The 70,917-nt window shown below is 38.4% G+C and overlaps 5 protein-coding genes and 3 long non-coding RNA genes across 11 annotated transcripts in view; 2 read left to right on the top strand and 6 right to left on the bottom strand.

The window, feature by feature from the left end:
• The window catches only part of man1a2 (mannosidase, alpha, class 1A, member 2), a 94,916-nt gene extending 88,543 nt beyond the window's left edge, over positions 1–6,373 (bottom strand). Inside the window, exons 1-2 of the mRNA XM_082175313.1 lie at positions 5,561–6,373; positions 3,179–3,648 (exon numbers count right to left, since the gene is read on the bottom strand). Coding sequence (XP_082031439.1) covers positions 3,179–3,489 — 311 coding nt within the window. The 5' untranslated portion in view covers positions 3,490–3,648; positions 5,561–6,373. The remainder of the gene's footprint in view (positions 1–3,178; positions 3,649–5,560) is intronic.
• Positions 6,374–14,083: 7,710 nt separating this feature from the next.
• Positions 14,084–22,870, bottom strand: trim45 (tripartite motif containing 45). The gene is made up of 7 exons (XM_082175489.1): positions 22,224–22,870; positions 19,830–20,581; positions 17,081–17,210; positions 16,044–16,158; positions 15,802–15,928; positions 14,928–15,696; positions 14,084–14,174 (listed from the first exon to the last, which is right to left on the bottom strand). The coding sequence occupies exons 1-6, from the start codon at positions 22,694–22,696 to the stop codon at positions 15,545–15,547; spliced, it is 1,749 nt and encodes a 582-aa protein (XP_082031615.1). The 5' UTR covers positions 22,697–22,870; the 3' UTR covers positions 14,084–14,174; positions 14,928–15,544.
• Positions 18,408–19,818, bottom strand: LOC309502895. The gene is made up of 3 exons (XR_014207426.1): positions 19,708–19,818; positions 19,054–19,488; positions 18,408–18,863 (listed from the first exon to the last, which is right to left on the bottom strand). It is a non-coding gene; the product is annotated as an uncharacterized lncRNA (long non-coding RNA).
• Positions 22,871–24,968: 2,098 nt separating the features above from the next.
• Positions 24,969–27,449, bottom strand: vtcn1 (V-set domain containing T cell activation inhibitor 1). Of its 2 annotated transcripts, none has more exons than XM_082176623.1 (5): positions 27,299–27,449; positions 27,122–27,186; positions 26,648–27,007; positions 25,690–25,944; positions 24,969–25,438 (listed from the first exon to the last, which is right to left on the bottom strand). In XM_082176623.1, exons 1-5 carry the CDS (start codon positions 27,328–27,330, stop codon positions 25,311–25,313), a joined length of 840 nt encoding a protein of 279 aa, XP_082032749.1. In that variant the 5' UTR covers positions 27,331–27,449; the 3' UTR covers positions 24,969–25,310. The 2 variants fall into 2 exon arrangements, with proteins under 2 accessions (XP_082032749.1, XP_082032750.1); XM_082176624.1 differs by having other exon boundaries at positions 26,717–27,007.
• A 1,737-nt stretch (positions 27,450–29,186) lies between these two features.
• LOC309502672 lies at positions 29,187–33,070 on the top strand. The gene is made up of 2 exons (XR_014207365.1): positions 29,187–29,681; positions 30,336–33,070. It is a non-coding gene; the product is annotated as an uncharacterized lncRNA (long non-coding RNA).
• Positions 32,789–48,288, bottom strand: LOC309502670 (protein mono-ADP-ribosyltransferase PARP4-like). Of its 2 annotated transcripts, none has more exons than XM_082175134.1 (35): positions 48,171–48,288; positions 47,771–47,903; positions 45,367–45,562; positions 45,136–45,250; positions 44,908–44,986; positions 44,534–44,632; positions 44,263–44,421; positions 44,012–44,149; positions 43,761–43,919; positions 43,474–43,625; positions 43,262–43,393; positions 42,551–42,649; positions 42,251–42,434; positions 42,008–42,155; positions 41,541–41,683; positions 40,842–40,973; positions 40,666–40,752; positions 40,412–40,576; positions 40,273–40,316; positions 40,025–40,103; positions 39,766–39,903; positions 39,435–39,642; positions 39,213–39,283; positions 38,718–38,905; positions 38,534–38,633; positions 38,251–38,421; positions 37,722–37,802; positions 37,448–37,528; positions 37,259–37,354; positions 36,400–36,543; positions 35,032–36,304; positions 34,816–34,928; positions 34,620–34,722; positions 33,606–33,738; positions 32,789–33,532 (listed from the first exon to the last, which is right to left on the bottom strand). In XM_082175134.1, the coding sequence occupies exons 2-35, from the start codon at positions 47,894–47,896 to the stop codon at positions 33,331–33,333; spliced, it is 5,538 nt and encodes a 1,845-aa protein (XP_082031260.1). In that variant the 5' UTR covers positions 47,897–47,903; positions 48,171–48,288; the 3' UTR covers positions 32,789–33,330. The 2 variants fall into 2 exon arrangements, with proteins under 2 accessions (XP_082031260.1, XP_082031259.1); XM_082175133.1 differs by having other exon boundaries at positions 48,060–48,184.
• A 730-nt stretch (positions 48,289–49,018) lies between these two features.
• LOC309502669 (protein mono-ADP-ribosyltransferase PARP4-like) lies at positions 49,019–62,544 on the bottom strand. 2 transcript variants are annotated; one of them, XM_082175132.1, is made up of 35 exons: positions 62,403–62,544; positions 61,994–62,127; positions 61,645–61,840; positions 61,218–61,332; positions 60,990–61,068; positions 60,523–60,621; positions 60,252–60,410; positions 60,001–60,138; positions 59,750–59,908; positions 59,463–59,614; positions 59,251–59,382; positions 58,540–58,638; positions 58,240–58,423; positions 57,997–58,144; positions 57,530–57,672; positions 56,871–57,002; positions 56,695–56,781; positions 56,441–56,605; positions 56,302–56,345; positions 56,054–56,132; positions 55,795–55,932; positions 55,463–55,670; positions 55,221–55,291; positions 54,724–54,911; positions 54,540–54,639; positions 54,257–54,427; positions 53,266–53,346; positions 53,104–53,184; positions 52,915–53,010; positions 51,985–52,116; positions 50,373–51,618; positions 50,112–50,257; positions 49,918–50,020; positions 49,694–49,826; positions 49,019–49,620 (listed from the first exon to the last, which is right to left on the bottom strand). In XM_082175132.1, exons 2-35 carry the CDS (start codon positions 62,117–62,119, stop codon positions 49,419–49,421), a joined length of 5,532 nt encoding a protein of 1,843 aa, XP_082031258.1. In that variant the 5' UTR covers positions 62,120–62,127; positions 62,403–62,544; the 3' UTR covers positions 49,019–49,418. The 2 variants fall into 2 exon arrangements, with proteins under 2 accessions (XP_082031258.1, XP_082031257.1); XM_082175131.1 differs by having other exon boundaries at positions 51,979–52,116; positions 62,403–62,539.
• Positions 62,545–62,669: 125 nt separating this feature from the next.
• On the top strand, positions 62,670–65,707 carry LOC309502671. The gene is made up of 2 exons (XR_014207364.1): positions 62,670–63,382; positions 64,182–65,707. It is a non-coding gene; the product is annotated as an uncharacterized lncRNA (long non-coding RNA).
• Positions 65,708–70,917: the final 5,210 nt, after the last annotated feature.

Genomic DNA, 70,917 nt, shown 5'->3' with positions numbered 1-70,917 from the left:
ACTTTCAACAACTTCTGTCTTGATTTCTTTGAGGGGAAAGTCTTTGGGAGGGTAAATGTATGGGCTTTTTCAGATCTTTTGATCTAATGGATGAAATAAGCTCGCACAATTTTAAAGGAGACGACGAAAAACATTTGTAGAGAAGCAGTGAGTGACCATGAGTGCGTGTTAGCAATCAACGTTGAGAGAACATTGTTGCTTGGTTTGTTTTTTGTCTTTAAACCAAACTTGGGTCTTCAGCTGACAAAGTTTAAAACTTGTCTGGCTAGCGCGCTTCCCATAATGTTTACGCATTAAGTCACTAGGCGGAGAGTAGGTAGTCTTTTGTGGTCGTTCGAACGCATTCGACCACATGAGCGTCTACACTTTGATAGCAATCCGGTCAAATGTGTTTTCGTCAAAAGTGGAGAAGCTCAAAGCGTTTCAGACCCTGTTTAACCTGTACTTAGCGTTGTGCACTCGTGATCCGATCGACCAAAACGCATCTTAATACCAGGTGTAAACAGGGCCTCTGTCTCTCACTAGCAAATGCACATGCAGTATGTCTGACTGCACTTCAACTCTACCTTTGGGACGACAGCGCAAAAAAAAACTAAAATATGCATTAACGTTAACATTTCATCAGCTCAGCAGGTTTATTTTCTAGTGTACTTAAGAGGCTCTGTTCAATCCAGCCGGTAAAATTGAGACGGTCCTCAGTCACACTAATGCCTCGCTGAGACAGAGTCAGCATTTGCCTCATGAAATGTGCCACACATTTCCATAAATGAAAGCTTGAAGGACCACAAAAAAACAAAACACACAAGCTGCATTTAAATTCAAACGTTTCTATCACTGAGGATCGTATTGCAAAAAATGTTGGGGAAAACTGCTATGATATTAAAGCTTTGACATTTTGATAACTCATCTTATATCACACAGGGAAAGTCATGTGACTTTCAAACAACGTTAGATTGCAACTACATTTTCAAAGATACAATACATACAATCTCTTTTTTTTTTGTGGAAGTTGCATGCAAACCTCAGACAGGATAAACCTAGACAAGATTTTAAGCCATGGCTTGGTTCTTAAGACAGAGTACACACAGCAGCTCAATGGTGAAAGTAGAAACAACACATAGAGGCCCCTGTAACAACAAAGAAGCAGAAAGCGCTTTCTTTCACCGGAGTTCACTTAAACTCTCAATGAATTGTGGTCCACCCAGCTGAAGAAAGAAACAGAGAGCTGAACCACTGACTGTGTGGCTACAACCATCTCAGGCGGAAAAGAAAAGCCTTTAATAATTGTGGAAGTATTGCTAGGGGGGAAAAGTAGATGATAAATACATCAATTGCAGAATGCGATTTTCTTAGAAAACAGTGAAGGGCTTCTTTGCCTTGCGGTTAATAACATATGCTTTTCTTAAATGATCTTGGAAAGTTTTTGAACTTCAAACCTAATAAAAAAAGCATTCCCAAAGATTTCTGACTCTAAATCACTGTTTGCTGCTATGGATTGGGGTATGAAAAAGCTTACAGAGATCGCAGGGCCATTAACGAAAGCACAGACAATCTGTGAATAGTCTGTTCGCACAGCTCACACCTACATGTGTGCTTGGCCTGAATAGTGCATTTAAAGCTTTTTCCTCCTGCCATGAAATAGTGGTATGAGCTTTCCAATTACAATGTGCATAGTAAGATTAAAGGGTTAATTCAGCCAAAAATTCTGTCATTAATTACTCACCCTCATGTCGTTCCAAACCCGTAAGAATTTCGTTCATCTTCGGAACACAAATGAAGAGATTTTTTAATGGGACCTTTCCATCCCGCCATAGACGGCTAAGCAACTACCACTTTGACGACTCAAAAAGTTAATCCATATGAATGGATCTACATTTTCTGAAGAGACTCGATCGCTTTATATGATAAACAGATTGAATTTAGGCTTTTATTCACATAAACGTTCATCAATTCACAGATCCGTTATGGTAAACGGAAGCTCAAGCATGTTTGCTTTACGTGCGATAGCCAATGAGGTTCATTCTCGTGTCAAGCAGCACGTTTGAGCTTTCACAAGAACCAATGAGGTTTGATCTCGCACATCAAGCAGGTTCAGTTAAAGCTGCAGTCGGCAAGATTTTTTTGATCATATTCACTGAATCCGACACTATGCTCTACGCACTATACAACATAAATCAGCCGGTTTTATTATTTTAAACGCGCTTCTACCTTACCTAGAGCTTGTTATTTGTTTTGCAAAAATCCACCACTCCCAGTTCTTCTGGTGCAATCAGCGCAGGGCTGTGTGAGATCTGACTGTCAATCACAGTTCGTGCACACGCCACAGATCCCCCCTCGCGCACGTTACAATATTACATGCACAAGCCTGAAGTTTGCAGGTGTGTTGGATTGTACGAAGCGTGATGGCGGAGAGAAAAACTACTAACAAGCTTCCAATTCCTCGATTAACAACCAGAGCTAGGATGTCCGAAACAACCAAGGAAAAGAAAATGATGCTTCGATGCTGAAGAGACGGGCGCGTTCACAGAAAATCTGGTGCACACGCACTGACGAGCACAAACTCGATTGGAGGGTGCTCTGTGGTAGTGGGGGAGGGGCACGAGAGTTGTAAACATTCAACATTTTGGCTAAGTCCCCTCAATATGCCAGACTTGCCGACTGCAGCTTTAAGCTTCTGTTTATGTTCGCTGATCAATGTTTATCTGTGAATAAAAGCCCAAGTTAACTCTGTTAATCATTTAAAGATATCGAGGCTCTTCAGAAAATTTTGACTAAAATGCTCAATTCATATGGATTAGTTTTACAATCTCTTTATGAACTTTTTAAAGCGTCAATGTGTCAGCTGTCTATGGAGAGTACAAAAAGCTCTCATATTTCATTAAAAAATATCTTAATTTCTGTTCCGGAGATGAACGAAAGACTTACGGGTTTGGAACGACATGAGGCTGTGCAATTAATGGTATAATTTTCATTTTTGGATGAACTATCCCTTTAATAATATTAAAAGAAAGCAAAAATCTCAAACAATCCTTTTTGCTTTCATAATCTTTCATTGACTTTTTTTGCTGCCGCATAGAAGCGGTTCAGTTTGTTTTCCGAATAAAGCGTCACAGTGAAGATGTTATACCACCTATACACAGAGACACAAAAACACACGGTGATGTTGAGGAGATCTCACCTGTGCCGATGCTCGTCGTGAGCTCCCACGCCATGTATGCCCTGTCTGCTGCTGTGCCTCGCCTCCTTCTCTGACTCGATGTGTGGTATCAACACGTCCTCCAAGCCAAAGTCAAAGCGCTTGTGTTTGGAGTTGTCCGGGAGGAAGAAAAACGCTCCAAAGCACAAGGTGATGAAGGCACTGAGGATGAGGAGGAGGATGAACTTCTCGGAGAGCCGTAAGGTGGCTCTGTGATGGGGGAATGAGGAGGCACCTGGCGAGAGGGTAGGTATCCTACGTCCCGAGAGTGGCAATAGAGCCGGCGTGGTCATATTTTGATGATGAACTGGAATATGGTGGGATAAGTGTCAAGGTTGTTTTTGTGTAAGCCACACTATTATCTCATTGCGGTAAAAGGGAGATTTACTGCCGAATGTCTTCTTATCATAGAAATTTAGTTGTCCTGTAGATCACAACTGATTCCACTTGCTCTGAAAACAAACACATTTTCAGATACTGACTGTCATAAGACATTCAACAGAAGCTTGCCATTAAAATGAACTTCAGTTTCCATGGCAATTATGTTAAGCAGCAGAAAGGACATGAGTCTAAATTTTATTAAACAACAGGTAGCTCGAGGAATCTAATTTGATTCCTCTGTTCTAGACTAGTAGTCACTAGTGATTAGAAGTAATTTGGTCTATTATTTGTGCAATATATTTGTGCCCTTCAAGTGTAGTCGGAAATATCGTAATTAAGAGTTACGAGCATATGAATGACCGAGCAAAGTTGCATTTACAAGTGGGAAAAACTATTCTAGATGATACACAAGTTGTGACATTGAAAGGGGAGTGACGATTTGAAACATTGCAGAGACACTGATATATAATATAAATAATATTATGTAATATATAATCTATACACAGAGATCTGTGAGCAGAAAGCAAGTCTGTAGCAAATGGTGTCAAATCACTCAACTTTCATTGTCTGCGTCACATTTAGTTGAGATACCATATATAAGTCAGTGATTGCTTTTTGGGTTTATTCACAATTGTTGGGGGTTTTGTTTTGTTTTGGCTGCCATGTTATGTTTCCACACTGAATTAGTGATGTCATAATAACAAAAGGCAGATTTGGAGGTATGAGTTTCCCACGTGCACTTGAAGGTAGCAATAGAAATTCAGATTGGTATGCTAATACTAGTGTACCGTTTTGACACAGCCTTGCATACTGACTACAACATTTGGTTTGAAACTTACTACGAAAGTATGTAGTACAAAGTATGTGCTTTATAGTATGAATATGGGTAATATGAATGAAATTCAGATGTTGTACATCCACCATTTTGTCATGTGACCTACCAACAAGTTGTATCACTTCACTGCCATTCACAACGCCGCTCTCATGGCGTCATGGGAGAGTAAAGTGTTCATCAGATGCAAATTTCACCAAAAGTAGTAGGTCATTTGGGTAATTTAATTTACAGTTTTATAAATTTGGACATACTAATCTCACATACTGTTTTTCACCAACTATAGGGAAGTAGACTGATTTAGAAGCAGGGAGAGGCTTTCTGAGCCAGGAGGGGAAATCTGTGTCGCTCCGCTCCACTCAAATACGCTGATCTAGGCCAGCTTTTACTCTGTTTTGCTTGGTGACAGGCAAATCCTGGTGTTTTGGCTAATTTCGGTACTACTTTTGTTGGTGAAAAAGAAATATACCAACTAATCAGTCAAATTTTGTCTGAACGCAAGTTACTTAAGATATCAATTAACCTATACTCAATAAAATTACACAACCAATTGTGCTGTTTTATGGAATAAGAGCAATGTTGTAAATGTGATTACCTGCAGTGCTGTGTAACACTCTAGCTCGTGATACATTGCTTAATTATAAGGATTACATACTTTTTCCCTACTATTACGCCACCCATTAATTACATACATGGGCTTTGGGTTCACACTTACAAATGTTCTAGGCTACATTTAAAGACAATGAGGGCGCAAGCATACATTATGGTCCAAAACTACTTTAAATATTGTTTATTAGATTGTCTTGTTTGGATAATCATGCACATTCACATTCATGTCAAACATAGACTCTAGAGTCAAACAAGCAAAGACGAGTAACCATTCAAATGAGATTAGCATTATATCAAAACAACAATCATCGGAATGAACATGCGCCAAATATATAAAATTCGGCATATAGACAGTACTATCAGACTTTGAGCATGACAATGTGACACCTGTACAAGTGCTTGTGCTTCATTACAGCGCCACATCAAGCGTTTCGTGCTCAAAACGCAGGTCTTATCTTTAACATCAGCCAGGATTTGTATTAGGCTACTATTTGATTAATATTCTAACAGATAACTTATATAGGTTAAATGTGTGCACATACCGTGAGGGTCTTTTTATCATTCTGATCCATGATCCTCGCTTTGATCCAAACGCTTCTCGGTGTCGAGGCGGGTTGGGTCAAGTCGTTATCTTCACGATTAACGGCGAGTTCGCCCTCACCGCCCGAAAGGCGTATTTATCTTAAACTAGCAATACGTTTTCGATAGCGAAAAAAGCAGTTTGATATGACAAAATAGTAACGCAACCTTGGAGAACATAAAGAAAACCCGCCGACCGGATAGTGAACACAATGTTACGGCTCTAAGAGCTTTCCTTCTGCGTGTTAACGATAAAAGTTCCCGTCACATCATCATGAGCTTCAAACGGTAAATATCGTGGAGCGCGCGGACAGTGTTTCAGCACAGGCCTGATCCGCTTGATGCCGTGGCAGAGTCTCTGAACCGGAGAGCGATATCGAGAGCCGATACAATATTGAAAGTAAACCACGGGTGTATCGCAATCGCTGGGGGATCCTCTCTACATAATGCCCTATTTTAATAAAATATCAAGCCGGCCTGCGCTGGACGTGTGCTGCGCCTTTTTCATCCAGTAAAGGCATTCAGCTGGCAGCCGTGTAGTGGACTGATCCCGTCCTGCAGCTGCTGCATCACCTTGTCGGTGCCTCGGGATAAATCGGCGCCATAGACCGTAAATCCACAATTAATGCCTGAAAGTTGCCAGACTCACGTTTATGCCCCTGCTTCTATGCACTGAAACATTCGCAAATGCCACCACCGCCTCCCTTATGTCTTCATTCCTCCTTATTTCTGTAGCCGTGTGCGCCGCCAGGCTCTAATATCCAGGATGTTGTTACTGCAACAGCTACTCCTCCTCTCAGTCCTCCAACATCCAGTCAGCTGCCGTTTGGTAAAGCCAGGGAGCGTCGCTCAAGTACGAGTCTCTCTTGGCAACGCAAAATGAATAGCGGTAGACTGTGGACGGTAGAGAAAATAGAGCATTTATAGTAGTAGTTTTTCACAGTTCCTAAAGTAGATTGGTATTACTCTTCTTTTTTTTTTGTCTACTTTAATATTTTAATTTTTTGTCTACTTTATCTTTGTTTTTCTGTTTCTGTACGCATGTTAAATTTGCTGTTTAAACATATGCACGACTAGATTTCTGATGAATATTAGTTGCATGCATATTACAATTATTTAAATAATGATAAATAAATTATTAATAATTATAAATACAAATATTTAAAAAGAATAAACAAAAATATAAAAAAATATAAAAACAATGTAAAATTATTTTAACTCATTTGTTTCGTGTTTAATTGAGCGATAATGACCAACTGACTATGTATCCTTTATCTAATGTCAAAATGATCAAGTATGTTGTTTTATGACATTAAGTTACAATTACATTAATAAGTAATCAGTTGAATTACATATAGCTTATCATATATGTTAAACTTTAGATGATGCAATCGTATAAATTATTTACATAGGCTAATCAGAGGAGGACAAAGTACACAACTTCCTTACTTGAGTGAAAGTACAGACACTACTGGTCAAATATTACTCCGTTACAAGTAAAAGTTGTAAAGACTGATTTTTACTTAAGTAAAAGTACAGAAGTAGTCTTGGCCTACTTGTTTTTAAAAGTACTTAAGTATCAAAAGTAAAAAGTAAATGTCAATGCATTGTTTTATTATTGTTGCATTGTTGTATGTAATACTTACAATACCTTCTGCCTCTGAATCTATGCCTCCATATCTACCTTAATATCAATATCAAATTTATTAACACAGTTACAGTAGTGGGATTGACTGTGAGATTGAACACTGTAAAACATTTCTAATCTCCCCAACTCAAAATTTTCTAGTGACTGGTCACATCTAAATTGTTAAATTGACCCAAGTGCAATTCTGTTAATGTAATTTTATAACTTACAGAATTTCACTTGGGCCAATTGAAAAATTTAGATGTGACCAGTCACTAGAAAATTTTGAGTTGGGGAGATTAGAAATGTTTTACAGTGAACAAGTCCACGATGGTTTCGGACACCCAAATGGCTGTTCCCTCAAATAGTGCCCGATTTAAAGTTTTTGGGCTTTTAGTATGAATATGTTAGCCTGTTATCCAAGCTAGTGTGCTCCAAAACAATGACAAAATTCGCATTTAGAAGACCAAACCCAACGTTGAAAATGAAAATCAGCTTGATCTCTGAATCGAGCGTCAGGTTCTGACGTCAACCCAACTTTATGTTCCAACCAAAATCCAATGTCTGTCTGACGTTGGATGTTGACGTCAATCTGACGTCGGGTTCTGACATCAACCCAACTTTCGTTTCCAACCAAAATACAACCTCTGCAACCAAAATCATCCCCTGACTGAAGTTATTACTTTCTACTCAAGGACCTTGACAGAATTGTAGTTGTGTAAAAAGTACGATATTTGTCTTTCAAATGTAGGCTATAATGAAGTAAAAGTAAAGTTTCCAGAAAAAACAATACTCAAGTAAAGTACAGATACTCAAAAAGTGTACTTAAGTACAGTACTCAAGTAAATGTACTTTGTTACCGTCCACCTCTGCATATAATATTTGTAAAAAAAAATGATCGCCATCTTTGTGGAAATGATCTACATAGCCTATTATTAAATATATGTACAATTTTGTTGATGCAAGAATGATTCACATATAATCAAATATATGTTCAAATTAGATTACGCAATCTTAGAAATGATTTCCATTTAATCAAATATACGTTCAACTTTAGATAGCGCAATCTTACAAATGATTAATCAAATATATGTTAAACTTTAGATTGCGCAATTGAATGATTTACATTTAATTAAATATATGTTAAACTTTAGATAACACAATCTTAGGAATGATTTACATATAATCATGTATATGTTTAGAGGACTTATTTTAGAGGACGCAGTCTTGGGGTTGAATATAAAATAGTTTGCGCCCTTATACATCATGGATCCATCAAAGGACATGTTCACATTCTGCTGAGCAGCAGAGAAATGAGGCCATTTAGATCAGCCTGTGACTTAGTCCTTGGGCTGCCATAAGTGTAGTTATTTTCTCTTGATTTAAGGATGATATACCAGACTAACCCACAGTAAGTGTCAGTGCTGACACTGAAAAAAAAGCATGTGTGAGTCATATTTAAGAAGGCAGTGGCCAAGGGACTAGATCTGCTGTCAGTCAGTTCAAGAGGCACACATTTGACACCCTGACAGATGTCACTGTCAGAAAGAAGGAGTTTCGCTCTGCTGAGTTTCTCAGTTTTCTGTGAGAATACGACACAGATCACTGGCCAAAAGTAGAAACACCTTAAACCTCAGAACAGAACAAAAAAATACTGGATTAAGAGAAAATAATTCACCTCAAACCTCTGTGAAGGCAAAAAGAGGACAAAGAGACAGGGAAAAGCAGAGGAAACGGATGATTGAAAGGTTTATCTATTACTTTAAGAGCAGAGGTGAGACTGAGACCATCCTCCAGTGGGCCTGAATAATGAGTCAGGATGTGTTCTGAGACTTTGAAGTGAGGAATGGTGAACGATGACAGTTTAAACTCAGCAAGGAAATGAATGGGATACAGCTTCAACCTTGAGAAGTCCAGGCAAGGGCGAGTTGATTGGCTTTGCAGGACCAAAGCGGCTGTCAATTGCATATCCTGTCACCAATAAATGTAGATAAGGGTGACTGTGTCTGACATTCCAGTTAATGAGGCGACACAGCACTGCCCCATAATGCTAAAGAAAATAGGAAGCGAGTGGGGGCAAAAACCATCTCCTTAAAAGAAGTACCTATATCTAGGTTAAACTAATAATTAAACAATAGTCTAAATGTTACACTAAACAATATAATCACATCCGAGTCATATAAAACCAAATAAAATTAGGTTCAGGTGAAATACTTAAACTGTTTGCCTTTGACTGAAATTATACATAGAGTGAATGATTCAGTGACTCACTCATAAAGATGACCCAGTTCCTGAATAAATCAATCACAGAGTCCGAATATGCATAGGCTACCTATCTCTATAGTGTGCGAAAAACATATGAACCGAGTAGTATTCATAGTATTCATAAAACAGTATGCGAAAAGTACCCGGATGACCTACTTCTTTCAGCGAGATTCTGGGCGAAAGTCCCAAACGGGACTGATAGTTTTTAAGCCCTTGAAGGGCACTTCAGGAAGGGGTGTTCCTTGAAATTGAACACCTGAATTCCTTAATGAAGAGCCGTTCCACAAGTCATACAAGTTATTTGCCAGTTCTTTGCCAAAATGATTTTGAAAGCTAAGAACATTATTACTGTATTAACATACAAATGATGCGCTAAACTGGGTGGGAGGTACATAAGTGTATTAAGTATTCCTTTTTATAGCTGACTTGCTCACATATTATTTTATTTATTTGCAAACATTTGGCCACAGCTGTACCTTAGTTCTGATCTTATACATGATCAACTAGTAATGTATTACATGCTTCATGTTAAAGTTTTTTTAACTCCCATCTCTTTAATTGTGCAAGTGAGCATATAGCTCTGTTACTAAAAATATATAAGATGCCTAAAGGGGACTAAACACTATGTTATGCAAGTTGTCCTGGAAACCACATTTCTCCTGGAGAATGAATTATTGACAAACTGCTAATGTTAACTAATCCAACTGAATAATTCAGTCGCAACACAGTCCCGGATTCCAAACTCTCTGGCAAGTTATTCTTCCCTTCAGTGCTTTTCTGGGTACATGTGAAAAAGAAGCTTTTAGACCGGGTTGTCAAGCTTTGTCACAACAATCTGGTCCCGGCGCTGTGACATGACATGATGCTGACAGTTGAGGAAGAGTTCTCACCTTGCGAGGGATTGATGGGAGATTAGAGATCTGAGACAGACTGTAGTCACATACTAATGAATACGGTAAAAGCAGAGTGTGTACATCAGACAGAACAATTTACAAAAGGGCATGTGGAGGAAAAATAACAAGAGCAAGAGAATGTGCGTTAGACCTCAAGTGTGAATGATAAATGAAGTGTAGACAGAGAGGAGCTCGTAGAGGTAAACACTGCCAAACAAGACAATGTGTTTTAGACAGAGAGATGACAAATGCAATGAGAAGAGGAGGCAGCTGAATGAATGAGTGCATCCAATATCAACAGATATGATAGCGTGCAGCTCTCGAGCCCATGAGGATTACGTAAAGGCGTTCACAGAAAAAGTGCACACCAAGGAATACGAGGTCTCTGGAAAACAGGCAACGAGTTTAATGATGCATGTCATTAATGACATCTTCTGGATGACATAGCAGCCATATTATTATACAACTTAGTGATACTGTATATAGGCTACAATGATGAGCCAAAAGATTATGACTACCTAATATGATGTTGGTCCAAAACAGCGACGATCCACTGACCCAGACCCTACAAGAGCCCTGAATGTGTCTCTGGGACCAAGATGTTAGCAGAAGATCCTTCATGTCCTGTAGGTTGCAAGGTGGAGATGCCGTGGATTGAACTTGGTCCAGCACATCCCACAGATGCTCAAATGGATTGAGATCTCGGGAATTTGGAGGCCAGGACAACACCTGGCTTGAACTCTTCATCATGTTCCTCAAACCATTTTGGCCACTTCTACCATGGAACACCACTGTCATGAAGGGTGTACCTGGTCTGCAACAATCTTTAGGTAGGGGGCACGTGTCAAATTTATGCCCACATGAATGGCTGGACCCAGTTTCCCAGCAGGGGTCATCATAGGCACTCTGATTGGTCTGCGACTGCACAGCAGAGTGTGATGCACTGTATGTTGTCGCACATTCCTCTCATAACCATCATTCAAATTTTCTGTAACTTTTCCTCAATAGACCTTCTGTGGCTCAGACCAGACAGGATAGCCTTTGTTGCCCTGAGCCTTGGGTGCCCAACACCCTATAGCCTAAAATTATTGTGGTTTGTCAATCCTTGGACCACTGTTGGTAAATTCTCACCACTTCTGACCAGGAGCAACCGACAAACCATGCCATTTCAGAGATCACTCTGACCCAGTTGCCTTGCCATAAGATTTGGACCCTGTCAAAAACTCTTTCTTCTTTATTCCTGCAGCCAACATGTTGATTACAAGAACTGATATTTTGCTTACCATCTAACAGACCTTAAAGGAACACTCCACCGTTTTTTGAAATAGGGCTTATTCACCTTCTTTCCTATTTAGATAGGTGGGCAAATGCATTTTTGTCTCAGTGCATGCATTGTTTTAGTTTGACAGGGTTGGCGCTAGCTTAGCTTAGCATAATGAATGGAATCCTTTGTTGCCAGCTAGCATGTCCTGAGTAAAAGTGATATAAAAATAAAAAAAAACCTACCTAATTACTTCTTGTGGCCTGCGTATTCACAACGAGTACAAATAGCGATGCAGATTAACACTAGGCGATTTCCTATGCAGATTTTGATTTGGGACTATATTAGGGGGAAGCACAGGCGAAGCACTGCTACTTGGGCGCAGACTGCGCAGAGATATCACGCCCAAGTAGCAGTGCTTCGCCTGTGCTTCCCCCTAATATAGTCCTTAATATATAAGTCAATATCTGCCTAGGAAATCGCCTAGTGTTAATCTGCATCGCTATTTGTACTTGTTGTGAATACGCAGGCCACAAGAAATAATTAGGTAGGGTTTTTTTTTTTTTTTTTTTTTTTATTCAGGACATGCTAGCTGGCAACAAAGGATTCCATTCATTATGCTAAGCTAAGCTCACGCCGACCCTGTCAAACTAAAACAATGCATGCACTGAGACAAAAATGCATTTGCCCACCTATCTAAATGTGGGAAAGAAGGTGAATAAGCCCTATTTCAAAAAACAGTGGAGTGTTCCTTTAAAATGTGACCTTATTAAGAAATGATCAACAACATTCATCTTTGACTGGTCATAATGTTATATTATTCCTAACTTAATTTGCTTGATAAATATTGGCATATACTATGCCTGCACCAGCCAAATAATTTGACCATGTTCTTCACCTAGCCTACATCAAGATATAATGACACACTTTGCTGCTTCTCTTCTTCAACATTTTTTCCATCCAACAGCCATTTAGATTCTATCCAGGTCATGGCATCAGAGTAACAGACCCTCCCCCCCAAAGAGGCTTGAATCTGTGATGTGTGCTGTCAAACCCCATGCATGTAGATTAATGCATAGTTACTTTAGCCCCCTAGAATGCATATATGGGCCACAAATGAGGTTCTTCTCTGAAATGAAAATTAGATATAACACTACTTCTATAATCAAACAAAAACATTTTTTCATTGATAATTGAGATTATGTGTGGGTGACCATGATTTTTTCAACTAGGACATGTGGATCAACATCCTAGGTTTTTTTCATCTTTTAGGAATAGGGAAAGGAAAGGGAAAATAATATAGTTTTCTTTATTATTACCCCTAGTTTACATGTATGTGTTTAAAAAAGGTAACCCTACCCTTTTTCCTGTTATATAAATAGGAAAGGGGTAGGGTTACGCAAACTTAGGGTGACCATATGTGTGTGTCTACATGTATATATATATAAACTAGGGATATTAATGATGGGGTATTAAGATGAAAAGACCACTTCTTATGAAAATCCATCATTAGAATAGATAAATCCAAATATTACATTGTACAGTTGTGATAAAAGAGTGTTTGCAGGCTTACAGAACTACTCGTGTCCTTGACTGTGTGAGCTCAGAGATTTCAAAGAGAAAACCGAGGGTTCAAAGCGTGCATGTTGTCCTTCTGAATCAGATTGATTGCTACTTTAATCCACTGCTTTGTGTGTGCATGGCATACTGGGAAGAAATATTAGAGGTCATTGAATGATATCTTTCACAGGCTCCTTTTTTCAAAGTGAATAAATATTATATAATGTATACATTTTATAAATGTATATATTTTGTAATATAATTGTAAAAACATATTTTTTTTATATTGTGTGGTCACATTGACACTTAAAATGTATCATTTTATGCAAACGGCATAATGTAGAAATGAAACATTACAAGATTGACATATTTATAGATTATATATTTCAATAAGGGTTAGTGTTGCTTTAAAGCCAGAGATAGTTTTCATAGGTAAGGTTGGAGAGGGAGAGGGAGAGAGAGAGGGAGAGAGAGAGAGAGAGAGAGAGAGAGAGAGAGAGAGAGAGAGAGAGAGAGAGAGAGAGAGAGATGTAACTTCCTCACAAAGCACAGCTGCCATCTAGCGTTAGAAAGAGCAATCCAGTATGTTGTTTAACAGATCCACTGATGTTGATGTGTTGAGGGTTAGTGTTACTTGCTAACCCTGTGCTCAAAATCAGCACAAATGAAAACGGCAAACCAAATAACTGCATTGATTCAAATTATATTTTGCTCAATAAGCAAGGTAAACCACATGGTGGTGAGAACTAAAGTAGGTATTTAAGTAATAAAGACCTTTTATTTGTCACATGTGTTTTATAGACCTGACTACACAGAATACGCACAATGCAAAACAGATCACATTAGCACAATCAAACAGGCTACTCACAATCTGAGAGTGGAGAGGTAAGAGTTGTTTAATCCATGGTACCAGTACAGCATATACAAAGACAGCTAAAATGTAATGGGATGCATATAATAACAAACGCAGTCTTGAAATTGAGTCATGCACATGTACAGTGGCGCAAAAAGTGGGTATGCGCTATATGCGGCGCACCAAAGCGATGGTAATTTTTTTAATCTATATGTAGCTGCTGTTGTGCGTTTCTAAATAATTTCTGCATTTCCTCAATGTTATATCACTTTTTAGAGGACTAACAGGCTAGAGTAGGATATTCATAAGATTCCATCATATAATTTTGACATGGGGGGGGGGGGGGGGGGGGGGTAATATCGCGAGCAGGCGGGGGCGCCGTGAGCGCTGAGCGAGCAGGTACGAGTCGAAAAAGATGGATAAAGCAAAAAAAGCTGTCGGGACTAAAAATAGGTGGATGGTCAAAGGCAACAGGTAGGATTTAAAGTGTAACGTCCACGCATGTAGGCTAGGAGATTCCCGGTGGGCCGACGTGCTTTTTGGGCCGATACATCTAGGCAATTTTTTTTTTGTCTTTGTCTTAACGGTCCATAAAGCTCCTACATCGGCGGCCCATTCGTTTTGTTTTGCTTAATTGGCGGCGCTGGGTTAGTGCCGTTGTAACGCATTGGTCCAAAAAAAAAGTCAGCGTTATTTTTTTAATTTAAATTTTTCATTAAACACGTAGATCAGCGGCTCTTGGTTCTTTTCTTGATTGACACTGGGCTGGCCCAATCACATCTTTAATGTGAAGTATAGAAATTAGTACAAAACTAATTATGAAAGTTTCCTTTATTTTTTCCAAAATTGTTGCTGCACACCCCTCTGACACTGGGTAGTTGCGCCCCTGCACATGTATAAAAATAAACCATTATAATAATACAAACCACATTGTCTATATAAAAAGGTATTATCAAAGGAAACATGATTATGATTTTTTTTTTTTAAATGAGCATAAAACAATACCACAGACATTAACAAAATATCCACAGACAGTTCTAAAATGTTTTTGTCAAATGCTAATTATGATCAAATTATGGATAAAAAATATTTACAGTGAACACAAATAAAAAAAACGGAGCAATTCCAAGAGGGTCCTCTCACCATCAGTGCTCGGGCCCTAAATACAGTAGTTCTGAATGTGTAAATATAACACAAGCTCTTAAATATTTATAATACTGATACAAAAGTATTAGTGTTGGCACTTTGAAAAACAGAACAGACACAATTTAAGTTGCTGTTTATCTGCCATGATTAAGGGGCACAATAAATATCGGCACTGCTGAAAAGAAAAATCAACACCCATATTATGGACACCCTAAAAAGTTGAATCTTTCAAAATAAGGACAATTACACTGTATGAATAAAGGCAACACGAAAGGCACAATGTGAATTTGTGCTTTATATGTTGACTGGTTAATGGTTTATGGAACAAATTTGCTGGTTGTCTCAGAGCTCCACAGTCCGGAGATGTCCACGAGGAGAAACGCTGCCCAGGTTATGTAGAATACACTCTGAAGCCTCCACTACGCTTCCACAACATGACCAGTGGGGCTTACCGGGGTGTCCTTTATGACCATGTCCACAACCCTGAAACCCTCCTAAGTACACACACACACACACACACACACACACACACACACACACACACCCTTTAATGTGATTAAATAAATATTATATTAAAACCATTTTTTGTGCTACAGTACCTGGCATGGTCCCTGTGCAGCCACAACGTGCCTCTTTAGCGCCCCCACTAGAGCAGAAGGAACAGCAATGGAATACGCCACAGTGACGTCTGAACTTCCTCTTCACATTTAGCATGAAAGGTGATCCCTGGAAAACACAGATTGTTGGAATGTCAATCCCAGCATCACTGCTATTCCTTCAAACTGGCCAATAATGTTATTGTTATTATTAGACACGTGTTTTGGTTTAACTGCACAGTTACCTGGACGTGCTGTGCTTTAACACAGACCCACACAGAGTAAAGACCTGCTTCAGCAGGGGTGTAGGACACACCATAGGAGCCATCACTGTTATCCACCACAGACACCTCCACAGAGCTGTAATGCCACAGAAAGGAAAAAGAGGAGTCACAGTCTGAGGTGAGAAAAAAATGAGGACATTGAAGATCTTAATGAAGAACTTTTATTGCAGTGTAGCAGTGACAGTCTGTCGGAATGAACCCTAAACATCCTAAACTCAAATCCTGTTACAGTTTACCACCCCTAATGTAAATGAAGTTGCTCCTTTTGTACGAAGTTAGACACCCTATTGTCGGAGATGGTTCTTAGGGTCCTCTCACTTGCTCCCATTCTACAATTGAATGGATTCTACATTTGCTCAGGATTTTATCCACTCAAATCGTAATGAAACTGTTTACTTTGTTTGTTCTACTTCTATATGATAATTAAGCCATTTTTGGAAATGAGAGCGTTCAACCACCTATCTTGGAGTGGAATCTGGGTCGAGGCAGTCTGTCATTTCTTTCACTAAATAATGCAACGATTTGATCTCAGATGCTGATAATGTGCAGTATTTTAACTCAAATGTCTTATTTGATCCTTTATATGCCTGCAAGCTTTGTTATTGTGAATTTAAAACACATTCAGTTTATTATTACCATTACAGAAATCTCATTCTTACTTGTTTCCTTTATGCATGACTGAAAAATATGCATCACATTTAGTTTATTACTTAAAGTTAATCCTGTGTAATCCAAATGTTTGAAAATATTATATGCCATATTATATACATTAATTCAGGCCTAAATATTATATTAAATATTATAAAGTGATAAAAACTAAAACATTCATTTATTTATGAACAAGCAGAATTTCAGATTTTTTTTTTTCTATTTCCATTTGATAAAATGGCATGTGCATTGATAGTTATGAGTAGAATCTGTAAGCATTGGCAAATATGATTCAGCCGTAAAGACTTTAGTGACTCTACAGTCACACTTAATTTTCCCTGTGTACTCACCAGTCCTTCCTGTCCTTGTGCACTATGCTGACCAGCACAGGGTCTCCACCGCGGCCCATCTGCTCTCCAGAGGAGTCCCTGCAAACCAGAGTGAACTCGTCCCGCTGGCCTTCACGACCTCGTTCCACACCTGGGAGTTATTCACACATGTAGACAGGACAGACACATGTGAGTGGACACAGGCTATGCAACGGAAGCAGTGACGTACATCTGAGTGAAACAAATTCTCGAAAAGAAAAACTATCTGTTAATTGGATGAAGGCAGAGCTTGCAGTCGATTGCGAGGAAAGGAGTGGGGATTTAAGCCATATAAATGATAGGATAAGTCTGTCATTTCATCAGAAGATCACGGTTATGATATTTTGGTTAAGAATTACGAGGTAAAAAAAAAAAAAAACCTTGAACTGTATCTAAAAAAAAAATAATACAAATTTTTTCGATATTAGGAACATTTTCATTCCATCCCAACTTTAGGAAAGACAACTCTAAAACTTTTAGAAAACAACTGAATTAGATTTATAATGTTTTTTTCTTTCTTTCTGCGTGTAGCTGTGTGAACGAACGGAGCGGTTTCGTGCTTTTCACCGTTTCATTTGAGAAAGAAAAAAAACTACGGTCAAATACACACTGAAACTGAAAGATCTTCGCAACAAACCGTCAAAATAAAAGTTTGGTTTAACTTCAAGAAATTATAACAGAAATATAGGCTTTCACTACTGCATACTTAAATGTACTTCTCAAAGTAATAATAATAATTTAAGTATTTCTAAGGAATATCATAAAACCCAAGACACATATTCATCCGTTTTAAATTTATACAGTTGTTGTGAAGAATCCTATTTGACAAAAGTAATGCAATATTTTGTTATATTTTCATTTTATACATTTTAAAACAAGTATAAATTAAAAATTAGTATTAAAACATAGTTAAAATAAATAACTGAATTTAGGGGAAAATAAAATGGATTTAATGGGGCCCTAAATTAAAAGGTATCTACTCTTTAATTGTGAACAAACACGTTTTCTTTCTCAAGTTCTAACAAATATGTGGAAAGCATTTCCTTTCCCATTACTGGCAAATTAATATTGTGAAATATCAATATCAAAATACAGGCAAGTAGCAGTATATTGTCCTCCTGAGGTGAACCTGCATGTGGCATGCTGGGACAGGGCTGGATAAGTGACCCTTTTACACTATAGGAGCACCAGACCAGACCAGTACATAAAAGGTTGAGTTGTTGTCATAGTATCCAGGAATGTTGTCTGCTATTTATCCCAGTGTCATGCCCTAGGCCTTTTGTTGTGTGCACTTGTGTATGTATATCTGTGTGTGGAACAAATGTGGATCTTAAGTCTCTCTTTCAGACTTCAGATCTTGTTGCACAGAAAACTTTCATCAAATTTCATCTGAACTATGGCTTCTGAGGAATGTGCACTGAACCGTCATGTGTTTGACAAAGAGCTTAAGATTCCACAGTAAAGTCACGAAACCAAACTCTACAACAGCATGTTACCACAGTTTCATGAGTAACGTCATTCATGATTCAAAACGGACTAATCACCCAATTCAGGGGGAGAGGAATACATAAACGTACTTACAGTTTTATATCAGATTTCACTTTAAAAGAAGCAGTTAACGAAAATATTTAAATTCTGTCATTTATTTACTCCCCCCTCATTTCATTTAAAACCTTTATGACAGTCTTCTGTGGAACATACATTTTTGAAAAATATTTAATGAATAATAATAAAATGAAAGTTAAAAGGAAATGGCAATGTCAAGCTCCTAATGACCTTGTGTGAGAAAAATACCAAAATACCAAAATTTGAATCATTATTAAATGGAAATCTTGACATCTTCCCTAGATCTCCTTAGCCACATCTGATTTGTGAATGACTTTTCAATAAATCAGCTGATCCAGTTTACAAAATTTAAAAAGATTTTTTTCATAAATCAGACTTACCCGTTCAACCTACCTACTGACTATAATCTAGTTGCATAAGTTACATTTTATTTTCAATCAGTTCATCACACTTTCATATGGTTTTTATGGTTTTAATGTACTTTAATGGTGCTTGTGTGTCATTTCTGAAGCTTGAAAGTATCAGTTCTCATACCTTGTATGGAATTCCAATTGCATGGAAAGAGCAATCGGAACAGTTAAAAATTTCTCTGGTGCTTCTTTGATTAAAGAAAGTCTAAAAGTTTGCAATAACATCAACAACTGACAATTTCCAAACAGGTGAACTATTCCTTTTAAGGCTGAGGTCTTCCTCTATGTCAGTGGTTCTAAATCTCTTAAATCATATCCTAACCATGCGATATGATTCCAGCGACAAGCACTTTTTCTCTCCACACCAGGGCTGCGTTTATGTCAACTTTTTTTATGCCCTTCCCCCCTCACTAACTTCGTTCACTCGGTTGTATGTCATAGCTTACGTTGCATGAGTGCCCACTACTGGCAGAACCCTGGCATTCTGTTTAAATGGAAAGCCCTAAGCCCTTGATCACTTGGAATCTGCAATGGAGCCTGTCGTGCATTGTGGTCAATGGATCTGCCTAAAGTAAACATATGAGTAAAATCGAAGGGTTCGAGGGTCTGTCCAAATAAACTTCCCTCGTCCACCTGACGAAGCTGATCGCATTTCAAAATGATGGTGGGGATTCCCCTGAGAGGAAGTGCTTAGGGAAGTTTGCGAGTGTATGTCTAAAAGTGGAGTTAAACGCAGCCCAGACCTATACTCTCACCTTCTCCCTGGATAGTGCACTTGCTGGGATCCAAAGTCTTGGCATGTACAACTCCAACCACAGGAAATCCCTCAATCTCCCCAGCACTCTCCTGAGGAAGAAAACAGATGCTGCTGGCATTATCGTGGGCGATCGTCGTTGGGTGTGGGTCGTATCCTGACTCTACAAGGTTCATTAATCTCCTCATAGTAACTCCTTTGGCACTGAGGATTTCGGCGTCTGAACCGCACGTGAGCAGGCGTTCTGCAAAGTCCACTCCACCACGGACGTCAGACAAGGCTTGCTGCAGTTGAGCCCTCTGCAGATGGAGTTGGTTCCTGCGCTGCAATTTCAAGTCCTCCAGTGACCGCAGCAGCGAACAGCAATGTGCCTCCACAGCGTTGGCATAACTCCGAGCAAACGCCCGAATCTCACCCGCCAGCGTGTCAGTCCGTGCCCGCAAAGCCTCTTGGGATGTGTCCACGCATCTCATTGAATCCTCCAGACGGGCAAGACGAGGCCTCAAGCTCCTGACGACCAAATCCCGGATGCGATCTCCATGGTGACTGATGACCTCATGGGCAGAGCTGCAGCGGTGGTCACGGTGAAAGGTGGCCGCACACTCCAGGCACACAGTGAGGTCACATGGCTCGCAGAAGAGCCGTAACTCCTGACCAGGATGCAGCGAGCACAGGACGGGTCTAGTGAGACGACCCTGGGATTTCAGCTCCTGTAGGCTTTGGATAGAGTGAGAGGAGGTCCTCTTCTGTCTCCTGCAGGGAAGATACACATTAGAGGACTTAGTTTGCATTCAAGTCATGATAGAAAGATCGGATTTATGAGTTGAATGCTCATGAACGCCACCACAAATTTGTAATTTCGGAAAATCCCTGGATTTTCTTTCAGCCCAGAGTTTCAGGGCATTTCAGATAGAAAACATATTGGAATCAAAGAATGAAGCATCTGTATTGACAGTAAATTTGTAATTAGAATGAAAATTGATTTTTTTCCTCAATTACAATAAATTATACAATAAATGTCCTCATTTAATTAAGTTGCATACATGTACAATAGTGTACAAAATACAGTACATTTAACATGATTAATCATTTTAATCATGGTCACAATTTGTGGTTACTGAATAAATGCACTTGTGCAACCTCTGTGCTACAATACATAGTCTTTTTTAGTTGTTTTAATAGAAAGCATTAACAAAATTATTGTTAATAATTAATATTAGGAATTTCAGTTTGATTCAATGTATTACACAAAAACAAAGAAAAACACATGATGTGCATTCTTCATCATTTAGTAGAAGTAAAGCTTTTGCTTTATTTTTTTGTAGAAAACGTGCATCGTCATCTTGATCCGAACATATTGTTTTGAAAGCACCTGGCATCATAATTATGACTTACCAATTTGTGTAAACAGACTTCACAAGAGAACTTGAACACACCATTTTGCAATGGCTGTTTAAATGACAAAGCAGAGAATGCATTGGGGGGTGTTCACACAGGACACATCTTTGGGACAGCCATTTTTGACCATTCAAGGTGTAATGTTACATCTGAATAACCATAGGTCTTGACCTTTGACCCTAACCTAAAAGTCTAATCTGGTCATCCTCTTTAAATGTTATGAAATCATACTCTATGAATAATAAGCATATATTATATAGTATTTGTGTAGTTTGAATGTAATCCTGATCCATTGTTATGTGACTAGTGTCTGTTACTCCTATCCCGTTGCCTCATGGGATGGTAAAATGTTCATCAGATGCACACTCTAGAATCTTGCCTGAAGTAGTAGGTCATTTTCACCAACTGTTTTATGAATACTGTGAATTCTATGGAAGCTTGTTTCCGCCACAGACAAACAAACTTCCATAGAATTCAGATATACGACTCGCACAATGTTTTTCACCTACTATAGAGAAGTAGGCGGCATATTCGCATGGGCAGCAGGTATATTGTGTATTTATTTATATTTTGATAACAACATGTTCAATAGCTGAAGTGGAAGCACAACCTGTCATATTTTTTATACAGTAGAGACTGACATATCACGCGGTCAAAATACACCACTTCGAAAAAGTATTTAAAAAATAATAATAGTAGGCAACTCAATATTATATTTAGAATGCTTTATATATGTTGAGAAGTGTTTTTTTGTTCATACAATGGAAGTCAATGAGAACCACACTTGTTAGGCTCTGAAAACTTTAAAGAAAGAAATAACGTTACTGGTTGGAACAACATGAGAGTGAGCAAATAATGACTATTTTCATTTTTGGGGGGTGCCGGTGAACTATCGCTTTAACATCTCCATTTGTGTTCAAGGAATAAAGTGGCTTATGAAACGACATGAGGGTGAATAAATGACTTTATATTTCTTCTCAGTCCGTGATAAACTGACCTGTGGGCCTGACTGCAGAAGTCGCATAGGTTGACACAGCACACCTCGCAGCGCTTCCCCGCGTCACTGTCGCTGCACAAGTCGCACAAAACGCTGCTGTCCACTAGCAGTGTCTCCGTGAAAACCTCGTCCAGCGCGAGATGATCAGTGGTCAGCCCATCCACACCCGATGGCGGCAGATTCACCTCTGAATCGCACTCGGGACACAGGATCGTGGACCCAGAGTTGTGCCCGTGCGTGTCATCTTCAGGCGAGCGTCGTTCCCCGTTCACGCGACGCACAGAAAACGGCTCGAGCTGGCGAACGCAGTCCGCACAGAAAGTGTGCAAGCAAGGCAGGATTTTAGGGTCTCGATACATCCGATTACAAACACCACAGACCGCTCTGGACTTTTTTCTCGTGTCCCCATTGCTTTCACTCAAGACTGTTTCTCGCTTTTCTTCTTGAACTAATCGCTCTTTGTAAAATGACATCGTAGTTGTTATTTTTATGAGGGTTTTATTATAACTCGCGCTTATTCAACAGCAAATTACGATGCGACAGCAGTAGTCTGGTTTTGGTAGCATTTACTAAAAAAGCTGCAACTCAGACCAAACTTTCTGAGAGAGAGAGTTAACTTTTTCGTTCATGTTATTTGAGAACGTGCCTCGCCATCCAATCATGTTATGCGTTCACGTTTGGGGGCGTGGCCTGAAATCTGACCTATTTTAGACAGTCCCCATCCAGGGGTGTCAAACTCAGTTCCTGGAGGGCCACAGCCCTGCAGAGTTTAGCTAGCCTTCAACCCTAATTAAACACACCTTATCAGCTAATCAAGTCCTTCAGGCTTATTTGAAAACTGCAGGTGTGTGTGTGTGTGTGTGTGTGTTGAAGCAGGGTTGGAATAAAACTCTGTAGGGCTGTGGCCCTCCAGGAACTGAGTTTGACAGCCAGATCAAACTACAACACTCAAAGGTCAAGATTTGCAGTTCATGCTTTATTTCCTGCTGAAACGTAATTAAGTCCTTTAATTAATCCATTTGCAAAAGTTCTATTAAATATGGGCATTTTTCTCTAGCCTAATTGTAACGATTACCACTGGAGGCAAGTTGATGTAAGAACCCAAGTGCAACTTTAATTCAAAAACATGATCAAACATAAAACAAAGTCATGATGAGGCATGGAACTCTTATCACATACTGGAAACATAGACAGTATATAAACTGGACACAGCGACCCCATAGGTTTCAACGGAGAAAAGTGAAGTCAATTAGAAGCACTCACTTCCTGATGGTCGAGCGTACTGCGCAGACTCAAACTGAGCTTGACGACGTAGATGTGACGTGAGCAACCCGTCTGTCTTCTAGTAGCTGTGCCAAGAGAAATCTGAATCATTCCCTTCCGAAACTTGCAGAGACGGAGAGCGTGAGTAGGAGCTGTCCATGAGCTAGGAGCAGGAGCAACTTTCGCTAAATATTCTGATAAATTATTTTGTCATTTTGCCTCCACGTCCCCCCGATTGCGCGCGAGCTTCTCCTCCTGTCCATTCGGTAATCTCTCTACTGTGCGACAGAGAGTCGCGTGGTTATGACGCAATCGTTAGCCTACTTTTACCAAAAACTGCTTCTACGGGCCATAATGTAAGATACAAGGTAATGGAGCCTTTTATACATTTTAGTGTTTCTTTAGAAATAAATAATGGACAAATGGAGTCTTTAAACGCCTCAGATGAAAAGTTATTCGCTGTCAAAGTGACGTCAAAATGAATGGGAGTCAATGGAATGCTAACAGCAGGTGATGGTCTGCTAATCAATGGCGGCGCCCGTGGAAGCTTCAATATTTTATGAAACCCTGCCCCCCTGACTGGAAACCTGTACATTCTTCTATCCTGCTTCCATTACAAATTTGCAGGGACCAATCACAAACTGGCTTATCCACCTGGTCGCTATTGGCGGTTTAACCAATTAACCAATGACAAGACACATGGCAGGATCACATGACAAGACACAGAAACATGACATTGACAAGAACAAGAAACAAAACCCAAAACGTGACAATAATAAACCATTGAGACTATATTTGTAATAGCCTAATAACAATGTACAATGTAATACAAGTCCCTGTTTTTGGATGTAGGTTTGACAATATCATTTGTGTTGGTTATAGTCAGCAATTAAAAAGCAACAGTCTTTTGTTATCGGTACCACTTTACATTAAGGTATCATTCATGTTTCAATAAAATTATAGCAATAGCCTACATTGGTAAAAGTATTTATTCATCTTTGTTAACAGTTGATCAAAAATACAAATGTTAATTATTTCATGTTAGCTCAGGTCCATATTAACAGATACAAGTTTTGATTTAATTACTATATTAATAAATGTTGAAATTAACATTAAATAAGATTTAACATTAAATAACATTAATTAACATTTTCATTTTATGTTAACTAATGCAATGAACAAAGTGGCCTTATTGTAAATTGTACCTTTTTATCATGAATGAATTTCTAGACATTTTTATTGTGGCCTAATATGAAATAATAAAAGAGATACTAATACAATGTCTAAAAAAATAAGTGTAAGGAAAATCATTTAAAACTGCTGGGTTGTTTCAACCCAACTTTGTGTCAAATATGGACAAACCCAGCCGTTGGGTTACATTTTTAAATGACATTTTTAACCCAACGTTTGGGTTTGGCCATGTTTGACCCAAAATTGGGTTAAAACAACCCAGCATTTTTTAGAGTGAACATTTTCCAAGAAAAGTTTAAGATAATAGTATGTGAAAAAAGGTATAATAAATAATATCACATATGTCTGCAGATTAGTTGACATTTTGTCAATAACAAAAGGTTTCATGTGAAATAATTCATTGGATTTATCATGTAAAACATGAATTTGGATTTAGAATATATGTCCATTACAGGTTTCTACAAAATCTCATGTAAAATGTTTTTTTGTTTTTAAATACAGTTTGTCTTTTTATTGGGAAATGTCATTATGGTTTAGGTTGTGTGGTTAATAGATTGAATTTTTTTTATGTATTGTAAGCAACCAACCCGAGAAAACATGTCAGTCTTTGTAACTGATTGGTTTGACCATCTGTCAACCACTGGAGAGACTTGTCTGGATTACAGAGAGAATAAGGATGACTGTGAACAGAAGTTGTAAGGATGACACTTTTGTAGATGCAGCACTGAAAATGAAGTATGTCTCCTCCGTCACTCTGTTTGCTGAAGAATAATAATCATAAAGAAATAGCAATGTTGACTTTAAAACAGAAACTCATGATTTGTTCAACATACTGCACGTGTCATGCTATTTAATGAGTGACATACATTTTGTTTGTCCATGCTGTCCAGAAAATTGTTTTAACAAATTTTATTTGATGTGCAATGCTCTGTGCAAATATTATCACTATGGGGGGAGCCCTTCTTAACAACTAGTCTATACATTTTTGTTTTGTCAATATCTACGGTTTTACCTGTTACAGTTGCCTCTGAGATAGCTTTCACAAGAGCGTTCTCGATAAGACAGGTGTAGATGTCATCCACTTTTACTTGGTTTTCGAGGACACTGGTAACTTGCATGATTCCAGCATTGTCGTTGGTGAAATTGGTGCTGCTGTTTAAAAGCTGCCCACTCTGACTCATCCAGCTAACCTCTGGTTTGGGAAACCATCTACTAGCCATAGCAAATAGAGAGCCATTTGCCAATGAAAATGTGGGAGCTGTGAAAGCTGCAAAGAAACCGAAATGAGCAGATCAGATATACGCTAAATAAATATATATCATTTGATGTACAGACAGTGTAAAGATTATAGAAGTATGTTTTACAAGAAAATACTATAAGTCTTTCTACTTCAAAATGTCATTTTTAATTCAATGTTACTTGCCATTTCTTTGTGATTAATTGTGAAATTTACTAGCAATTTCCAGTGCATTCAAATATAGTCAGATTGATTCAGTAATTTTAAATAAATTTTTTTTTTTTATCTCTGAGCACACAACAGTTTAGTTCCTATGAATCATTTTAGAACAAATCATTTAAGTGGTGTGATTCTGCATACGATGGATACTTTACTATCCCATGAGACCACCGGAGAGGATTTATGAATGACAGTGAAGCGACGTAACTGACGGTGGTAGGTCAACATGGCGGATGTAGTACGTCCAGATTACATTCATGCTATATAGAACATACTTTTGAGCGGTCGTGAAGTAATTACTTATTCAAAATAAGTACCTACTCAAGAAAGTATACGATTTCGGATGCAACCAGACTAGTTTGGATTTCAGTGAATCAGGGTTTTTAACAAATCATATGAGAGAATGATTCAGGGACTTGCTCATAAAGTCACCTTGTGGATCTATAAAGCATGAAGAAATAAGATATGTGGGTTTAAACATTCATTTACTTTGAAATATAAAGAATGTATTTACCAGCCACTCTAAGGTTAACACTGGTAGTTCCTGAGACTTTTGGTGCATTGACAGTGACGCGATATACACCCTCATCCTCCATCTTCACATTTCTCAGCAGAAGGGAAGCGTTGCCAGTTGATATAGCATCTGAGAACAGTTGAGCCCTGTTTTTGAACTGATTGTTCTGCCTCTGGAGCTGGGCTGCTTTGTTTTTGTATTCATAGACCACACCACTGACAGCATCTTTTAGCCAAGTAATTGACACATCGCTCAATTGCTCATTGCCACTGTTGCTAAGAAACCTGCAATCCAGGACCACATCCTTCTCAATATTCCCCACAATAGAGGGACTGCTGCTTTCAACGGTACCTTGGGACACTTGAAAATCAAACATACACACGGACGTTTAGTTTATACATCAAAAGCCAAATGCACTAATAAAAGTTGTACAAACTATGCAAACTGTTAGAGTTAAATTAATATTTTACTAACCTGAAAATGCAATAGCCAAAATGAAAATGATGAGTCCTGAAATGGCTACTATCAGAACAATCATACTGAAGACAAAAGACATACATTTGATGAAAAACATTCATTATTGACTCATTGTAATATAATCTTCAACCTGAAATTGTTTGAAAAAGTAGTTTTTTTCCCCAATTCTTCTACCTTGCAAAGATTATTTGTCCAATTGAAGCCATTCTGGTAATCTGTTCCTACTTTCAAGCAGAATCTTTGATGAACCGATGTTCCACTCTGTTCATCATCTCTGTCGATGGCATAATAAATCAACGGGCTAAGCTAGACGAGCACTTCCTAATCCCCCAGACTAGTTTCAAACTGTACTTCCACTGAAGGAGATCAGCACCTCCTCCCTCTGTCAATATTACCTCTGAGAGGAGTGTCCTGACACACTTAACATACAGCTTGACAAGAGTAAGTGTGCTCATGAGATGAAATACAAACAGTTGCAAATGGTCAGAAGTCACTGGCTAAACCTGGGGTGTCCAAAAATCAGTCCAGGGCCACTGTCCTGCAGAGTTTAGCTTCAACTTGCCTGGAAGTTTCTATGCTTGATTAAAACCATCATCCTTTAGCTTCCTTGAGCCACCTTATAGACAATATTGTTTCATTTAATGACTCAGATATAAGAGTCAAAGTCACACAATTGCAAGAGCACATAGAGCAAGAGCCAGGAATGCGATTTAAACTTAGCGAGACCGATAGCAGTAAACTGTACAAGGTCCCAGAAACCCCACTGACGGTCCTGGTTAGTTCTGTGTGCACATTCAGTTCTGTTTCATTGAGCTCTGTAAATAACCATGAACTGTAATTGGAGTATATTAGCTTACAATAATCAGATTTTTACAGTTTACTTACTGCATGTTTCCACTACAGAATGAACAATAAATCACAATCCTGATATATTTTGATTTTCAAAATTCGGAGAAAAAAGTTATAAACTTGCAATCGAAAGAAAAAAGTCTGAATTTTGAGATATAATTTGCAATTGCGAGAAAAAGCTTTTTTATGATTTTGTGAAATCATACACCAACTGAAAAACACTGTAATGCTGGCACAGTGCTGGGTGAAACCAGTATCACCTAGAGTGCCAACACTGAACATCACATGTGTAATGAAAATTATTTAGTATGTTGTTATGTAACTCACAGGACTAAAAGATATGTTGCTTCAGCAAAAAAAAATATTTGGAGAGATTTTACTAAACATTTTCAGAAAACGTAACCCATTTAAATTACAGTAAAGTGACTGAATTGAGTTGATTGGACAACTATTTCACATATAGATTCTTCCTCAGTCGTGTTGTCACAACACAAGGATTTTGTTTTCATTAAAAAATAAACCTTTAATTAAAACTAAGTTAGTTGTGTGGAACCACTGTCCATAATTGAATTGAGTTAGTTTAAAGTATCTTTTTTTTGTTGAGTGTAACGTATGTGGAAAAAACATATTTTGCAATTGTGGTATTGCAACACAGACATCAGGCGACGCTTTACTGTCTTACTTCACTTTTCACAAAAAATGTACAGAGAAGCCTGAAACTAGTGGCTGGCTCTCATATGTGACTGGTATTATCAAGAGTTCAGGTTATTATGATGAAGTCAGTACTGATGTGAAGGTATAACAAATACAAAATGAAAGTGGAGATTGTGTATACTGTATAGTGGAGCCAGTGATATTCTGTTATGTATAAAGGACCATGAATTGAATGATATAAAATAGCATGAGATCCAGATTTTACTGTTTCTTTATTTTTTTATTTGGGCAACTAAAAAAGTTCACGGGTTGCATAATCAACATATCATGAGCTGTAGATCAAATCCCTCAAGCCCTCAAATTGAAACCTTAACACGTTGCATTTAAAAAAAAAAAAAATAGCCCACATTCACACATCTAAATGCCACTTTCAAACTTCCAAAGGGGAACATATTGATTTTGTGGTAAAAGCAGACCGTTCAAAAATGTCATGAGAAAGTAATGTAGTAATGCAGACATCTTGACTGGCATATATAGGTGCCTGAAGGACTCCGTCAAGACTTGAGGAGAGAGGAAACAGCAACAGTACTTGTCTTGAACCTTCAGCTGATCAACCATGCCGCATCTTTTCTCTGATATCCCAGACAAACTGCGTGTTATGCTGTCAGAGGCTGCGAATCTATTTCTAGTTATTGTTATGATTTACATTTTTCAGTACATCTTTAATTCTCAGTTTTCATGCTCCTGCACAGAAGAGTTTCATTTTATTGTGGTCATTTACATTGTGCTCATTCCTATAATATTGTTTTTTATTTTAAAACTAATTAAACAACCCAGAACAAAAGTTTGTGGGGCCGTTTGCTGCGGTTTATTTACTCAAATCTTCCAGCTTTTTGGAATCGGTCTGTTCTGGGTGGGATTCATCCTTTTGGACGGAGACTTGTATCTCTGTCTGTTGACCAAACCTAATGACACACAGCGTGAACTTCCATGCAAGAAGAATCTCACTCTTCAAGAAATGAGCATTATTACAATCCACAAAAACTGGTCACAGGTAAGTAGAACAATTCAATTATATTTAGTCAACTTGTATTTAAACATTTAGGAGTTAGATTTCTTCTGAATGTGGGCATGATTTAATTTATTTGTTATACAGTAAGAAAGAAAAATGGCAATTTCCTGCCTGGACATTATCCGTTAAGTTTACAGACATTTCTTTTAATCTTTAAACATGCAATGCATAATTAAAAAAATGGGTATAACCTGTGAAAATATGGAAAATTCCTTAACATTAGCACAGTTACATTGTGCCCATATTTTTCAGAGTTTTCTGTTATATCAAAGATGATTGATTGGGAGAATGAACTTGTCTTTTTTTACTCCAGTTGATTTTCAAAATGTGGGTTCATTTCTAATGACAACAAAAAGCTATTAAAATTCCCCACACTAGCAGTAAAATAGATAAGTAAATGTAATCTCTTTTCTGAGATGTTGTCACAGTGGAACCTGCCACAAATGTATGAGTTAAGCACAATTAGGAAGCAAAACAACTGATTAAACATTTATTTTTATTTGTTTTGATAAAACTTGACCCAATCTGACATTTAAGAATACACTTGTTCCGAGAACACAGTCGAACATTTTGGTTAAAATCATCCTTCAGTTGATTTAATTGTTCATTATGGTTTTATTGTTCTTTCTTGTGCAGTTTTATGGTTACATCAGCATAGCTGTTGGTTTCTTTGGATGGTGGCTGATATCAAACACTAAGGTTGGGATCTATTGTGACAGATGTTCTTGTCAGTGTTTGAAGGACTGCTGCGACAAGATCTACGAAAGAAAACCGTACTACGAGAGGCGGTACGAGGAGCTCCTGTCTGTGGAAACAGATAAACACTTGCATGAAAAATTGCACGAAATTGCCAAAAAGAGAGCAGAAGGGTTATGCTCAAAGCACATTGCTCATATTGAAAAGAGGGAGCTTAGCAAAAATAGAACCACACAAATGTCTGAAGATGCTAGGAACGCTTGGTGTGAAATATCTCACCCAGGTTTTTATACATCAGACCTTTCTGATAATCAAAAGCCTAATCTTTTTATTAAAGAATCATATATCTTGGATATTTTTTGCTCCTGTCCAACCAGGGGTGACAGTGACTAAAGTAATCGGGCGTGGATGCTGAATAATTGCTAGTAAATACAAATGGCTGTACAAAGTAAAGTTTATGATTGCAAAGATTTATTATATATTCTAACAATCCTATGATAATGTTGAATTTTTTTTTATTTTATTTTTTTAAGTACATCAGGATTTCTGGTATGGAGCAGGGTGTGTGAATGCTTACACAGAATATGAGACATTCTATGATTGTGTGTGCAGCTCCATGAGACACTGCAACAACAACATAGCCTGTGTGTATATCTCGTTTTTTTTTATTTACTTTCTGTGTTTCATTAAAAATAATCAAGTTAAATGATTAGTTTCTACTACATTCATACCTCAAATCCAAACCCAAGTGCAGTGCTAATTTTGACACACATTTTGATTTGATTTAGTTTTATTGTCTTTTGACTATAATGCAATTTAGTGACATATAGCATGTCTTTATTTATCTTCAAAAATGAAATAAAACCACTTCTCATAAAGAAACAAGAACATGGTCTTTTTTCATTATTTTTTTTGATCAATGATGCATTCTTCATAACAACTTGCAAACAACATTCTTCATTCAGACATACACAGCTGTGCTCAAGTTTACATACACTTTGCAGAATCTGCAAATATTGTAATCATTTTAACAAAATAAGAGGGATCGTAAAATGCTATTTTTGAGTTAGTAATGTCCTGAATAAGATATTTTACAAAAGATGTTTATAGTCCACAAGATTTTTTTGTTTGTTGCTGAATTCATAAAAATGACCAAGTTCAAAAGTTTACATATTGATTTGTAAACCTGTGTGTCATTACCTGGATGATCCACGACTGTTTTTTGTTTAGTTTTGAGATGGTTGTTCTTGAGTCCCTTGTTTGTCCTGTTAAACTGCCCAATGTTCTTCAGCAAAATCTTTCAGGTCCTGCAAATTCTTCAGTTTTCCAGCATCTTTTGCATATTTGAACCCTTTCCAGCAGTGACTGTATTTTGAGATCCATCTTTTTTTTACTCTCAGGACAATTGACTAAAAAAGGTCCCTCTTATTTTGTTAAAATTATTTGCAGATTCTGCCAATTTTGAGCAAAACGGTATATTTGTAGAAGTTAAATATTGATTAATCCTTATTAAAGCTATTAAAGTGATTCAGTCAAGAGCATTGAGTGATTTTCTATTTCTTTTGTTGTTTGATTAACATTAATGACAGACAGCAGCAGCTAGTTTATTAGACTGCTGTCACTTTAAGGCCGAATGCACGGATCCAATACACCAATGCACATCCTCCCAACTGCATACGTTCCCTTAAACATAACCGACTTTGTTGACGTGATTATTGGCCAAAACTGACATTTTGACAAATTCATTGTATTTGTCTGGTCAAGCATGAAAAGACACGAAAGAGAGCTCAATTGAGTTGTGCGCTGACATCTGATAGGCAGCTTTCTGTGTGCGCACTAAAGAAAATGGACTGAATTGAGCTCTCTTTCTCGTGGTCACGCTTTTTCAGATTTATCCACGTCTGCTCTTCTGATTGGTCCCTCTTACCTCCCTAACCTTTTCGTCTCATTTTTATTCTTTGACGAAAAGGTCAATAGATTTTCGTCAGATTTTGTCATTCAAACATGTTTTTTATTTCATTATCGCCTCGTTTTCGTCAATGAAAAAATGTCGTTGACGAATTAACACTGCCGAAGTGCATGTTCATTTTTTACTATCACTAACTATTTGGTTATATAATTATACTGTACATGAAAAAAACATACACTTCACAAAAATTATGCTTTTATCCAACTCTATTAAAACCACAAAAATAAACCAAGCATAAAATTGTCATATTTGCATTTCAAACAGGTAATTCATATTTTGAAAAATACACTTCTACTAAAAAGTATTTGGACTAAAAATGATTTAATCCAAACTTAAAATCTGAATGCCTTCGCATATATATATAGAAACATCAAACCAAATGTAATTTATCTTAAAGACAACATAACCACACTTTTCAAGCAAATCATTTCACAGAATTTTATATTTCAAATGAACAGTGCACCATGTTTGACATCATAGTGTGTCATAATGTAATGAACTTTGCTCTGATAAGACATAAGTGTGAACTTACTTCATACATCCACTAAAAATCACTTTGAGACCAGCATATATGGCAAATGACACTTGGTTTTACATTTTCAATCCAATGCAAAGAAATTCAGACATTTTAAGTGTGACACAATTGTCCAAATATATTGTTGAGACCACTTTAAAGCTATAACAGTAAAAAAAACAAAAAAAACAATATTAAAGGGATAGTTCACCCAAAAATCAACGAATATAAACAGAAGCTCAGCCATTCTTGACATGAGAGAACAACCTTTATTGATTCTTGTGGAAGCTCAAACATGCGGGCGTATCACGAGAGAATGAACTCCACTGATTTTGTTGATGTTGATCTGGAACGACTTGAGTGTGAGTAAATTACAGAATTTACATTTTTGGGTGAACTAACCCTTTAAACAAACAGCAACTGTGATGAAGAGGGAAGTGTGTGTCCAGTTTCTACATGACTGATACACACGCACGTCTCTCCAGAACAGGTTTGAGAGGGGAATATGGGTGTGGAGAATCACAGCCCAGCAACTGACGTGTAGATGATTCCCAATCCCGGCCGATCTCCAGCCTGCTGCACACGCACGGATACTGTCTGTCTGTCCGACAGGCCCAGTCCACGGCCCTCTTCACTGCCTCCCAGTGCATCGGCCTGAATGGAGAAGAGCACAAAGTTATGGATCAAATATACAAGAGTGAATCACTATGAGGACGCGTGCTCGTACCTGGGCTCCTGAGACTCTTTCAGCCGGAGGAGAGACTCGAGCAACCGTCCCACTGCCAGCTTCTTCACCCGGATCAGCTGGAGCACCAGCAGAGTCGCCACCAGTCTCAGAATTTCAGCATGAGCCTTCACACCTGACAGACAAAACATGTGACTGATTAACTGATTCTGACTGTGTCCGTTAATAGATATTAGATTAGATTCACTTCAATTAAGCTTCAAAATAAACAGATAAATAAATATATTCCAGATAAAAAGTTACATTTAATAAAACACAAATATATTTGTCAAATCTGTCAAATGTGCCATCCTCTGTGAAATATCATTAGTCCAAAATCCAGCACCACATTACTGTACATTAAGCATTAAATATCTTCTGATTGGCTGTGTGTCAATTCACATGACAGATTCATGTTGAGTGTAGACAGATGAACTGTGGTGTCGTAAGGCGTGTTCGACTTGATCCGGCGCTGCACAGACCGATCGGTCAATGACATCAAAGACGGCTCCGTATGCTTTTGAATCGCTCTCGCGGTACTTTGATGTCATAAACCGATCGGTCTGTGCAGCGCCGGATCAAGTCAAACAAGCCTAGAATCTTGTCATGTCATGCTTGATTAAGACACTGTAGCATTAGGTAGGTGGGACTTTGTTGATTTAGTAAGATGGTTGGTTTATGCTACTTCCTGGAGTAAGAGCACACAGGTGTTCTAATTATTTTGAGGATGAAATAATCTGTATTTGCCATGGAATAATGCAAGATTAATGACATCAAATCTTTGAAAGATTTTCAGAGCTTTATCTGAGACTGCTGCGCCATTATTGAATTGAGATTTTTTTACATGCTAGTGTGGTGTATTCCAGATAACCTGCCTTTAAACGGTATATGAACAAAACAAAGTGTGATTGGTCACTTTACACATCAGCCAGACAGCTCTTCTTGTCTAAGTGGGTGGTTCTTTACCAGAATAAACTGCAAAATGGACCAGAAACGGGCATGTAAAAAATCTTATACCAAAGGAACGGATGCCTTTCTCCTGAAGGAAGACATTGGCAAAAAAGTCTATGTCCAGGTTGAGGAAGCTGCTCAGTCTCTCAGTGCACTCCCAGTATCCATCCTATATCCAAACACAATACATAAGTTCATATTCCCTTGACTTATACCTTTACATACCGTATATAATGAAGTGCATTAAATCACGTGTTAACACCTCATGTTGAAGCTCAAACAGCTCATTCCAGGCCACGGTGTCAGGCTTGCTGATATGTTTTCCCAGCAGCAATGATTTCATCTTCCGTCTTTGAATGGGAAAGCCAGTACTGTCTTTGGTTTCAACATAATAAGAAATGAGACATACATTTGACATGTTTTTAATCTATCTGAACATTGATCAAATAGGGAAACTTAGCAGTGTGATTCAACTTACCAGCTACAGAAAACGCAGACCTTCTTTGTTGTTGCTGAGATGTTCCAAAGCTAAAGACTGAAAAAGCAGAACTCTCCAAGTCTAGAGGCTTAATTGTCTCTCGCAGAATGGCAGGAGCGCTGTATGCAAAGGACAGCTCATTTGGCACACCAATGGCAGGCTTACAGGTTTTAGGTTGACCAAAGGAAACAGCAGCAGGAAGAGGGGGAGCCAGCAAGCCCCTGTCACTCATGGAAAAAGATACAGACTTCTTGGCAGAAGCAGGAGGAGGAGGAGGTCTGGGAGCTCTGCAGTAAGACACGGGCATCGACATACGGCGAGGAGAGCCACAAAGGGAATCCACAAAAGAAGGCACTGAGGTGTCAAGACAGGTAGCAGGAGGAAGACTGCCAGTCATGGAGAAAAGTGCGGACATCGTGGGACCAGGAGGAGGACGGCTGTGAGTCACGGAGAGAGATTCCGTTGACCTATAGGATGGAGGGGGGTCTTGAAGGAGTTTATGATGAGAAGCACGCATTGGGGCACCAAACACGCAAGGGGAAGTACGCATTGGGGCACCAAACATGTCAGGGGAAGTACGCATTGGGGCACCAAACATGCCAGGGGAAGTACGCATTGGGGCACCAAACATGCCAGGGGAAGTACGCATTGGGGCACCAAACATGTCAGGGGAAGTACGCATTGGGGCACCAAACATGCCAGGGGAAGTACGCATTGGGGCACCAAACATGTCAGGGGAAGTACGCATTGGGGCATCAAACATGCCAGGGGAAGTACGCATTGGGGCACCAAACATGTCAGGGGAAGTACGCATTGGGGCACCAAACATGCCAGGGGAAGTACGCATTGGGGCACCAAACATGCCAGGGGAAGTACGCATTGGGGCACCAAACATGTCAGGGGAAGTACGCATTGGGGCACCAAACATGCCAGGGGAAGTACGCATTGGGGCACCAAACCTGCCCAGGGAAGGGGGAAGCTTTAGAGCACTTGCCTCAATATTAGGAGAGGGATGCATGTCAAAAAAAGATTCTTCCAATGTTGAGGCTTCAATACGACCAGGGCTACTCACACAAGTCAATTTTGTCTTTAGATTAGGTTGAAAAACACGAGAAAGAGAGCCAGAGAATGACTCATGGGCAGGGGGAGCTGAAGGTGGTGCTTCAAGAACACCATATGTTGGTTCATAGCCATCCCCCTCATCAGATTCAGTACAATCAAAATCCAGAAGACTAGATTTGAAGATGCTACTGGACCTTTTCTTTGATTTCAACTGGAAAAATAAAAAATGCACTGTTCTAAATACTGAATGATGACTTAATCACTACATTATGTGACAAGAGCTGAAATAGACTGTTTTGTTTTTACCCATATGTCATCTTCCTCGGCACCAATACTATGCTGAGCCATGAGCTTCTCTTCAGTCCAGCCCATATATGGCAAAATATCCACATCCTCTTCTGATATGAGTTTAGGGATATCTGTCAATCCAGTTTCAAGCTCATTCTGGTCCTACAAAGAGCAAATGAGGACATACAAGTCAATTATTTCATAGACTTTCATTGACTTCTTATCAATAAGACTGATGTATCAGATATTATTGGATATATTTTCATTATCAGTATCCGCTATAAATGGACATTTAGTGTCGCAAGTCAGAAAATGCAATTCTCAATGTGTAGAGATGTTTATTTTTTGTTAATTATTTATTAACTCTTAGAAAAGGCAGGTACAAGGAGAAGCTGCCTAAAACACATGCAAGAACCATAATTTGAATAACTAAAATATTTGACATAAAAAGCATAAATGCTTGAGAAATTTGTATTATTTAAAATTGTTTATGCATTAAGAAAAGGTAGAAGATGTTTGCTATTGATGTTATTTTAGTCACCATTTTTACTCTGTAATGGTTTGCTATATCTTCACGAAGTGTTTCCTTTAAGATAGAAAGAAAGATAGGGCAGCATAGTTTTTTGTTGTTGTTGTTGTTGTTGTATGTTTCTCTTGATTTTGGAAGAAATTTTCAGTAAATAATTGAAACTTGAACAAAGACCCAATTTGTTTTGCCAAAAATGACAATACACGTTTATTGCTACACATTTAAAATATGTATTTTTTTTATTTGATAGATTTATTAGATTTAAGTTTAAGTGAATTTTTAATAAATATTATGCAAAAATAAAAAAATTGTCATTAATTGAGACTGAGATGTTTAGAATAATTATACCCTCTCTTCGATGGCGACAAAGCTTGTGAACTGGGACAAGATGGAGAACTCTTTACTGAGCTCAATGATGTAGGACTTCAGCTCTGCTTTCTTCCCCTGATAGAGAGATACAAGACAGCAAGTCAACTTCTTCTGTTACCACATTTACCAGTTCTATTAAAAACAGCAACAATCAGTAAAATATTGTACCTCATGTTCTGCTTCACTGTTGCCTAGAATGCCATCTTCATAGTCTCTGATGATCGCTCTTGCTGTTAACTTGTGAAGGAACTACACACACACACACACACACACACACACACACACACACACACACACACACACACACACACACACACACACACACACACACACACACACACACACACACACACACACACACACACACACACACACACACACACACACGATCAACAATTGATGATGTTTAAGATTATATGAAGTATTTAAGATGTTCACTCACAGTTCCTTTTGTCTTTTGTAGTTCTGTGGTGGAAACCATTGTTTTGATCTCCTGCCCACTCAAATCACCAAACAGTGTGGCCTAAAAGGGTGAATATTACACAATACAAATGAAATTTACAGCAGAAATTAACATACCTATATGAAGAACAATATTTAATTACTTTCATTTATAGTATGCAACAATATAACTATACTGACGAAATAATCGTCAATATTTACCTACGTACTGTATATTTTAAAATATTTTAATATAAAAAATGCCATACAAAATCTTCATGGACATGATAATGCAAACAAACTGTTGATTCAGAGCTTTGAATGTATTTTATGAAACAGTTGGAAATAATTCATCATCAAACTCTAACTCTAATAGTAAAAAATACTAAAATGATAGCTACATTCGTACAGTTTTAGCAAAATCTTTCGGATATACTGTGAATTTTACAATATATTACTCAGTCCGAACTACAATAAGCAACAACCATCTGCAACACAATCAGATCAGCTGGTAAAAAGCGCAGGTCTACCTGAGTGCAGTGCGGCACAAAGCCGTATATGAGAGTGTGACAGTCACTGAAGAGGCCGTGAAGCTGTGAGGGGGCTTGAACAGGAGGAGGCGCTGTGGGATTAAACTGCTGCCACTTCACAGCCACTGATCTGCAGCCTGGAGACTCCATACGCTGGACCTGAGCGCGCACCTGAAATTACCAGCAAATCTGGTGAACTCAAGCCTCAGAGCGGCCCATGTTGAACAGATTATGTTCCCTTTTTCTTAATAAACACAACAATACAATAAACAGCGTGATTCACCTTCTCTGCCCAAGTGTGTTTCATCTTTGTGTCAAAAAATTCACATGTTCCTCCACCTGCTTGAGCCAAAGCTCTGAGCATATGACGATTAGCTGTCAAGCTAGACAAACACAAACACAAACTGTAGGTTCAGAAATGAATTGAAGTGTTAAAGAGATTTGTGTTGAACTCTTCAAAGGCAGACCTGAGTCCACAGGTGAAGAGGCGCGTGTGGCAGGAGTTTTCTCGGACCAGCTGTAGGGTCAGAGGCTGGTTCTGAACATGTCCATCAGAGAGCAGAAGGATGTTCCTCACGCCCCGGCTGGGAGACAGAAGACTCAAGCTCTGGAGAGGCCGCCACAGCTCAGTGCCGCCACCAGCGCCACTACAGGACTGAAGAGACCAACATGAACTTTAGTGATTAACCAAGGGCTCAAGGTTTAGCTGGTTAGTGTGGTACAGTTACACCCTGCTGGATGATGCTGTAACTACAACATTATGGTGCAAAACATCTCGCTCTAATTGGAACTGAGTGTCCATGAACAACATCTGAAAAGCTGAAATGAAGTGAAGATGATGCATAATGTGAATCGAATGATGTTTCCTGATGGAAGAAGTCAAAAACCTGAAGAATATCTCAATATGCCCACTTTCAAAGCACAGAAACACTCATCTTTAACCATTTTTAAACATTACTCACCATTATAAATTTTCTGGCTGGTTCAATTGCTTCATCTAAAGGCACTGGTGCAGGAAAAGCTTCCTTGTAATCTTAAAAACACACACATTTTAAGATTGAATGAATGAAGTACCAGCATATAATATACTTCACCCATAATGCTTCATTGTGAATTACAAGAATAATAGGGAAATTACAAGATGATCACTAGAACAACAGCAGATTGTTTCAGTGAGCACTAACCAGTGCTGAAAGAGATGATGTTGATCTTCAGTGAGCGGTCCAGAGATTTAAGGACTTGAAGGGCAATCCTGCGGGCGTTCAGCATGGCGTCTCCCCGCATGGACTTGGACGAGTCCAGTAGAATGACCACATCGCTCACACTGGACGGATCTCCAGAGCTGGAAACCCCGCTTGACTTAAAGTCTGGATAAAACACCAGCATGCAGGCCTGCAGGGATCAGAGAGTGTCAGAGAACGACCTTTCTGTGTGTTTTTTAGATCAGGCCATGTGAAAGAAAAAGAGGCATTTTTATCTGCAATATGAATCAGATATGACTGATTATTTCATTACTTGACTATATTTATCCGGATGGTTCTCGACCCACATCCTGGGCATGTGGATATTAGAAAGACTGAAGGACACCTGTAACCCTTCAGATCCAAGAGTCTGTCCCGGTAACGTGCTGACCACTGCCTTACAGTCGGTCATCTGAACGGGAAAAACACTGATACTGTTAATAATACTGTTCATAACCAAATATGTTTTTTATTTCCTATGGATAACACAACAAGTATCTAGTAAGACAATCCACAAAAATAAGTAAAATAACCTTGGTTCTGATGCGGTGTGAAGAACTCAAGTTGATGATCTCGTAAGGCATTTCAATGGACATAGAGAGAGAAAACTCCCTGAAGAAAGAGGGATTGAATGAAAGAGAGTGTGATATTATAAAGACAACGTGGTTTGCTAATTTAAATAATTGGATTTAATATTGTAAATCATCAGCAGATGCATTTAGATTTTTTGTGAATCTTTAGTGAATATCCCTGTGAATTCCCCAGCGTTTGAGACTCTCACCCCCCTGACTGAAGCTCCGTCACACCAATCTTTTCAACAGTTGCCTGAAATACAACACAACTCTCAGTCAAAACACTGTAACTAACAGCAGCCCATACAGTAGTTTAACTACAGTGACTAAAGACCAATCGTGTCGTACCTGAGTTGTCAGATTAAGGGCGGCGCTCTGTTGCCATGGTGCCACGCTGCCAGCCAGTGAGAAGACTATAGAGCCTGATCTCACCACCAGCTCAGTGATGAACGTCACCTTGACCAAAACTGTGGCTCCGGGAGGAAGGTTCCCCACGCTGATAGTAAATACATCCTGCCTCACATAAACACATGACCTTAAAGAAGCCTTCTGATATATTATCACTCATGCATCAGAGAAAGAAACAGTAGTAATTAACTCACAGGTGCATCCTGGTCCATCAGGTAGGCTCCATGGCCTTTCTCTATGGCTTGCTTGTACTCCTTACGAGCCTGCTCTTTTTCCTTTACCTACAGGACAAAGAAAGACATTGAAAACTGATGAGAAAGCAGAAATGAAGAGCAAAAGCTGCATTCGACAGATTCTGAATGACTTGCACCTTTCCAACGACGTGTTTTCCATTGATAAAGGCTTCAAATCCACACACTGCTGCCGTCTCCTCTAGTGGAAAGACGTACTTTGCTTCAATGGGAACAGCACTCTTGTTTGTGTAGGTCTGAAAAATGATGACCTGATGACAGAGCAGAGAAAGTTTTGGTTTTACAGTTTGAAATTGTCATTATAATTTTGCTATGGTTCTTTCTTTCTTTTATTTTGTTAATCCTATCGGATTTTACTTTGAAGTTCTTAAACACCACGTCATGTCTTTGTTCCCTATTGCACTCTTTGTTCCCTACTATAAATGTGTCCATTGCTGTTTTGTATTCAACTGCCATAAAATTTAACAACAAATTTTTGACCACCCCATATTTGCTGCCAGCCTCTTCATCACTAATGTTCATATTTTTAATCATTATATTTTCTGATATTTCACTTATTCTATTTATCCTTTATTCTGACTTTTTATATTTCATTACATTGTTGAACACACTATTGACCTTGGCAGTGAGAGAAAACAGTGATGCTTTGATTGAACACACACACACACACACACACACACACACACACACACACACACACACACACACACACACACACACACACACACACACACACACACACACACACACACACACACACACACACAACTGCTTTGTACACTCGCAGTCCAGCAGTAGCGCCAGCTGTAGTATCACACCTGACACAGCAGGTCCATCAGCTTGCACCTCACATTGACAGCCTGAAGAGGAATTTTCTGACCATTGCTGTCCAGCAAACCTGCAGTCATCTCCTCCAGAGGGTTTTTAGTGGACTCCAAACCCTCACTGTCATCACTGGACACTAAAGAAACACATTAAACAAAACCAATGATCAATTTCACAAATCCAAATCAGAGCATTCTGCTTTACAGAGCATCAGATGTCCCTGAGGAATGATTTTTCCCTCCGCCATGTCAAAGTTCACGGTTAAAGGGTGGTTCTGCGTGACTCAAACTTGGGTCACCCAAAGCGCTGTAGAGCTATATATTGGAGTGCTGGACACAACAATATGGGCTCCGCCATCATGTAATTTGATTACATTTTTAATGGATTTGACAGATATACAACAGATTCCTCCACATATAAAAGCTCTTTCTACATGTCCTGTTCACTGGACGTTACTCACAGACGTCAGACGTGTCAGTGAGCTGTGTGAGCTCCACAACTGTGTTGATATGAGGCTGGAACTCTTTTAACTCGTCTCCCTCCAGAGTGTACTGAACCACATACTTCAGTCTGATCTGCTCCGTGTTATAGACAACAAACTCATCATCCTGTCAAATAGAAACCAGCACACACAAACACAAGAATCACATTAGATCCCAAAAACATGAGCAGAATAATTGAGTACAGAGAAAATGACTAGCACCTCAAATTCAGAGAGTCTGTTGGGTGTGCGGCGGACTCCATGTACACTGTGGTAGCCGTCAGGGGCGCAGGTCAAAGTGGTGTCTTTCTTCAGCAGGTCTTTGCAGCGACCCAACGCCACTTCACACACCAACAGCAGCCGAGAGCCGTCAGTTACACTGGGCTTGGAGTATTTCACACTAGTGCTTTAACACAGAGCAGAAACTTATTGACTGGCTCAAGTCTTCAGTTGTCATGAAAGTGGAGTATTTACAAATCTGTCATATTAAAAGATGCCTGAATAATGCAAAAGACCACTGACTTTAGAGAGTCACTGAAGTAGATTCCTCCTCCAAGATTCCCGATATCCGTCCTCTCAATTCCATGCTGTTCGACTCCAACCCTGGGCAGCAGCAGACCTCTACATAGAATATTCCATTAAAAAAATTATATTTAATTAAGTACATGATAAAACAAATAAGCAATCAAATGAATGACAATGCATTGCATTAACACTTGCTGAGAAAATCCCCAAAATGAACAAAAGACATTACATGATTATTGCAGAGGAGTAAATCATTGAATAGACATTACAAACATTGACTTCTGTCAATTTATAGACAGATATTAGAGTTTTTTTCAGAGTTTTTGGGGGGTTGGTCTACATTGTTTTTAGTAATGCTCATTTCCTCTATTTTTACATTTAGATAAATTTGCCATCATTTATTAATCATTTAATAACATTTAATAAATGTATTAAAACTGGTTTTTAAATAGCATTTAAACTGGTTAAAATAAATGGTTAAATTTAATCTTATTATTACATTTAATGCAAATCTCAACAACAATGTCCATTTTTGTACATTATTTCTAAATTCACTTGCTATCAGCCATATCAAGAATTATGGTTCAACCAAACCGACTGTATCTGTCTTCACTTGCTCCACCACAGTATATGGTCTGTCATAAACAGGTTTGTGTGGTTTTGTCACTGTGTGTAAGTACGATTATTTTTTAAAGAATATGCTCTTACCGTGACAGTATTCCAACAAAACTACTGGGAGTGGTGGAGTGAAGGAGAGGCTTAATGTTGCCTAAATCCTCCCAAAACATTTGAAGCTCCACCCCTCTGCTCACACGCAGTATCTGCTGAATCTGAACAGGCCTGTAGTGGATACAAGATTAACACCATCAAAATATATTCATGTTTGAACTTCAGACCACAGTCGTCACAATCAAGTTTACCTTTCCTGAAGCAGTTGAGAGACAACATGAAACTCAGGGTTTTGTGGTGGAACAACCTCAATGCTGCACCTCAGAGCTCGATACTTTCCCAGAGACGAGGGCGAGGGGCTTCCCAGAGTGGCTTCACTCACATTCAGAATGTCTCTTATCAGCTGAGGACGACAGAAGAGTTTAAAGTACCAGTCTGCACTGTATGTGGAGTTAAAAACCCATATTGAAGAATCTACCAAAATCCCCAAATATGAAGGAATCTATATAACTGTATACTATAATTGCATACATGTTACCTGACAAAGATCTAGTTTCTGAGACACAAGCTTGTGTTTGGAAGGAGGGTCGATCATTCTGAGGGGTAGAAGAGTGTTGACCTCCTCTAGCAGGGCCTTGACTTCATCCTCTTTCTGAGTCTTTTGTGCCTGCAGTAACAATCCCTCCACCCTGCTCACCTGCAACAGCACAGAGACATTAAACACACAACATTCCTGTGAGCTTCATGATTGGATGTGTGTGTGTGTGATTATCTAAGGCTTATTCTCACATCATTAAGGCTGATTTTGGAGACAGGGACTGTCAGGATGTTACTGAGGGAACCGAGAGCTTCGGTCCAAACCAGCTCCACAAAGACGCCAACTTCCTGTGATAATGAGCTGCAGTTCAGCTTCTCCTCCAACAGAAGCTGTAAATCAAAAGAGTGAACTGATTTTACACTCATCGGACACGTTATATATGCACATACTGTACAGTATCAACTGAATAAAATAGATCTTCATAGATCTGTTTCTGTCTAACCTGCTGCAGGCTGTAGGACGCCAAGCGTTCAACCTCAGGAGGAAGCGTGTGAGTCCTTGTGAATCCCTGTGTCTCCATCTCCTTCATCAGCAGCAGATACGCTTCCACAGCATCCTCAGACGTCACGCAGTACACAAGCTTGTCCTGCACCACTGCGCTCTACAGTGAGAGAGTATCAAGACATGTCAAGAGTTCATTACCTCTCTCACAGTATAAGAGTCCTATGATAACAACATCTAAACAGTTTAAACGGTGTTCGAGATGACCAAACCTCAGCTTCACGCAAGATTGAAGACAACACACGATACTGCTGGCCTTTTCGTCCTCTGGCACTCTGCAGCTCCAAAACAGACCAAGTCTTGGGTTTGACCTGCAACACAGACATGAAAACTCCTTCAAACTCAGTGATGGAGGCTACAAGAATCACTTCAGGAATGTGTTAAACTGGTCATTATACATTTATCATTATTTTATACTATTTATCTGTCTGATTTCATTAAGTTGTGGAAGTTCAGAATGAGTTGTTTCTGCAGGTTAGAGTGAATAAATGGTCTATTTTGAGTTCTGAACAATACATTGTGTTTTACATAGTATGTGACCTCTTTTAATTCATAGATCAATGTAAATAAAAAAATTTTCACTCACCCTCTCAAAAACTGAATACTTGGCCACTTGAAAATATGAAGGAAATTCAGGCAGCTCATGGTCGCCGCCTCTGTAAACTCTGCATTGGGTAAATGAAAAGATGCAGTCAGGTAAACTAGCACATCTAAATAAATGATGTAAAAAACGTAGAACAATAAATAAACTTAAAAATAAACTTTATAAATAAATAAACTCAAGAACTGAAAATGACAAAAAACAAGAGCATACCTGAACCTGCCAAGACTGGATCCGCCCTTCTCAAGAGTCTCAATCTCAATCTTTGAGAGTTCAGACTGACCTTTGAACTCCTCTCTTTCTTGTATCTGGGTCGACACTTTTCCCTCTATATGGTGAAAAACAACTTTATGTCAACAGAGCCACAAAAATGTATGTTTAAATCTCACTTAATAATCTTATAACCTAAAAACAATGTCAAATACATTTTCAGAAATCTCCTACCTGGACGAGAGATGAATTCAGAGGTGGGACAAGCCAGCTGTGGGGCCAAATCATGCTCCATCAAAGGCAGGAGAAGCCCTTCATCCAGACAGCTCCACACATACTGCGTCCCGACCACTGGGATCCGGAGCTTCTGGATGCTGCGCTGCCGGTTACTGCTCAGGTCATTCACACTGCTAGTGACTACAAAAGAGCACTGGAGAAGAGAAAAGCAGGTCAGAAGAGACACTACAGATCTTTAGTGACTTTTAGTAGAAACATTGCACACTTTGGTGTCACTTTTACATATTTTAAGTTGCCATGTTACTGTTGTAGGAACTAACATAAAATTAGCCTATAGAGAGTAGTTCATTTTAACCCACTGGTACTGTTCGGTCGTTTTAGACCGAAAAATTGCCAAGAGTGCAAAATAAACACAATAGATAAAAAACTTGACTTGACTGTTTAGTTGAGCTAGAAGACTCAACTAAGAGGTTGAAAAATCAGTGTCAGATGGATCTTGGGTTTGATGGATAAAAAAATGGATAAAAAAATACTGAGATTTTTTACACTTTTATCGATTTTTTTTGTTGTTGAATTAATTATAGGTAAAACGCTTTCTCTGTGTTCAGGTTTGACTGTAATTATAACGCACAAACTGACACTTTAATTTCAATTTCAAATTAAAAAAAGATAAACTTTGACAAGAAGTCTTAATTTGTATAGCCTAATTTCTAATTACATAAAGTAATTATGTCTGAAAACCCTGCTCAAAGAAAGGGAATTGCACAGGCCTGTGTATTTATTTATATATGGGCCATTCTATAGAATTGGTGCAAACTGCTGTCCAACAACCAAAAAACACATTTAAAAAGCATTTAAGTATTCAAATTTTAGATGTTTCCTAAGATCCTTCTATTTTCTATTGAATCCCACAATAATATTTAAAATACAAGTAAGCTTAATATATATAGAATCATAATTCATTGGGTACTTTCAATTGGGAGGTGGCTGTCCCGAACCCTAACCCCTAAATTTCAACTTGTGAAAATGATATTGAAATATCTTTTTCAATTTTTTCCATTGTTGTTTTTACAAATATATTTTTGATTTCTTTTAAAAAGTTAAGTTACATTTTTGTGTGTAAAAAAATGTGTCCCGCATTTTCATTTCACTACCAAAACAGTGTGTGTTTTAGTCCATTGGCTGAGAATGATTTTTACCACACCCCTACATTTTTTATCAGGAAATATTCTTATGTGCCTCTCTCTCATAGCCTCTCTTTCATTTTAGATAGGTACCATCATTTTGAGGGAAATGTGTTCAAAAGTCTGAGAAATCTGTGTGTAACTTTAAGGGACGTCACTACCAAACACCTTTTTTCTGCAATTAAGCAAGCAAACTTTTTTGGGTGTAATTCCATATAATTTAGTTTGTATGTGTGTACAACTGTTCAGAACTGTGCTAGGTAACCTTGTGCTGGCTATCATCTTTGAACTGGGTTTAAAAATATCTTAAATTGTCACTACCAAAACAGTCATTACCGAAACATGTCGTGAAGTTTCGGTTGTGACATCATGTTTTTTTTAGTGTTATTCGATAAAATATATTTTTGTGTGTGTACAACTCTTCAGAACTGTGCTAGGTAACCTTGTGCTGGTTATCATCTTTGAATAGGCTCAAAAGTATCTTAAATTGTCACTCCCGAAACAGTCATGACCGAAACATGCCATCATTGTTTTGGTAGTGACAAAAGGGAACACATAATCATTTATTTGGGGGAAATAAACAACATTTTTTGTACAGTTATGCAAATCATTAGTATCTTAGTATGTTTTAGTAGTGTTTTAGTATGCAAATTAAAATTATGTAATATGATGTGGTGGTCGCTACCAAAACATTACTGTCACTACCGAAAATGTGCCGTCATGACCGAAACATGGATGTTTTGTCTAAAATAAAGTAAACAAAATATGAATAGGTCAGTATAAGCCTTCTTATAAAATTATTTCGGTAGTGACAAATTTGGGGAGAGGAAAAATATTCCAAAACTTTCTGAAAATACAATATGATAATTAACTGCACAATCAAACTCTGACTTGGAACCAATTCTGTAGAATGGCCCATATAGAGCTAAACAGGAATCCAGTGGTTATAAACCACATTAGGTGCTTTTCTATATTTCTTTCCACCACACGGCACCAATCTAGATTTTCAATGTCGTTGTTAACTTCAACGTTTAACAGTACAAGAGGGATAACAGACAAATAAAACGTCTGTAAATTGTGTAAACATCCTTTAACAAAAAAAAAATAACAAAAAATAATAATAATTCTACATTTGTGTAAACAAACGCTCAGTGTAACTGTTTTGATGACAGAAAAATATATAGTTTAGTTAGAAAAAGTATAAAAATGAGCAGAACCTCTTTGTTGATGACATAAGAGATGTTTCCTCCATTATCCAGGAGAGCCAATCTCAGCTTCTTCTTCTCTTTATAAGGCACATTCTTCACATCTAACACTACAGTACAGTTTTCAAACACTGTCATGATGCCACTGAAGAACATGCCAAGAAAAACGACAGTTTTTATATGATTGAAAATATCAATCAATCATACGAACACTATAAAATATATGTACTTTATGCATCAACAAAAACATGTTCAAATAAACATCGAATATTTATTTACAAATTATGCATACTACACATACCTAAAACAAGTGAATTTATCTTTCTCTTCAAGTAATTAAACTTTCAGGCAATAATCAAAATCGCAGTATGATAGATATCACGTCATTAGAAGACGGAAGAGCATATCTTACCGTGGAGAAGTTTATATCCTATTTTAAGAAAATACAATTAAAGAAGACGTAAACAATCTGCATGTGAAGTTCGTTAAATGACTTCCTGACTCGTACAGTGTCACCCCCCTATAAAAACATTAGACGGGCTCCATCCAGTGGTCGAAACTCAGTTCTTCATGAGGCGCCGTGTGTTTTCGTGTGTGTGTGTGACGGTGTATCGGTGCAATTGATGTTTGAAGTGAACATTCATATATTCAAGTGTTGCACGGCGCCTTTAGAAATGATAAATAAACCTAATTAAAATAAAAAAGGCACAATGTCGTAAAAATACCATTTGAGGAGTTTCTTCTATTAAAGTACAGACAATTAATTTATATAATATTATTATTAAATCGGGTGACAAGACTTCACACATTTTTTTTTACATTGTAAGAGTAGAATAAAAAGTCAAGAATCCCTAGAATATCAATTGATGGAGTTCTTGCCACAACTTTGACAGCCTTTCACTGAGTGATACATTATTTTACTGATGGATAAAAATAGGCAGAGCAAAACAGAAAAATTACAACCCAATAAGAATTTGTTGCACAATTAGACTATAAGTGGCTTGACGAGTAATTCCCAAGGAATAAAGATTTGATTCTTTTAATAATCATCCCATGGATTTAAGCCGTTTTAACTTGTGTAAAAAATAAATAAATAAAAAATGAATCCAGAGAAAGTCCATTAGGATGGATGATTATTACACAGAAAAGGAGGCAACAGCTTTTCTGTGATGTGTGCAGGTCCTTGAGGCACCAACGTTTACAGTAACAAACAATATATTTATTTTCATTTACTTAAAAGAAAGACAGCACAAGCAAACGTGTCAACAAAACATTTGGCAAATTTTGTTTAATTTTAAATGATAAATCAACATTGCTTAATGATCATAGATAATGTAATGAGCTACATTAATGGTTGCTCCGCTAAGACATCAGTGCGAACTTGAGGAGAAATTACTTAATAGATCCACTTAAAATCACTACTACAATTACTGTAACTGAAAAAATTTCTAGTTAAAAAAAAAAAAGCAGCTTGCAAACACTTGATATTTTAGAATACAATGAAATTCAGACATTTTACATCAATATTTTGAGTTAATCTTATAGTTCAATAGTGTCTAAATTGTTAAGGCCACTTAAAGGCTAGAAAGATTTGTTTGCAATAAGCAAGCAGCAAGTAAAGCAGCAACTGTAACTGAAGGGGGAAGTGTGTGTCAAGTTTCTACATGACTGATACACACACACGTCTCTCCAGAACAGGTTTGAGAGGGGAATATGGGTGTGGAGAATCACAGCCCAGCAGCTGACGTGTAGATGATTCCCAATCCCGGCCGATCTCCAGCCTGCTGCACACGCACGGATACTGTCTGTCTGTCCGACAGGCCCAGTCCACGGCCCTCTTCACTGCCTCCCAGTGCATCGGCCTGAATGGAGAAGAGCACAAAGTTATGGATCAAATATACAAGAGTGAATCACTATGAGGACGCGTGCTCGTACCTGGGCTCCTGAGACTCTTTCAGCCGGAGGAGAGACTCGAGCAACCGTCCCACTGCCAGCTTCTTCACCCGGATCAGCTGCAGCACCAGCAGAGTCGCCACCAGTCTCAGAATTTCAGCATGAGCCTTCACACCTGACAGACAAAACATATGACTGATTAACTGATTCTGACAGACAAACCGTGTCTGAAAAATTAAGAAGATTCGACTTAAAAAATCTAATACCAAAGGAACGGATGCCTTTATCCTGAAGGAAGACATTGGCAAAAAAGTCTACGTCCAGGTTGAGGAAGCTGCTCAGTCTCTCAGTGCACTCCCAGTATCCATCCTATATCCAAACACAATATATAAGTTCATATTCCCTTGACTTACACATTTACATACTGTATAATCTAGTGCATTAAATCATGTGTAAAAACCTCATGTTGAAGCTCAAACAGCTCATTCCAGGCCACGGTGTCAGGCTTGCTTGTTTTATCTGCCGTGACAGACAGATTCAAGACGTCATGAGGTTTTGTATATTGCTGAGTTCTTATTTGATAACCAGAATCAGACCTTATTGTAGCTTCATGAGACAAAGGATAGAAAGATGAGACAATGATATAAAATTGAGACAAAGGATAGAAAGACTTTTTTACTCCACATCAACATTGAAACCTCATCAGTGTGAGCCAACTTACTAGTGTCTAGTGGCCGTAGTCGTTTTCGCAGTTTTAGTGTTTCCACTTCTTGCATTAGTTGTGTTTGTTCTTGATGAGATGCTTCATAAAGTCCGCTGGATGAGGAACCAAAAAGGCCTAAAGGCTCATTCGTACTTTGAAGGGAACCACCAAAGCCAATATATGCAGGGAGAGAGGGCGGCGCAGACATTGTGGGATAACCAAAGTGAGCGGGGCCAGCAGCCTTGCCACTCCTTGAAAGGGGTGCATCCTTCCTGCTAAAAAAAGTAGGAGGAGGAGTAGGACTGGGAGACAAGTTCTGCTTAGATGCAAGACGAGGAGGAATAGGAGGACCTTCAAAGAGAGGAGGAGTTGAGGCGTCACACTGGATCTCTGAGAGACAGTGAAGGGCAGGAGATTCCCTCATTGAAAGAGAGGCGCTCCGCCTGCCAAAATGAGGAGGAGGAATAGGAGGACCTCCAAAGAGAGGAGTTGAGATGTCATGATAGATCACTGAGAGACTTTGAAGGACAGGAGTTTCACTCTTTGAAAAAGATGTGCTCACCCTGTCAGAAAGAGGAGCAGGAGGAGTGGGGCTGGAAGACGAGAACAAATTAGATGAAAAATTAAGTTGAGGAGGAGGACCTGCAAAGAGAGGAGGAGTTGAGCCTTTAAGCTCGAGCGCTGGGGAAAGGCTTTCTGGCAATGCTCTAGCACGACGAAAGGCATAAGTTTCACTCGTGGGGAGAAAGGAATCAAGGCTGTAATCAATGGAGAGAGAGTCCGCTGATGCAGAATCACGAAGGGGAGGAGACACTGAGGAGGCACCCTCTGAGACACGGCGAAGGGGAGCTGGGGGGGGAGGGGGAAGCCTGTCACTCATGGAGCCAGAAAGATGAGTAGAAATCCAGCGATGTGGCATTGACTTTTTAAGAATTTGATGATGAGGGAGAACACCCATTGAGGCACCTACGAGAGCCTGTGATGAGGTTGTGTGAGGCGTCGCATCACTTTCATCAGAACTAGGCGAACAGCTAAACATTCTTGCTGAGCGTCTGCCACGGAGATAGCTACCTTCAAAACGTGAAGGACGCCAGCTGTTACTGGAGTGAAGACGAGTGAGAGCTGCAGATGCTTCATTTTCAAAATCCTCAGTAAAATCCGCAGAGTCACACTCTAAACCAATATCATCATCATAAAATAAAGCTTGTTTACGGAGCTCATCAGGAGATGAGGAGCAGCTCCTGCTCCATTCCTCTGAATCCATCTAAAAAAAAAGATGTTTTTTATATATATATATATATATATATATATATATATAAAAATGATTGGTGTGAATACTTAAGATCTCAATACTGAATGATGTCAGCTTAGATACTACATTTTACATTTACGCATTTGGCAAATACTTTTATCCAAAGCGACTAGCATTTCAAGATACACATTTATATTCTTATCAGTTCTTGCTTTCCAAGGGAACTGAACCCATGACCTTGGCATTGCAAGCGCCAACGCTCTACTGTTTGAGCTACAGGAAAGCCACTACTTTGCATTTATACTACTACATTACATACTACATTATACTACATTGCGTGACAACAGCTGTAATAGACCATTTTGTTGTTACCCATACATCATCAGCACATCTAATATGCCCATCCATGAGCTTCTCTTCAGTCCAGCCCATATATGGCAAAATATCCACATCCTCTTCTGATATGAGTTTAGGAATATCTGTCAATCCAGTTTCAAGTTCATTCTGGCCCTACAAAGAGCAATTGAGATCACAAAAGTCATTTTAGTTTAACTCTCATATATCACACTTTAGCAGAAGTTGACTTCTTATATCAGAGAATTTTTGGTATATTTTCATTATCAATATTTGGTATATTTTCATTATATAGCATCGGCAATAAACTTTGCCGCTGGATCATTTAGTGACCCAAATCTGAAAATGCGATACACAATGTGCACTTTCACATTTTATTGACCTTTTATTTTTATTAAAACATTTTTAACTAATGATTATAATAGGCCAGTATAAGAAAAAAGCTGCCTAAAAACACATGCAAGAAACATAATTTGAATAGCTACACGATTAGACCTTAAAAGCATAAATGCTTGAGAAAATTGTATTATTTAAAATTGTCTTGGTTTGTAATGGTTTGCTCTGTTTTACTACTGAACAGTCTTTACGAATAGGTGTTTTGTGAATTTCGAATTTACGAATAGGTGGTAATACACTTCGTAAAGACGGTTCAATAGTAAAACAGAGCAAACCATTATAGAGTAAAAAGGGTGACCAAACAAATTAGAAAGAAAGACGGAGCAACATAGTTTTAGATTTTTCTGTTTGTTTCTCTTGATCTTGAAACTGAAACTCGAACAAAGACACAATTTTTTGCCTGAAAGAACAATGAAAGATTATTGCTACACATTTAAAATCTTGTTTTTACAGATAAATTAGATTTAAGTTTATGAATTTAAAAAAGCCATTTATTGTTACTATATGTTTAGAATGAATGATCTGAACACATAACCCCTACATTATCAGTAATCATACCCTCTCTTCGATGGCGACAAAGCTTGTGAACTGGGACAAGATGGAGAACTCTTTACTGAGCTCAATGATGTAGGACTTCAGCTCTGCTTTCTTCCCCTGATAGAGAGATACAAGACAGCAAGTCAACTTCTTCTGTTACCACATTTGCCAGTTCTATTAAAAACAGCAACAATCAGTAAAATATTGTACCTCATGTTCTGCTTCACTGTTGCCTAGAATGCCATCTTCATAGTCTCTGATGATCGCTCTTGCTGTTAACTTGTGAAGGAACTACACACACACACACACACACACCTGATCAACAATTGATGATGTTTAAGATTATATGAAGTATTTAAGATGTTCACTCACAGTTCCTTTTGTCTTTTGTAGTTCTGTGGTGGAAACCATTGTTTTGATCTCCTGCCCACTCAAATCACCAAACAGTGTGGCCTAAAGTGTAAATATTACACAATTCAAATGAAATTTACAGTAGAAATTAACAAACCTATATGAAGAACAATATTTAATATTTAATCACTTTCATTTATTTTATATTATGCAACAATTTAACTATACTCCGGAATAAATGTCAATATTTACAAATATTTTAACATCAAACATGCCATTCGAAATCTTCATGAACATTTTTTAGTGATAATGCAAACAAACTGTTGATTCAGAGTTTTGAATTGATTTTATGAAACAGCTGGAAATAATTCAAAGAAATAAATCAAACTCTAACTCTAATAACTCCCAGTTTAAAACTAGATTAAAGTCGCATCTCTTCAGCCAGGCATTCATATAATCTTACAGTTCAAACTACAATCCGGCCTCTAGCTCATAAATGCCAGAGGAGAACTGGCCCCCGACTGAGCCTGGGTTCTCCCAAGGTTTTTTTTTCTCCATTAGGTCACCTGATGGAGTTTTAGGACACCATTAGGTCACTTGATGGAGTTTTAGGACACCATTAGGTCACTTGATGGAGTTTTTCGGTTCCTTGCCACTATTGCCTTTGGCTTGCTCAGTTGGGGATATTTTGGGGATATTTAATTTAATTTTATCAATCAATAAATTCCTTTTGAAACAAACTTTGTTGTATTATTTTAATTTAATACTGTGAAGCCGCTTTGATACAATCTGTATTGTGAAAAGCGCTATACAAATATTCTTGACTTGACTTGACTTAATAGTAAAAAATACAAAAATTATAGCTACATTCATAATGTTTCTTAATTTTACAGTATTAGCAAAATCTTTCGGATATACTGTGAATTTTACAATATATTACTCAGTCCTAACTACAATAAACAACAACCATCTGCATCACAATCAGATCAGCTGGTAAAAAGCGCAGGTCTACCTGAGTGCAGTGCGGCACAAAGCCGTATATGAGAGTGTGACAGTCACTGAAGAGGCCGTGAAGCTGTGAGGGGGCTTGAACAGGAGGAGGCGCTGTGGGATTAAACTGCTGCCACTTCACTGCCACTGATCTGCAGCCTGGAGACTCCATACGCTGAACCTGAGAGCGCACCTGAAATTACCAGCAAATCTGGTGAACTCAAGCCTCAGAGCGGCCCATGTTAAACAGATAATGTTCCCTTTTTCTTAATAAACACAACAATACAATAAACAGCGTGATTCACCTTCTCTGCCCAAGTGTGTTTCATCTTTGTGTCAAAAAATTCACATGTTCCTCCACCTGCTTGAGCCAAAGCTCTGAGCATATGACGATTAGCTGTCAAGCTAGACAAACACAAACACAAACTGTAGGTTCAGAAATTAATTGAAGTGTAAAATAAATTTGTGTTGAACTCATCAAAGGCAGACCTGAGTCCACAGGTGAAGAGGCGCGTGTGGCAGGAGTTCTCTCGGACCAGCTGTAGGGTCAGAGGCTGGTTCTGAACATGTCCATCAGAGAGCAGAAGGATGTTCCTCACGCCCCGGCTGGGAGACAGAAGACTCAAGCTCTGGAGAGGCCGCCACAGCTCAGTGCCGCCACCAGCGCCACTACAGGACTGAAGAGACCAACATGAACTTTAGTGATTAACCAAGGGCTCAAGGTTTAGCTGGTTAGTGTGGTACAGTTACACCCTGCTGGATGATGCTGTAACTACAACATTATGGTGGCAAAACATCTCGCTCTAATTGGAGCTGAGTGTCCATGAACAACATCTGAAAAGCTGAAATGAAGTGAAGATGATGCATAATGTGAATCGAATGATGTCTCCTGATGGAAGAAGTAAAAAAACCTGAAGAATATCTCAATATGCCCACTTTCAAAGCACAGAAACACTCATCTTTAACCATTTTAAAACATTACTCACCATTATAAATTTTCTGGCTGGTTCAGTTGCTTCATCTAAAGGCACTGGTGCAGGAAAAGCTTCCTTGTAATCTTAAAAACACACACATTTTAAGATTAACACTGTGTGAATGAAGTACCAGCATATAATATTCTTCACCCATAATGCTTCATTGTGAATTACAAGAATAATAGGGAAATAAAAGTGTCTACATTACAAGATGATCACTAGAACAACAGCAGATTGTTTCAGTGAGCACTAACCAGTGCTGAAAGAGATGATGTTGATCTTCAGTGAGCGGTCCAGAGATTTAAGGACTTGAAGGGCAATCCTGCGGGCGTTCAGCATGGCGTCTCCCCGCATGGACTTGGACGAGTCCAGTAGAATGACCACATCGCTCACACTGGACGGATCTCCAGAGCTGGAAACCCCGCTTGACTTAAAGTCTGGATAAAACACCAGCATGCAGGCCTGCAGGGATCAGAGAGTGTCAGAGAACGACCTTTTCTGTGTGTTTTTTAGATCAGGCCATGTGAAAGAAAAAGAGGCATTTTTATCTGCAATATGAATCAGATATGACTGATTATTTCATTACTTGACTATATTTATCCGGATGGTTCTCGACCCACATCCTGGGCATGTGGATATTAGAAAGACTGAAGGACACCTGTAACCCTTCAGATCCAAGAGTCTGTCCCGGTAACGTGCTGACCACTGCCTTACAGTCGGTCATCTGAACGGGAAAAACACTGATACTGTTAATAATACTGTTCATAACCAAATATGTTTTTTATTTCCTATGGATAACACAACAAGTATCTAGTAAGACAATCCACAAAAATAAGTAAAATAACCTTGGTTCTGATGCGGTGTGAAGAACTCAAGTTGATGATCTCGTAAGGCATTTCAATGGACATAGAGAGAGAAAACTCCCTGAAGAAAGAGGGAACGAATGAAAGAGAGTGTGATATTATAAAGACAACGTGGTTTGCTAATTTAAATAATTGGATTTAATATTGTAAATCATCAGCAGATGCATTTTGATTTTTAGTGAATCTTTAGTGAATATCCCTGTGAATTCCCCAGCGTTTGAGACTCTCACCCCCCTGACTGAAGCTCCGTCACACCAATCTTTTCAACAGTTGCCTGAAATACAACACAACTCTCAGTCAAAACACTGTAACTAACAGCAGCCCATACAGTAGTTTAACTACAGTGACTAAAGACCAATCGTGTCGTACCTGAGTTGTCAGATTAAGGGCGGCGCTCTGTTGCCATGGTGCCACGCTGCCAGCCAGTGAGAAGACTATAGAGCCTGATCTCACCACCAGCTCAGTGATGAACGTCACCTTGACCAAAACTGTGGCTCCGGGAGGAAGGTTCCCCACGCTGATAGTAAATACATCCTGCCTCACATAAACACATGACCTTAAAGAAGCCTTCTGATATATTATCACTCATGCATCAGAGAAAGAAACAGTAGTAATTAACTCACAGGTGCATCCTGGTCCATCAGGTAGGCTCCATGGCCTTTCTCTATGGCTTGCTTGTACTCCTTACGAGCCTGCTCTTTTTCCTTTACCTACAGGACAAAGAAAGACATTGAAAACTGATGAGAAAGCAGAAATGAAGAGCAAAAGCTGCACTTGACAGATTCTGAATGACTTGTACCTTTCCAACGACGTGTTTTCCATTGATAAAGGCTTCAAATCCACACACTGCTGCCGTCTCCTCTAGTGGAAAGACGTACTTTGCTTCAATGGGAACAGCACTCTTGTTTGTGTAGGTCTGAAAAATGATGACCTGATGACAGAGCAGAGAAAGTTTTGGTTTTACAGTTTGAAATTGTCATTATAATTTTGCTATGGTTCTTTCTTTCTTTTATTTTGTTAATCCTATCGGATTTTACTTTGAAGTTCTTAAACACCACGTCATGTCTTTGTTCCCTATTGCACTCTTTGTTCCCTACTATAAATGTGTCCATTGCTGTTTTGTATTCAACTGCCATAAAATTTAACAACAAATTTTTGACCACCCCATATTTGCTGCCAGCCTCTTCATCACTAATGTTCATATTTTTAATCATTATATTTTCTGATATTTCACTTATTCTATTTATCCTTTATTCTGACTTTTTATATTTCATTACATTGTTGAACACACTATTGACCTTGGCAGTGAGAGAAAACAGTGATGCTTTGATTGAACACACACACACACACACACACACACACACACACACACACACACACACACACACACACACACACACACACACAACTGCTTTGTACACTCGCAGTCCAGCAGTAGCGCCAGCTGTAGTATCACACCTGACACAGCAGGTCCATCAGCTTGCACCTCACATTGACAGCCTGAAGAGGAATTTTCTGACCATTGCTGTCCAGCAAACCTGCAGTCATCTCCTCCAGAGGGTTTTTAGTGGACTCCAAACCCTCACTGTCATCACTGGACACTAAAGAAACACATTAAACAAAACCAATGATCAATTTCACAAATCCAAATCAGAGCATTCAGCTTTACAGAGCATCAGATGTCCCTGAGGAATGATTTTTCCCTCCGCCATGTCAAAGTTCACGGTTAAAGGGCGGTTCTGCGTGACTCAAACTTGGGTCACCCAAAGCGCTGTAGAGCTATATATTGGAGTGCTGGACACAACAATATGGGCTCCGCCATCATGTAATTTGATTACATTTTTAATGGATTTGACAGATATACAACAGATTCCTCCACATATAAAAGCTCTTTCTACATGTCCTGTTCACTGGACGTTACTCACAGACGTCAGACGTGTCAGTGAGCTGTGTGAGCTCCACAACTGTGTTGATATGAGGCTGGAACTCTTTTAACTCGTCTCCCTCCAGAGTGTACTGAACCACATACTTCAGTCTGATCTGCTCCGTGTTATAGACAACAAACTCATCATCCTGTCAAATAGAAACCAGCACACACAAACACAAGAATCACATTAGATCCCAAAAACATGAGCAGAATAATTGAGTACAGAGAAAATGACTAGCACCTCAAATTCAGAGAGTCTGTTGGGTGTGCGGCGGACTCCATGTACACTGTGGTAGCCGTCAGGGGCGCAGGTCAAAGTGGTGTCTTTCTTCAGCAGGTCTTTGCAGCGACCCAACGCCACTTCACACACCAACAGCAGCCGAGAGCCGTCAGTTACACTGGGCTTGGAGTATTTCACACTAGTGCTTTAACACAGAGCAGAAACTTATTGACTGGCTCAAGTCTTCAGTTGTCATGAAAGTGGAGTATTTACAAATCTGTCATATTAAAAGATGCCTGAATAATGCAAAAGACCACTGACTTTAGAGAGTCACTGAAGTAGATTCCTCCTCCAAGATTCCCGATATCCGTCCTCTCAATTCCATGCTGTTCGACTCCAACCCTGGGCAGCAGCAGACCTCTACATAGAATATTCCATTAAAAAAATTATATTTAATTAAGTACATGATAAAACAAATAAGCAATCAAATGAATGACAATGCATTGCATTAACACTTGCTGAGAAAATCCCCAAAATGAACAAAAGACATTACATGATTATTGCAGAGGAGTAAATCATTGAATAGACATTACAAACATTGACTTCTGTCAATTTATAGACAGATATTAGAGTTTTTTTCAGAGTTTTTGGGGGGTTGGTCTACATTGTTTTTAGTAATGCTCATTTCCTCTATTTTTACATTTAGATAAATTTGCCATCATTTATTAATCATTTAATAACATTTAATAAATGTATTAAAACTGGTTTTTAAATAGCATTTAAACTGGTTAAAATAAATGGTTAAATTTAATCTTATTATTACATTTAATGCAAATCTCAACAACAATGTCCATTTTTGTACATTATTTCTAAATTCACTTGCTATCAGCCATATCAAGAATTATGGTTCAACCAAACCGACTGTATCTGTCTTCACTTGCTCCACCACAGTATATGGTCTGTCATAAACAGGTTTGTGTGGTTTTGTCACTGTGTGTAAGTACGATTATTTTTTAAAGAATATGCTCTTACCGTGACAGTATTCCAACAAAACTACTGGGAGTGGTGGAGTGAAGGAGAGGCTTAATGTTGCCTAAATCCTCCCAAAACATTTGAAGCTCCACCCCTCTGCTCACACGCAGTATCTGCTGAATCTGAACAGGCCTGTAGTGGATACAAGATTAACACCATCAAAATATATTCATGTTTGAACTTCAGACCACAGTCGTCACAATCAAGTTTACCTTTCCTGAAGCAGTTGAGAGACAACATGAAACTCAGGGTTTTGTGGTGGAACAACCTCAATGCTGCACCTCAGAGCTCGATACTTTCCCAGAGACGAGGGCGAGGGGCTTCCCAGAGTGGCTTCACTCACATTCAGAATGTCTCTTATCAGCTGAGGACGACAGAAGAGTTTAAAGTACCAGTCTGCACTGTATGTGGAGTTAAAAACCCATATTGAAGAATCTACCAAAATCCCCAAATATGAAGGAATCTATATAACTGTATACTATAATTGCATACATGTTACCTGACAAAGATCTAGTTTCTGAGACACAAGCTTGTGTTTGGAAGGAGGGTCGATCATTCTGAGGGGTAGAAGAGTGTTGACCTCCTCTAGCAGGGCCTTGACTTCATCCTCTTTCTGAGTCTTTTGTGCCTGCAGTAACAATCCCTCCACCCTGCTCACCTGCAACAGCACAGAGACATTAAACACACAACATTCCTGTGAGCTTCATGATTGGATGTGTGTGTGTGTGATTATCTAAGGCTTATTCTCACATCATTAAGGCTGATTTTGGAGACAGGGACTGTCAGGATGTTACTAAGGGAACCGAGAGCTTCGGTCCAAACCAGCTCCACAAAGACGCCAACTTCCTGTGATAATGAGCTGCAGTTCAGCTTCTCCTCCAACAGAAGCTGTAAATCAAAAGAGTGAACTGATTTTACACTCATCGGACACGTTATATATGCACATACTGTACAGTATCAACTGAATAAAATAGATCTTCATAGATCTGTTTCTGTCTAACCTGCTGCAGGCTGTAGGACGCCAAGCGTTCAACCTCAGGAGGAAGCGTGTGTGTCCTTGTGAATCCCTGTGTCTCCATCTCCTTCATCAGCAGCAGATACGCTTCCACAGCATCCTCAGACGTCACGCAGTACACAAGCTTGTCCTGCACCACTGCGCTCTACAGTGAGAGAGTATCAAGACATGTCAAGAGTTCATTACCTCTCTCACAGTATAAGAGTCCTATGATAACAACATCTAAACAGTTTAAATGGTGTTCGAGATGACCAAACCTCAGCTTCACGCAAGATTGAAGACAACACACGATACTGCTGGCCTTTTCGTCCTCTGGCACTCTGCAGCTCCAAAACAGACAAAGTCTTGGGTTTGACCTGCAACACAGACATGAAAACTCCTTCAAACTCAGTGATGGAGGCTACAAGAATCACTTCAGGAATGTGTTAAACTGGTCATCATACATTTTATTACTATTTTATTTCCCCCCCCGAGATCCACTTATTATGTTTGTCAAATTTATGACCTATGGGTGTTGTGTGCATGTATTTATCTGTCTGACTTCAGAAAGTTGTGGAAGCTGAAAGTAAGTCATTTTTGCAGTGTATTTTTAATAAATGGTCTACTTTGAGTTCTGAAATGTACAGTGTGTTTTTCATAATACACTAACTCTTTTAATCAAAAGATTAAGGGAAAATCGAAGGAACATTTTTTAATGATGTGACACACTATGACACTCACTCACCCTCTCAAAAACTGAATACTTGGCCACTTGAAAATATGAAGGAAATTCAGGCAGCTCATGGTCGCCGCCTCTGTAAACTCTGCATTGGGTAAATGAAAAGATGCAGTCAGGTAAACTAGCACATCTAAATAAATGATGTAAAAAATGTAGAACAATAAATAAACTTAAAAATAAACTTTATAAATAAATAAACTCAAGAACTGAAAATGACAAAAAACAAGAGCATACCTGAACCTGCCAAGACTGGGTCCGCCCTTCTCAAGAGTCTCAATCTCAATCTTTGAGAGTTCAGACTGACCTTTGAACTCCTCTTTTTCTTGTATCTGGGTCGACACTTTTCCCTCTTTATGGTGAAAAACAACAGTATGTCAACAGCTCCACAAAAACGCATGGTTTAATCTCATTTAATACTCATTACCTAAATATATCAAATATATTTCTCAACAAAAATGTACTGCAACAGAAGAGTACAAAAACAGAACAAAACACACCCACAGTAAGCAAACACGACTAATCTGGCTGTGACACTCCCATCCATTCTGTTCCTCCATTTTGTTTACACAGCTGAGGTGACTTGACACAAACATCTGATATCTATTCTAACCAAAGAAAGAAAATCTGAGAATTCAATAAATTAGGTTAATGAAACTTCTACCTGGACGAGAGATGAATTCAGAGGTGGGATAAGCCAGCTGTGGGACCAAATCATGCTCCATCAAAGGCAGGAGATGCCCTTCATCCAGACAGCTCCACACATACTGCGTCCCGACCACTGGGATCCGGAGCTTCTGGATGCTGCGCTGCCGGTTACTGCTCAGGTCATTCACACTGCTAGTGACTACAAAAGAGCACTGGAATAGAGAAAAGCAGGTCAGAAGAGACACTACAGATCTTTAGTAGGAACTATTGCTCACTAAATTATTTTAACCTCTTGAGGCACTATTTTAAGCATTACAAAGCATAAAGGGCAGTTCCCATTCCCATGTTATTTGTGGGATACGAACCTCTTTGTTGATGACATAAGATATGTTTCCTCCATTTTCCAGAAGAGCCAATGTCAGCTTCTTCTTCTCTTTATAAGGCACATTCTTCACATCTAACACTACAGTACAGTTTTCAAACACTGTCATGATGCCGTCTGAACATGCCAAGAAAAACGACAGAAAAAAAAGCCTGCGGTAAATCACACGATGAACACAATAAAAATAGCGTCTGTGTCCGACTCCTTATATTTGCGTATCAAGTTGATACTATCAACATATTCGACCTGGAGTATTAATTTAACAAATCAGACATTATAATTATTGTATTCACATACACATGTGTTATGATATTTCCCTTGATATAAAGTTAAACAGTCGGCAATAGTCTGCATCTAGTGATGTCATGCCAGCAGACGAAAGAACATCTTACCGTGAAGTCAGAGTCGAGTTTAGATACGTTTAGATTTGAAGAAAATACCATTAAAGAAAGAGTAAACAATCTCCCGTGTAAGGTTCATTAGAAAAGTGCTTCGGCTTCCTGACTCATATATTCCTGAAAAGACACACCTCCCTGCTATAAAAACACAGGGCTCCATCCAGTGGTTGAAATGATCCTTACAGAGATTACTGTACAGTTTCCTAAAACATACACGCATAGAGGGGCGCTGCATCTCTCCAACCTTACTATTGTTGTGGGATAAGTCCTAACTGTCCCTCCCTTTCCTCTGCCACATCCACTGAGAAGACGGAGCAGCGGATATCAGGAAGCCGTGTTATTGTTGAACTACTGAGATTTGTATCAGTCCGCGGTGCTTTACAGCTCTTGTATGGGTTCCGTTGTATGCAGAAATGGCTCGACACACGTTTTTTTCAACCTATGTACTCAGAAATGTACCCGTCAGGACAGCTGTCATAGTCCTGGCCATGCTTATCTTTTTCAAATATGTGTTCACGTGCCCTTGCACAACTCGCGAGATAACTCTCCTGCACTGCTGGCTCTACCTGTGTCTGCCAATAGGCATACTGTTCTTTATTATGATCCTCATCAACGCTCAGCTCCTGAAGATGTGCAGATGTTACGTTTGCAGATGTTGCGTCAGCAGCCAGAGCAGATGTTGTAAGAGTGAGTGCTGCGATACCTTTGAATGCTGCTGTTGTGCTGGGGGTTACTGTTATCATCCAGAACGCTGTGGACAGGAAGGATGGTATTACTGTGGTATTATATGGAAGCATCTATTCAATGTATTTTATGCGGGATCGCTGTGGATTGTCGTTGCATTTATTGACGGGGATTGGTACGTTTGCATGCGGACCGTTAATGCGAACGGTACCGGGGAGCAAATTGCGTGCAAGGATCTACCAACTCCAGGAGAAGCAGAGACTATAAGAAAATTTGACAGTGAATCACGGGTAAATTTGATCTGTGTTATTTACTATCCCTCATATTTGATCACACAGTTAACAATTTTGGTTCTCAAAACGTAGGCTACTGGTAAGTTTTTGGTAAAAACAAGAAGGAAAAAAAATATATGTTTTTTGGCTTCCTAAAATTATTTGTTTTCCAAAAGGGAAAAACCATATACATTAGGGAAACGTTCTGTTTTTGCTGGTTACACATGTTAGGCAAAAACAGAAATGACAGAAAGTGCTTGTTAACTTATTTCAGTTAGGCTAGTTGCGAAGGCAGAATTTCTTTAATATTTCTCAGGTTTTTTATTTTTTATATATAAAAAAAAAATATGATATTATATTTTATTTCAGCTTTATTTTCAGTTACCGAAAACTAGTTATAGTTGTTGTAGTTAACAATAACAACACTGGATTGAATCTGCTGCAGAATTGAAAGTGTTCTCACTTTTACAATTAAGACATGTCTACCAATTGGTTGAGCATGTTTTCCTTCTTAAAAAAAAAAAAGTTTATATAAACTGTTCACCATGCCCTCTGAAACTATATTATTTACTAAATTAATTATTACCATAAAATTAATGTAAATGATCATACGTTAAAGGATTTCACTGCTGCTAACATCCTGAAATGATGCTGGTGAAAATAGTGTATTGTAAAGTTGTTTTAAAAAGTTTTTTTTTACACATTTTACACTAAATGTGTTCTACCAAACGGTAGAGAGGCCTGTTAAATGGTTAAATAGATCGTGACCTTGACCTATGCCATTTTTTCAATTTCAGTTGTTTTTTTCTCCTTCTAGGTAATTGGCCTAATTCTTATTCTTGGCCTTTCATTTTTGTTGACGATAAGCTCATCTCTCATGACCCGATGGAAGCCGTATTATAAATCGATCTATGAGGTTTATCTGGAGCGGGAGACTTTAGCCATTCTGGAGGAGAGACTACATGAAAAAGCAGTGGACAGAGCCAGACATGTCAGTGATATTTCACTGAGAAACATTGAGAATCCACACATGAACACCACTCAGGGCGATGCTCGTCATGTTCAGTATCAGCCGTTAGGGAACACTGAAAAAGACGTGTGGCATCAAATATCAGACCCGGCCCTACATTTAACAGAGTTTCCATAGGCAATTTCAGTTTTGTGCCTACTACCTGCATCTTGCCAAAGTAATGGTGTATCACTGGTTTTCACATTTATTTGCATATTATAATAACACATTTTATTTGTGGTGTTATTTTATGTTAAATACTGAGACACAAGCAAACTTACATAATATTACATTCTATATTGCAAAAAAAGTGCTACATACATTTAGAGGTTTAATAGAACTCTAAATAAAGTACAGAGGTACGAGTAGGTTATTGTGTGAGGATACACAACCATGTGGAAATTTGGGGTCAGTAAGATTTTCTTTTGAAAGAAATTATACTTTTATTAAGCATGGATGCATTACATTGATCAACAACAAAATTTGTAAATACGTTTGTATTGTTACAGAAGATTTCTATTTCAAATAAATGCTGTTCTATTGAATTTTCTATTCATCAAAGAATCCAGACAATAATGTATCACAGTTTTGACAAAAAAAATGTTAAGCAGCACAACTGTTTTCAACTTTGATAATAAGAAGTGTTTCTTGAGCAGCAAAGCAGTATATTAGAATGATTTCTGAAGGATCATGTGACACTGAAAATGCTATTAAAATAGAAAACCGCTATTTAAATTTAAATTTGAATTTTTACTTTATTTTTTATCAAATAAGTCTAGTCTTCGTGAGCATAAGAGACTTCTTTCAAAAACGTAATTCTTACCGACTCCAAATTGTGCTGTTAGCCTCAGAATGTTTTGTGTTTTTATAGGGTGAATGAAAATGCATTTGCTATGCAGTTATTGTTACAATAAGTATTTCAGATCCAATGCACAAGAACCAAAAAAGACTTATTACCCCAAAAGTAATAAGTAATATTTTTTTGTATAATGTATGAGAAATTCTCAGACTAAACAACAACAAAAAGGACCAAACAGTATGATTTTTTTTTTTGCTAAACTTTTTACCTTTTTTTTTTTTTTTTTTACTTTTAACTGTATTGAAGACCTCTGTAATAGATCCATAACTTTTTGCCTAGCCTCAGTAAATTGACTGGGACTCCAGTAGTTACAGTATTTCTCTGTTTGTCTGTTATTTTATTATTACTAAAGTTATTATTTTTAAGTATGTGTGGGGGCAGCAACTTGAAGAAATGTTTTTAGATATAATGGTAGTTGAGGCAAGTGTTTTTCTATAGGCTAATTGATTCTATGAATAAAATAATAATAAAAATCCTCAGCTATAAATGTGGATGTTATTTCTTTATGAACTAAGATTCACTTCTCTCTTTACAATAATATTATTAACTTAATGGGTTAAAAGGTGAGACTATTTGGCACATTACTGTTGTGCATGACTTTTAACTGTTGAAAAACTTCCATACTCTTTCTACAAATATAGGTGAAGGTAAGTTTGTTAAATGTACACTATGTAACTTTTTTTATTTGAAATTAACAACATTTAAATAATGAGTGAATACGTCATCAACCATTCCCAAATGTGTTTTTATCTTACCCTGATTCAATATAGTAATCCTATTATAAGAGATTATATTCTAGCCCTGACGGGATGGTTTTTGCAGGAAATTGCATATAAACTCACCCATGCGTGTATGTCTCGTCATATCAGTAAATGGAGAAAAGTTGATCCGGCTACTTTGACACATGTATGGTGTGAGAGTGGCAGGTTAGTTTTCACAATGAGTGTGAAAGGTTAAAATGGAGCACCATAAATCTTGAACCTCTGGAGAGTGGAGAATCACCCATTTAAAATGGAGAGTCTGAGGAGGAGAGTCTGCTTGCAAAAAGAGAACATGACAGAGCTTGTAATATGAGAGTCAACATTGCCTTGGCTATTCAGAGATGGCAAGAACTGAATTCAGAGATGGCGTTTTTATTACTCAAAATGTAAGGTATTTTATTGAACAGATAAATTGCATATGTAGCTCGTAATCATATGTCATAATTTCATATTACAATGCTGTGTGCGCTGTGTGAACATGATGGTTTTTGTAGTTCTAGACTAAATGTGAGCAGTGAGCATGCATTTACTCACCTCACTTGCACAAAAACAGATTTAGTATTCCTCAATATGAATAAAAACATTGAAATGCAAACTCAGAATATTATGCTAACCTGCGATAATCAAATGTTAAATAATACAAATATACTTTATGAATTTAATCTCACTTTATTAACTGTCTCTGCTACTGACCTTCGATGATCAAATTCAACCATACTAATAAGCAAAAATGACTTTAATTAACATCACATTGTGGTTTGTTTGTTTTTATCAGAGGTGTAAAGTCCAGGGGTCAGAAAGTAAAAGTCCTGCCATATATTTATTCCACCCATGAACTCAGCCAGCTGATTTCACTAATTAGTTCTATCTCCATGGCTGAAAAACTGTGCTAATTAGCAAATACTGAGGAGGACTTTTACTTTCTGAACCTGGACTTTACACCTCTGTTTTTTATTGGTGAACTTTCTTCTGCTGCATTTGTTTAAATGGTTTGTTTGAGCGGCGCCCTCTATTTTACATGCGCGAATTTGCATTTCCTTCAGCCTTAGGCTTATTCATTTAACTTTTGGTGTAAAAGGGTCTTTACATTTGCCAAAAATATAACTTTTTTGTCAAAAAAACAAACAAGCTAGCCAGGCCCAGATGAGAAAAAGTAATGCAAAAGTAACGTAACACATTACTTTCCATAAAAAAAGTAACTAATGCAATTAGTTACTTTTTAGGGAGTATTGCAATATTGTAACGCATTAAAAGTAACTTTCCCTAACACTGGTGGTAGCACTGTGCTGGAATTAATTTTTCAAGGAAGTGCTGTCTGTTAATGGGGATAGCTGCAGTAACATCTTCAGCTAGTCAGCTTGAGATCCTTTTATATCTCTTAAGCCTAGTAGTGAATGTTTTATGATCAGTCGGAAAACACATATTGATCCGCACAGTCACACAGAGCCAAAGCACATCCAAAACAATGTTTTTCCACAAAATGCATGCAGTTTAAAATATAGGGGTAATTGTAGGCTTTATTGTTGTTGTGGTATTATCAACAGACAACTAGAACTTCATGGCATGTGTTTATATAGCATTTGTGACCCTGGACCACAAAACCAGTCTTATGGGTCATTTTTTAAAAATTTAGATTTATACATCATCTGAAAGCTGAATACATAATCTTTCCATTTATGTATGGTTTGTTATGATAGGACAATATTTGGCCGAGATACAACTATTTGAAAATCTGGAATCGGTTACAGAAAAATCTAAATATTGAGAAAATCTCCTTTAAAGTTGTCCATTTCTATTGGCGATAGTGCTGCATCCATTCACAAAAATAAATGTTTTATATATTTAAGGTGGGAAATTTACAAAATATCTTCATGGAACATGATCTTTACTTAATATCCTAATGATTTTTGGCATAAAAGAAAAATCTATAATTTTGACCCATACAATGTTTTGTTGGCTATTGCCACAAATATACCCGTGCGACATAAGACTGGTTTTGTGATCCAGGGTCACATTTTATGAACTACAATTACATGCGTCATATATGAATTAACTTTTTGAATCTTTGTTATCCCAGCCCATGAATGTTTTAATATTGTCATATGTGCCAAGGTGGATGTCGGATTTTTTATTTCCACATGAGGTTCCTCCTCACTATTGTTAGGGCAGAATTGTATTCATATATTCTGTTTAGTTTTAAAAAGCACACTGAAGTAGTTATGCATGTGTCTTGAGAAGCCACAGCTGTTCAGTTGCAGTAATTTTGTGACTGACTGATTTGTGGGCCATGTCTGTTTTGATATATGGTGTACTGGCTAAAGCTCAAGGCCATGAGTACGAGGTTGCTGTTTAAAGTCCTGCAGAATAAGCTGTGAACTATCACCATTGTGCCGTTAACTCCAGGTTTCTCCAAAGGAAATTATTAGTCACTTTGCTCTGTGGTTTGTTAGTCTGTTGACATGAATATTGGTTTAAATTTGCATAATCTAACTTTAATAAATTCTCAGCACACAATGATAAACATGGGTTAGATGGTGTTATTTACATGTTAAAACTGAAAATAATTTTTTCTGTTTTTTCAAAATACTGTAAATCAAATCAGCATTTGTGCCTGGGAGAATGTCACTGAGGTGCAGTGCTTCAAAGGAACACTCTTCTGTTCTGCATAATGAAGACTCTGTGATCTCAGATAATGACATGACTCAGAGTACATCATGCTGCTCTTTGGGTTTCATTGTGTTCCTTTTCCGAGAAATGTGTCATCCATTACTTTTGTGCATCTTGACATTAATGGCAAAGTGTCATTGTCAAATCTCTCAGTTTCTCTACATGATCTGACATTTTTTGATGTCAAGCAGAAAACTGGTCAGAAAAAAATGTGATGTAATGATTGACAAATATTCTCCTGAACCTTCCTTCTTGAACACTAGAGGGAGGCATTTGTCCTCATAAGAAATGTTTCTGCTGGTGACTCGTCAGCTCATATTTACTCGTTTTTAAAAATGCATTCTGTCTTATTCTATTTTGTAAAACGTTTTACCCTCAAAATATCAAGTTTGAGAAATGTTGTATGTTTAAAATCAAGTATACTCACATGAAACTCCATTTCATTAGAAAAACAGTTTTATGTCAACTACTGTATTACTCACATGATCTTGGTAACACTGCTATTATTGGGATCTTTCACACATGGAACAATCACAACAAAAACAAAGCCTTTAAACCCCTTGTGTTGATGGTGTATTTATGTTGCTAGAGTCTCATCTTTGTAACTAGTCTGATTGTTGTGAGAAAAAAAGTACCTGTCCTTTGAATGCCTTACTTTTCGCCCTATTTTTTGTATTGACCTTTGAATTTTTCTCTAGATTGGCATAATATTAATAATACGTACCCTTTACGGTACTATCTTTTATGGGTAAATATGTCCCTTTGAGTGTACTGCCAGTGACAAGCTGTTGGGTAATTTTTCCCCGTGAGTGTAGTGTCATATAGCTACTTCAGCTTGAATTTCCACAATATGCAATTAATATCATGTACTTGTGTGAAAGTATGTAATTTGCAGTTTTTCTTTCAATTCCATTTTCAAGGATGTCTTAAAACTCTGATAATACTGAAGGCTTATTTTTAAAGGCACACATCGTAAATGTTCTATTTTCTGAGACAGCATAGGAAATGTGGACTTCTGGTTCAGTTCTACACAGCTGTGATTGAATCTGTCCTCTCAACCTTTCTGCTCGTCTGGTGGTTTGGCTCTGCATCATCACACTCTAAGAGGAAATAATTGGTTGCCAGCTCTCCTCACTCATAGACATAAGCATCTACTGTAGGACGAAAATGAATGTGGGGAAAATCATAATCTTCCCATCCTACCATAGTGTCTCTCCTCACAATAGAAAACAGTTATGCCCTGAAAACTAGGACAAATCGACACCTGCACTGCTTCTTTCCCCAGGCCAGAGCTCCTGCCAACATGGACAATTCCCTCAGCATTCCTTTGTAACCCAACAAACCTTCTTTATTGCCTTTCCAACTTCCAGTAATTTACCATCTAGAAGCATTTTTTGTACTTGTGCATATAATATATTTTGTTGGGCCCTTAAGCCATACCATAAAATACAGTATATGAACGACAGACTGACCATTCTATTTTTAAAGAAATGTAGCACAACTCTAGCCTGACTACGTCAGACTTCCTACTTCCGCTAATTTCATTTCGCTCCTGTAGTCAGTCTGACATAGCAGCCTATCTTTCAGTTCCCTTTCAAGGGAACTCCCGTTGCGTCGAAACTGACGCTATGGGAACGCTTTGCGTGATGACGTCTTGAAGCACATGTAAAATCAGTCCAATGGTGTGGCGGAACGTCAGAGGCGGGTGACGTCACGTACCAGGAAGCTATAAAAGCCGGCCCGAAACAGAAAACGAAAGCTTTCTGAGTCTTCAGTTGCGCTCTGTGTTGAATCTGTCCTTGTTATTTGGTGTTGTCTGTCTATATTATATATATATATATTCAGTATGGCGAGCAAGCAGCAGTTTAGAGTGTGTGTCCATCCCTGCCCGCGTTATTTAACGGGAGGTGATACTCACACTCTTTGTGTTGTTTGTTTGGGTGAGGAGCATGCCCAGTCAGCACTCGAGGGTGGTGACTGTGTGCATTGCGAGGCGCTTCCATTGCGTACGCTCCGATCCCGCTTGGCTCGGTTCAATCCCGATCACGTTCCCCAGGGCTTGGGTCCCGCCGCTGCCGAGGCACGGCGTCGATCTCAGACCTGGGGTTCACAAATGGATTTATCAGTGGATGTTGAGACGGGCTCTGCCTTATCTCAACATCCTTCTGATAGATCCAGTGCCTCTCATCAGGGTGTGGAAGCACGCGCTGCGGTTTCTTCCCCCCCGATGGAGGCACCAATACTGCAATTGTCCAGC

This window comes from Leuciscus leuciscus (assembly GCF_965113295.1).
Source record: "Leuciscus leuciscus genome assembly, chromosome: 7".
Taxonomy (NCBI): domain Eukaryota; kingdom Metazoa; phylum Chordata; class Actinopteri; order Cypriniformes; family Leuciscidae; genus Leuciscus; species Leuciscus leuciscus.
Note: the sequence above shows the minus strand (reverse complement) of the source record. Positions and strands in the feature narration are given on the sequence as shown.

Bases quoted from the DNA above. Each gene is read 5' to 3' on its own strand.
- trim45 (XM_082175489.1), bottom strand. From the start codon at position 22,696: ATGTCATTTTACAAAGAGCGATTAGTTCAAGAAGAAAAGCGAGAAACA. The intron at 17,211-19,829 runs GTGAGAGTATAG...AATAACTCCCAG, and splicing joins GTGCACTATCCAGGGAGAAG to GTGTGGAACGAGGTCGTGAA. The intron at 15,929-16,043 runs GTAACTGTGCAG...TGTGTTTTCCAG, and splicing joins TTAAAGCACAGCACGTCCAG to GGATCACCTTTCATGCTAAA.
- vtcn1 (XM_082176623.1), bottom strand. From the start codon at position 27,330: ATGGCTTCAATTGGACAAATAATCTTTGCAAG. The intron at 27,187-27,298 runs GTAGAAGAATTG...TTTTGTCTTCAG, and splicing joins GGACAAATAATCTTTGCAAG to TATGATTGTTCTGATAGTAG. The intron at 25,945-26,647 runs GTAAATACATTC...GTTTCTTTGCAG, and splicing joins TGTTAACCTTAGAGTGGCTG to CTTTCACAGCTCCCACATTT.
- LOC309502670 (XM_082175134.1), bottom strand. From the start codon at position 47,896: ATGACAGTGTTTGAAAACTGTACTGTAGTGTTAGATGTGAAGAATGTG. The intron at 45,563-47,770 runs GTTCTGCTCATT...TCTCTTCTCCAG, and splicing joins CTTATGTCATCAACAAAGAG to TGCTCTTTTGTAGTCACTAG. The intron at 36,544-37,258 runs GTATAATTATTC...TGCTCTTTGTAG, and splicing joins TTGTCGCCATCGAAGAGAGG to GACCAGAATGAGCTTGAAAC.
- LOC309502669 (XM_082175131.1), bottom strand. From the start codon at position 62,119: ATGACAGTGTTTGAAAACTGTACTGTAGTGTTAGATGTGAAGAATGTG. The intron at 56,133-56,301 runs GTGAGAGTCTCA...CTCTTTCTTCAG, and splicing joins ACGGAGCTTCAGTCAGGGGG to GGAGTTTTCTCTCTCTATGT. The intron at 52,117-52,914 runs GTATGATTACTG...TGCTCTTTGTAG, and splicing joins TTGTCGCCATCGAAGAGAGG to GGCCAGAATGAACTTGAAAC.